Source organism: Peromyscus leucopus, chromosome 1 (genome assembly GCF_004664715.2).
Source record: "Peromyscus leucopus breed LL Stock chromosome 1, UCI_PerLeu_2.1, whole genome shotgun sequence".
In the NCBI taxonomy this organism is placed as follows: Eukaryota; Metazoa; Chordata; class Mammalia; order Rodentia; family Cricetidae; genus Peromyscus; species Peromyscus leucopus.
Genome location: NC_051063.1, coordinates 185,851,606 through 185,923,694, shown reverse-complemented (window position 1 = coordinate 185,923,694; position 72,089 = coordinate 185,851,606). Strand labels below are relative to the sequence as shown.

Sequence of the window (72,089 nt, the reverse complement as noted above, 5' to 3'; positions counted from 1 at the left end):
AAAGCTCAAATATTGACAACACACTTTTAAGGAACCCTAATAAAACTCATTGCTTCATTAGCTAGGTTTGTGTGGAGTCTTATTCTTGTTTCTGTCACTCGTGTCTCATGTGTCATGTGTAGGCACTGTTCTTGTATCCCTAGGTAAAGTTCATACAACATTCCCAAAGCATCTCCCAGGCAGGCTAGGAAACTGGTGATGAGTTTCGTCAGGCTGATAAAGAAAAGGAGAACTAAGAAGAAACTCTAAGAGAAAAAGACCAAACGCCTCAGAGTCCAGCAAGTGAAAGAGTTGGCTCAGGAAGTCACCAGGTTTATTGTGCATTAAGTCCTGTTCGGTCTGTGGTGAGTGGGAACATGCAGGCAGACATAGAGGGTTACAGTGGAGATTTCTGCAGGAAGTGACCACAATGAGATTGGGCTTTTAATCCCAGCACACAGCAAGCTGAGGGAGAAGGAGGAGGAGTCTGAGACCTGCATGAATTTTAAGAGGTTCTGTCAAAGAAACAAAAAGAAAAAATAAAGACCCACACAGATACAAAGCCACAAATTCTGGAGCCCATCCCATCACAGCACCAGAAAGAAAAGAAGAGTCAGGCGCCTGGTTAGAGCAGTTCCTCTTCCTCAGGCGCTGCCAGTAAGACATCCTTATGACAGGAAGCAGAAACCAGCCTGCCTAGGTCACACATTTTGTGTCTGTGTGTGTTTGGAAAGGAGGCCAATCATCTGCACACTTGTGGCAACTGGAAGAGACCATGAATCCCTTTCTTACAGTCCTGCTGTATCTTGGTGAGATAACAAATGGGGAGGGAGGATTCTCCTCTAAGAGGGAATCCACCTCACAACCATGATTTGGGCCATCAGGATGTCTCAGCAATTGCAGTAGGGACCTGGGAGTGGAGGCCCTGCTCTTGTTTAATTTCAAGCACTCACAGGTAATTCTATTGCAGCACTGAGTCTGGACCTCAGGATCCCAGTACTGGCAGGTGAGTGTCTTCTCAGCTGCCCCAGTTTGGACATCCTTGGTGGGGATCACACATCACTCATGAACAGAGCATATTGTAAACAGCAGGTATGGCCTGATGCTGGGGAATGTCTAAATTTCCTAATTCTGAGATCTTACATCTGAGGGAGAGTTCTGGGAAAGCAGCGTCAATTTTCTTTCAGGGACTCTCTCTAAACCTACACTCAAGGCAGTGCCAAGAAATGTGGTAGCCATTGGGAACCAGGTGACATTCTCCTGTGATGGGCCCTTAGAGGCCAAGGAATATGTTCTCTACAAAGAAGGAAGTCCAGATTACCCAATACCAACAACCCTTCTAAAAACTGAAAACAAAGCCACATTCTCCATCTCATCGGTTGAATGGAACTATGCAGGCCGATATTGGTGTGAATATAAAAGCAATAATGATATGTCAGAAAGAAGTGAATGCCTGGAACTGGTGGTGACAGGTGAGAGGACTTTACCATTTCCAGATTCTGCCTTAAGGAAAGGAATATGTTCACTGCGAGTTCCTTTCTCAAATAGGAGAAAAGAGAAAAATGCTTTTTATGTAAGCCCACATGACAGGCTTTCTCTTCTCTCCTAGGTATCTACTCAAGCAAAGTCACCTTGTCTGCCATTACCAGCTCTGTGGTGACCTCAGGAGGGCACGTGACCCTTCAGTGTGTCTCAGACCACACATATAGCATGTTCATTCTAATGAAGGAAGATGAGAATTTCTCCAGGCCTTTGCCCTCACAGAATATATACCCTGAGCTCTTTGGAGCCGTGTTCACAGTGGGTCCTGTGACCCCCAACCAGAGATGGAGATTCACATGCTATGGCTCTTATTTGACCATGCCCCAGGCATGGTCAGTGCCCAGTAACCACCTAGAGATCCTGGTCTCAGGTAAGGAACTGCAGGACTTTACTTTACATGGTATTGTAACTGACACAGGATCCCAGGAAAGGACCTGATGTGTAGTGGGTGATCTCCATGCACAGCTACTGAACTCAGATTCACAGGTCTGTGGGATAGCTTGACTTCAGGTGCAGAAATTGGGGTCTAATTAACAGTGCAACTCAAAATCCAGGGAATAGTGAGGCCTTTATGTGTCCTATAATTGCAAATCATTTTAGATGTCATGGGCAAATGTGACCTTCTTTGTGATATTCTCCTAACAGATGCACCTCCTTCTTTTCTACTTTTTGGCAGGGATCCTTCATAAATCCACCATCTGGGCTCATCCTGGCTCTGTGATCCCCTCAGGGAGTCCTGTTACCATCTGGTGTCAGGCGACCCTGGGAGCACAAATGTATGTGATATATAAAGAGGGAAGCCAAGAGCCCTGGGACCAACAGACTCAAACAGACAACAGCACTGAGGCAAAACTCACCATTCCATCTGTGACACAAGTGCAGGCAGGCCGGTATCACTGTTACACCTACACCTCTGTGGGATGGTCACAGCGCAGTGACCCCTTAGAGCTGGTGGTGACAGGTGAGAAGACACCAGAAATCTTAACCCCAGATGTCACTCTCAAGAAAAGACTGCATAACACTACCTCCCATCAACAGACTGCCATGGGGTGGGGGCAATTCAGGCTTTATGATCCTCTTTAATTTTCCATGTGTGTTTCTTCTAGGAGTCTACAACAAGCCCACCCTGTCAACCATGCAAAATCCTGTTGTAAACATAAGAGGGTCTGTGTCCCTATCTTGTACCTCAAGTCAGAGATATGACTGGTTCGTTTTAACTAAGAATGGTCAGAAGTTCTCCATCCCTCAGAGCTCAAGACACATGCACACTGGCATGTTCCTGGCAGAGTTTCCAGTGGGTCCAGTGACCTCTAGCCAGAGGTGGAGGTTCAGATGCTATGGCTATTACACAAATAACTCTCAGGTGTGGTCAGAAGGGAGCGAGGTCCTGGAGCTCCTGGTCTCAGGTGAGGAAGCCTCAGACACTCTGTGGAATCAGGTTGCACCTGACTCATGTTCCCAGTGAAGACCAGGGTTGTGATATGTGTGTGGAATCAGGGCTCCTGAGATAACTGACACAGCATGGAGACTGCGGGAGTCACTGTTCAGAAAACGGGGTGGGGGGGCATAGTGAGATTGGGGCTTGGTGAGGTCAGTGGACTAATGACAATTCCCATGACATTATTGGTCCTTTGCTAACCAAGGGTAAATTTCAAGATCAACAGCATGCTTGATGTTTACTGGAAAGCAGTTCCAAGTCCCCTCTCCTTCTCACCTACCTCCCTGCAGGGAACCTTCAGAAACCCACCTTGTGGGCTGCACCAAGTTCTGTGATTGCCTCTGGCAATGTTGTGACCATCTGGTGTGAGGGGTCCAAGGAAACCCAAATATATTTCCTGTATAAAGAAGGAAGCTCAGCACCCTGGGACAGTCATATACCAAAAGATCCTGGTAACAAGGCCATGTTCTCCATAGCATCCATGGAAAAGAATAATTCAGGGAAATATTGCTATTACTCTTATAAATCTGCAGGGTGGATAGAGCGCAGTGACTCCATAGAGCTGGTGGTGACAGGTGAGAGGACACTTCTCCAACACTTGGACCATTCTTGAGGAAAGGAATATGTTCACTCTATTGTGTCCTCATATTCCAAAAGAGAGTAAATTGTATACCATGTGATTCCACTTACCATGCTTCCTATTTCTTCCTAGGAGTTTACCCCACCAACATCACCCTGTCAGCCCTTTCCAGCCCTGTGGTGACCTCAGGAGGAAATGTGACCTTTCAGTGTGTCTCACAAAAGGCATATTACAGGTTCATTCCAATGAAGGAAGATGAGAAGTTCTCCAGGCCTTTGCCCTCACAGAAAATACACCCTAAGCTATTTGGAGCTGTGTTCACAGTGGGTCCTGTGACCCCCAACCAGAGGTGGAGGTTCACATGCTATGGCTATGATTGGAGCAGCACACAGGCGTGGTCAGTGCCCAGTAACTCCCTAGAGCTCCTGGTCTCAGGTAAGGAAGTGCAAGACTCTCCTTTGACTATAATTATAACTGACACAGGATTCCAGGAAAGGACCTGTTGTGTAGTGAGTCATTGTGAGCCAGGGCTACTGAAGTCAATGTCTCACAATGTGAGATACAGCTTGACCTGAGGAACAGAAACCAGGGTTGACATTAAGGATGCAATTTATGGGAAAGTGTGGTTTTTATGTCTCCTTCTGCTATTGCAGATCAGCTTATGTGTCCCTGCAATGGTGACCTTCTCTGCGCAATTCTCCTAACAGATGCACCTCCTTTCTTTCTTCTTCTTTGCTGGGGCCCTTCATAATCCCTCAATATGGGCTGAGCCAGGTTATGTGATCACATCAAAGAGTCCTGTCACCATATGGTGTGAGGGGACCTGAAAAATCCAAACATGTTTGCCACACAAAGAGGGAAACCTAGACCCCTGGGGCAGACAGACCCAAAAGAATCACAACAATAAGGCAAAATTCACCATCCCTTGTGATAACACTGCAGACAGGTTGATATCACTGTTACTCTCACTACTTTGCTGGCTTGTCAGAATGCAGGGACACCCTGGAGCTGGTGGTAACTGTTAACGGGATAGTCTGGAGTCATGTGGATCCCCAGATGTGACTCTTAAGATATGGGTGTGCTCTGAATATATCCCCATGTGTCAGTCAGGTCTGAAGGACAATCCACACTGTGTGAACCCATTTAATATTCCAAATGTATCTCTCTTACATGTCGAAAATAAACCACCCTATTTTCACTGCCAAATCCCTAGAAGGCACTGTGATCCTCTCATGTGTCTCGAATCAGAGATGCAACTGATTCATTTTAATTAAGCATAAACAATTCTTCATCTCCATGTGCTTACAAAATATATATGATGGGCTGTCTCTAGCCAGGTTCTAGGTGGTTCCCATCACACTCAGTAAAAGATGGAGGTTAGCTATCCTCAAGTGTTGTACGAAGGTAATGACATACTGTAGCATCTAGTCTCAGAGGAAGCCTCAGCTCCTCTGTTGAATGACACTGAACCTGAAACAGGTTTCCCATGGAGACCCAAATGTAAGGTGATCACAGAGAAGGACAGGTGGATTAGCCCACAGATTACAGATTCAGACTGTGGTAGTCAAGATACAGAAACCAATGAGAGGTGTTTTGATAATAGAACAAGGGTGTCAGCAACGATATGGATCTCCAGATGGATCCATGTGTCCTTCTGTAATTCAAGGGTCAAGTCTGAGTTTCACTTCACTGTACAACTGTTAAAATCTCACATCCCTCTCACTTAACTCTTTTCAGGGACCCTCCAGAAACCCACCATCTGGGCTGAGCCAGGCTCTGTGATCACCTCAGGGAATCCTGTGACAATCTGGTGTGAGGGAATTAAGAAAACCCAAATGTATATCCTGTATAAAGAAGGAAGCCCACCACCCTGGAACAGATTAAGTGCACCAGTGCCTGATCACAAGGCCAAATTTTTCATCCCATCAATGAGAGAACACAATGCAGGACGATATTACTGTTACTGTTATACCTCTGTTGGGTGGACACAGAGCAGTGACGCCCTGGAGCTGGTGGTGACAGGTGAGTGGACACAAAGGATGACAGTCCTCACCTTTTCCTGTGGGGGACCCTGAAAGCTGTTTGCAGGGAAATGACCCACATGAAGTAATAAGAAAAATTCACATCAGGCTGACATAGAAGTTGCCAGTTCACACTCTTAAAAGTCTGAATCCAGGTCACTTATTGCAAGTAAATTTAAACACAGAACAATTCTGCAAAAAAAGATTACTGGTGTAATCGAAACCTTTTGAACAACCAGGCATAATTGTATCAAAACTCAACTCAAAGTACATTTGAACATGAAGATTGATTTTGTATCATAAGGGCCTTTGTTCTGGTGTTGTCTCTGGCTGAGGTAATGCCAATGTCAGCAGGCTAAAAAGTGTATGTGACGTCTCCCCAAAGGATGAGCTTTATTAATGAATGACAATGATAAAGGTCTAGGGAGGAGAGTCTGTGATAAACATCATGAGGCATTCAGGTGAGGTTTGGATCTACAGATGGAAAGGTCACCTAGGTATTAACAACATCCATTCCTAGCTTTCTTTCTAGAAAACAGGTATTTATCTCCTCTATTGAGTAGACCCACTACATGAGTAACATTTCTGATTTCTCCCATATTATTTGTGAGCATGAGTACATTGTGCTCTCTACATTTTCCCTCAGGAAATACATCTCTAAACATTTTCATCCATAGCCCAGCTGCTGCAGACAATGTATCATTTAACAGGATCTGTCCTCTTTTTCTAGGTGTCCACCATGACAAACCTACTCTGTCAGCTTTTCCCTGCCCTGTGATGACCTCAGTTGGGAATGTAACCCTTCAGTGTGTCTCTTCCAAAGCATATGATACATTCATTTTGACTGGGGAAGATCTGAAGTTCTCCAGGTCCCAAAAAGCACAGCTCATACATACCGGACAGTCCTTAGCTCTGTTTCCTGAGATCTCCATGACATCCAGCAAGAGTGGTCCCTTCAGATGTTATGGATACTATACAAATACCTCACATGTGTGGTCAGAGGCCAGTGACCCATTGGAGCTTCATTTCTCAGGTGAGGACGTCTCATCATTCGCTCAACTGCCACCAGAAATCCTTTGTCATACGCCCTTCTACCTCAAGGAGGGTTCAAAACCATAAGTGCTGAAGGCCCAGAGTATGAGAGGTCTTGGCACTTTCAGAGCAGGAGGGGATATGGAATGTATTTTAAGACCCAGATGGATGAGTTCCTTAATGTTTCTTAAATCTTAGGTATAATATTTGTGTTTTAAAAGTATCCATTTTGGACAGGCAGTGGTGGCACATGCCTTTTATCCCAGCTCTTGGGAGGCAGAGACAGGTGAATCTCTGAGTTCAAGGCCAAACTGGTCTACAAAGTGAATTCTAGGACAGCAACAGCTGCCCAGAGAAACCCTGTCTTGAAAAACAAAAAAACTGTGTTTCTGGACTGGGAACACCTTCTCCACTTATTCCCATTTTGACCAGTTTTGAAGACTTTTGTGATCCAGCAAGAATGAGCCCTTCAAATGTTACAGATACTATATAAATAACCCTCATATGTGGTCAGAGGCCTGTAACTCTCTGGATAGTTGTGGATCTCTATGATTTCCCACATCTCTTGTGAAATAAGCTTTTTAGATGAGGGTTGAGAGCTACACTTACCTGTGGGTATAAGGATAAGCATTTAGAATGAAGTTAGAAATTATATTTGGTTAGGAACATTGCAGTAATGGTTTCTCTTCTAGAGACCATATAGCCACTGCAATATGGATACAAGTATTATTTAATTAAAAAATAAATATATACATGCTTAATACTGGCCTATTCTTTAATGATTTAGGACAGAAGCATCATGGCAACCTTGTGGGGTGGTGCAGGAAGAGAAGCCCAGACTGTCACTCTTTTGACCATTTGATGATATTCAGGGGATCCTGAGAATAAGACTATGTGGTTAGATGTCGGGTTCTCAGCTCTTGAGTCAGTGTAGGTTATTTTCCTGGGGGTATTATCTTCCTGGCTTCTATACTGCAGACTGGGCTGGGAGCACAGGAAGGCTCCTCTACTGTGAAGGCGGAAATGACATTTTTCCATCTGAGCTCTCTGTAATCAGATAAACTCTGTTTCAAAGAAGAGCCTTGACCAGCGGTTCTGAACTCAGAGCATAGTCAGGCTGAAGAAATCAAGTCAAAGAACAGGAGGAAGCTGCTACTGCAGAGAAAGAGTTCTTCCCACATTTTCATGATGTTATGTGATGAGAATAATGTGAATTTGTAGAAAATAAAAGATGAAACTTGACAAAAAGCATCACTTCTCTTGAGCACTGCACACATCCAGCAAATCTTTTTTTCTCAGGGATGCCTGAGACCATAAGCCAACCACAAAATATGTCAGAAGCCATGACCAATTAGGAAGGAAAATTCTGCTTATGGCATGGTACCAGAATTCTGCTTAGGGCATGGAACTAGACAGGGGAGGGAGCTGTCAAAGTGAAAATTCAGTCATCTTATGGTGGCTTTGGTTGGTCCTGACCTCTCTGTTCACAATCTCCAGCCTCACAGTCCCAGGATCACACAGTGGAGAACCTCATCAGGATGGGCATGGCTGGCTTGATCCTCATAGTTCTTGGGATTGTGCTGTTTGAGGCTTGCCACAGACAGAGAAGGTCCTTGAATGCATCCTAGAAGTGAAGAAGAGAGACAGCCATAGTCCTTGCCTGGTGACCAAGTCTGGGACATAAATTTGAGTATCTCAGGTGTTATTTACCAGAAGATTCCATGTTTAATATTGGGCATCAGTTGTGAGAAAGGATTCAGGAAATAAATTTATTTTGGGTGCAGAAAAAGACATGAATGTTGTGGCAGCTGGCTCCTCTACTACCACATTAGAGGTCTTCCATTCTACCTTGCTGTGGATTTGAAGATTTTTCCTTCCTTTCTTTTCATTCTATAATGTGGGGAACATAACGTCCCACCAGTGAGATTTGGGTCCTCATCTCTTTATATGTTCTAATTTTCCTCAGTTCCATGTGATATATTCCTTTATTATAAACCACTATAATCTTCATTGTGCTTTATGTGCACATTTTTTGTTGGAGGTTGTTGTTATTATGAAGAAGGAATTTGTCTCAACCCAACAACAACAACAACAGAAAATAGTGAGTTCATTTCCAATTACAGAATTAAAAGAAGGAGAAAATACAATGATGCCCCCAAAACATTGCACTCTCCATCTAGTCAGTATACATCACACACATTTTGTGAGGTTTCTGACAATATACTTATTTATTTTAAAACATAATTATTTTTCAATTCATTGGAAGATTCTCATCATGCACCCCAATTCTGCTCATCTCCCAGTCCCTCAATATCTACCCTCAACTCCTGCAGTAGGGTCTTCCAAATAAATTAAAAACAAACATAACAGCCAGCTCACTCCTCCATCTTTCCAACACCTCTTCATTTATCCTAGTGGCATCAGGAGATGTGATGTGTCATGCAGTACACCACTTTTGTCCAATCAGCCCACCCACAATATGTTCATTGCAATGTGTCTGGTTTCAGCCTCTGATTCCTGGTCCACCTTCATCACTGGGCCACCATAGAAACATCTCTTGGACAGCCTGTTTGTGGCCTGAGTTTTATAGATCCTGTGGTGATCATTCCGCAGGTCCAAGCCCTTCATGTACTTCAGAACGTAATGGATGGGACAGCTGTTATGGTGGGCCCAGAATGTGTGTCTGAGTGGTAGATGAGCTCATTGGTTTGGGACATTAAGACTACACATGCAGGCAAGGGGCAGAGCCAGAACTCCTTGGCCAATACAACTAGGGCAAGGTCTGCCATGCCTGTGGTGAGTGTTGGGGTAATTTCTCCTGAATGCTAGAGTCTGCTCTCCCATGGGGAGACAGTACCTAATCTCATCAGTCCATCAAGAGGGAGGGCCAACTACGGCAGGGTCAGGGAGGGACAAAGTTGGATCAGCATAACATTGGATTTCAAAATGCTTGGTTCCTATGACCCACTGTGCCAACACAAGCTGTGAGCAGCACCACAGATCCTGGCTGCTGTTTGGCCCCAGACCAGACGTGATCCACAACAGCAGCCAAGGCCTGCTCCCATGTGGCTGTGCACTCTACTTGCCATGGCATGATCCCAATGGCAGCAAGGCCCTAGGTATCACTCATGGCCACTGCTGGTGGCCCTGCCCCCTGGCATCAGCACTGCTTTTGATGGTGTCAGGAGCCACAGATATCAACACGGACTTTGGCTGCAGTAGGACCACAGACCCAGACATGGTACTCAACAACAGCCCTGGCCCAGGTGACTCCTTGGCCCATCAGAAGCAAGTCCCTTCGACACCAACATGGTCATAGGATGTGGTGTAGACCCTGGGCATCCTAGTGGCCTTTGGTGACACCACGGGTCATGGACAACACAGACCTCAACTGTGATAGGTCTACAGACAAAGACATGATCCTTAGCAGCAGCCCAGGCTCGGATATCACCATGGCCCTAGGTGGTAGCACAGGCTACTCAGATCAACATTGCCCCTGTTTTTAATGTGCCCCTCAGACACCAACATCACCCCATGTGGCAGACCAGACCCCTAACATCAGTATTGCCTTGAATGGTATCAGTAGCCATGGACATCAACACAGACCCTGGCTATGGTAAGGCTACACACCCAGACAATGTTCTCATCAGCAGCCCTGATGCAGAGGACACCATGGCCCCAGTGGCAGCATCACCTTGAACACCAAAATGGCCACAAGAGTTCACCTAGTCCCTGGGCATTTGTGTGGCCTTTGCTGTGCCGTGGTCATGAACAACACCGACCTCAACTGTATTAGGAACACAGTTGAGGGTAGACGTGGTTCCAGGCTTGGATGTCAACATGGCCTGCATGGCAGCACACGTTATCCAGATCAGCATAGCCCTGGTAGAAGCATCTGCCCATTCCTCCCAGCTCTCACTTCTTCAGAACTGCCTCTCACCACAGCACTTGTACCTCTCCTCCTCTCTTCCTCTCATATTTTACCACCATATACTTGCTCATCATCATATTGGCACCATGAGGACCCAGGGTGATCTATGGGTTCTTTGGCCCTCCTGAACAATAGGGTCCTGGGAGAGCATTAGGTTCCTCAGGCAGGCTGGACCATGAGGTCCCAGGCTGCCCTGTAGGTGTCTTTCACCTACCTGAGCTGCTTGACATCAGACAGCCTATGGATGCTCAGGCAGGCTGGACTCTGAGGACCCAAGTTGCCTATGGTTGCCACTCCTCACCCATCAGAACTATAGACAAGTAAATGTTACAGTGCAAAGCTTTATTCCAGGGATATAACCACTGATACATTTCCAATATTGCTTGTCATACAGGATCACACTGTTCTCAACAGTTGTGAGTTTGGAATGGTTGGTTGATATCTCCTGGTGTATGTAGTAAGTTCCAAGACACCAAGAGGTATATAGTGAGACCCTGTATGAAACAGACATAAACCATACCAACTAAAACCCCCAAAGCAACGCAAAATACCAAAACCAAAAAAGATTGAACATATGATTCATAGGAAACCCTAATATATCTCATTGGTTCATCAGCTAGATTTGTGTGGAGTCTTGTCTTAGTTTCTGTCACTTGTGTATCATCTGGGGTGAGAAGGCTTTGTTATTGTATCCTCAGGAAAAGTTCACATGTCACTAAAGCTTGTCCAGGGCAGGGTAGGAAACAGGTCACGAGTTTAGTTTGGCTGAGGAATGAAGGAGATCCAAGAAGAAATCTTGAGAGAAAAAGACCACACCTGAATCCCTTAGAGATAATGTTGGCTCACGAAATCATTAGGTTTATTCCCTGTTAAGTCCTGGTTCTAGGAGATTGGGAACATCCAGGCATATGTAGATGGTTACAATGGAGATGTTCTGAAAAAAGAGACCACATTAAATTTATATTTGTAATCTCAGGCCACAGGAAGTTGAGGGAGCAGGAGGAGTCTGACATTTGAATGAAATTCAAGAGTTTCGGTCTAAGAGACAAAAATAGAAACCAAGAAACCACTAAGACATAGAAGCCACATATTCTGTAGCCTAACCCATCACAGCACTGGGAAAAGAAGAGTCAGGTGCCTGGGAAGAGCAGTTCCTCTTTCCGAAGGGCTGCTATTAATTCATACTCATGACATGAAGGAGAAGCTACCCTACATAATCCATATACTTCGTGTGTGTCCATTTGGCAAGGAGAACAACTATCTGCAAATTTGTAGTAACTGGAAGATGCCATGACAACCTTTCTGATATCTGTGCTGTATCTTGGTGAGATGCAAAGACTGGTAGGGAGAATTCTAGTCTGATTATGAATCCACCTCTCAACCATGCCTTGGGCCCTCAGGAAGTCTCAGCAGCTTAGAAGACATTTGGAAGTGGAGAGCTTGCTCATGTTTCAGTGCAAACACTCAAAGTTAACTCTCTTGCAGGCCTGAATCTGGGTCTCAGAAAAACAGTGCTAGTGGGTGACTGTCTTCTCAGCTGTCCCTGATTGGACATCCATGGTGGAGACCACAGTCTTGTCCTGAACAGATCATATAAAAACAATAGGTGTGAGCTGATAGTGGGGATGCCTGAAACTTCCTGGGTCTGACAGCTTCTGTCTGAGGAGGAGTTCTGGAGAACCATCTTTCTATATTCTTGGGGGTGTCCTCACTAAACCTGGGCATAGCAGGGGACCCTCAAACTCCAAAGATATTCCTAACAGTGCCATGTTCTCCATAGGATCTATAGAAAAAAATCATGAAGGAAATATCACTGTTACACTTACCAATCTACTGGTTGGTCAGAGCACAGTGACACACTGGAGCTGCTGATGACAGGTGAGAGGACAAAAAGTGTCACAACCTTTGCCTCATTCCTCAGGAAGTATTCTTCCATAAGTATACTTCCAGAGTCCATCTGCTGGATACAGTTTGGGCTGTATTTTATTTAACAGGCTGACTGCTCCTCTCCCAGGTGTCTACCATGGCAAACCTACTTTGTCAGCCTATCACAGCCCTGTGGTGACATCAGGTAGTAATGTGACCCTCCAGTGTGTCTCATCAAAATTCTACAGTGGTTTCATTTTCACTGGTGCATATTCTCAGTTCTCCAGGTCCCAAAAGGCACAGACCATACACAGCGAACAGTCCCAGGCTCTGTTTCCTGACATGTCTGTGACATCAGCAGGAGTTGGCCCTTCAGATGTTATGGATACTGTAGTAATGTCCCACATATGTTGTCAGAGTCAAGTAACCAATTGAGATACATGTCTAGGGTGAGACTGTTCATTCATTCAACTGTTAGACGTCAGACACTTTCTCATATACCCTGTAGAAACCAAAAGGAGGGTTTGTGGACATGATAACTGAAGCAAGCTCTTGTCTGCTAAGGCCCAGGGTATGAAAAGACATGGAAATGTCAGAGCAGGATGGAATATTGAATGAATTGCAAAGGTCAGCTAGAGGACTTCCTGTCTTTCCTCCTTCTAGGAATCTCAAGAAAGCCCTCAGTGATGACCCTACAAAGGATTTGTCCTGGCCTGTGAAGAATACCTAACTCTCCAGTGTTCCTCTGAGATGAGTTATAACAAATATGCTCTGTCCAAGGAGCACGAAAGTGATGTTCCCCAGGTCTCTTTCCATCAGCCTCATGCTGAATATTTCCATGCCAACTTCATCTTAGGCTCTGTGAATTTCTCCACTGATGGTCAGTATCAATGCCTTAGTGCACACACCTTATCCTCTGTGTGGTCAGCCCCCAGTGACACTCTAGAAATCCTGTTCACAGGTGAGGAATGTAGTCACTTAGTGTGGACCAATTCTGGCCAAGTTCAGCTAGGGGGAGACAAGGGATTCATCATCAAAATGATGATGAGCCTCTCAGGGATAACAGGTCTAGGCACAAGAGAATGGACAAGGAGCTGTCTGTTAAAATATAGAGACTAGGTTTTGAAACAGGGCCTCAGAACAGGACTGTAGTCCTTCACTCTCATTTGTCTTCTCTTTAGGACATCCCCCTCACATATAATCTCTCAGCGCATCCTGGGACTACTGTGTCCTTAGGAGAGAATGTGACCCTGCTGTGTCTATCATCAGTCTCAGCGAACACTTTCTTTCTGTTCAAGGAAGGTGCAGCCCTTCCATACATGCATCAAAATCAAGTCTCAAGTTCCATAACATGAGGCAGAATCTTCCATGACTGCTGTGACCTCAAACCCTGGGTATTCTTGCATATGATATACCTTTCAAAGTTCATCTCCTTACCTGTTGTCATACTCCAGTGTCCCCATTCAGATCAGGTGAGGTGATCCAGACCTTTGTGAGCTCAGAAGGTAACCCATGATAATTGACTGAGGAATCTTATGCCTGAGAAAAGAGTGATTCTGCTTAGGGCATCAAAACAGAAGGTCAAATTCTATACAGAGGAGGGCACTGCTCAGAATGGAAACCCAGTTATCTTTGCCGGGTTTGGTTGGTCTGACTGTTTGTCAACAATCTCCAGGCTCACAGCCCCCAGGATCACACAATGGAGAACCTCATCTTGATCATCATGTCTGGCTTAATCCCCACAATCTTGGGATTTTACTGTTTGAGGCTAGTCACACCCAGAGAAGGACCCTGAATTCATGCTAGAAGTGAAGAGGAGAGACTATAATATACCTGGTCTGGTGACTAAGTCTTGGAAATAAAGTTGAGGATCTTAGGTGTTTTTTTACAAGAAAGTCAGTGCTTAATTTTGTAATTCACTTATGATAACAGATCCAGCAAGCTAATGTGATTTAGGTGGAGGAAAATCTCAAATGTTGGGGTGTAGAGCTCTTCTACCACCACACTAAGACTCCTGCCCTCTATTTTTGTGGACTTTTGAAGAATTGTCATTTAATTTTTTAAGGCCATGATATGGGGGAGCATCTAGTCCCACCAGTGAGATTTGGGTCTCACCTCTGTATATCTTCTGCTTTTCCTCAGTCCAGTGATATTTTCCTTTACTATATGTTGCACATACCACATTGTGCATCATGAGCCTCTGTGTCCTGAGAGATCTTTAATATCATACCAATAAAAAATTGATATATCATGTGACACCACCCTCCTACATTTCTACTTTATCTCCCTTAGACCATGATGAATTCCTACTGGAAATATGAGTACACAATTCAATGTCCACAATGCAGTCTTTTCTTTCATTCCTGGGCATTTTCTTTTAGGTCCTCTAGCATTCTGTGCACAGATACAACATCTGCATCAGAGGATAAGCAGGTCAGGTTGCTTAGTACTGGATTTACCTCTCCCCAAATTACCAGCTAAGCTAACCACATTTCTTTATAATGATACAGTGTCAATTGTTAAGGTATAGAAACAGAAAATGAACTGATACATATTGAAGGGAAAAGCAAAGCTGAGTTTGGTATTTTCATGGTCAATCTGTAGAATTAGTGATGGAGATAATACCTTGAAGTATCAGCATGAGCTTCTGGCTACTCTGCTCTGAGGGATGGGTTCAGTCTGACTTTAAAAGTGAAACTGATACCTACATTTGAGATAACATGCCAGTGGATATAAGCTTGAATAAGTCTATTTTCCTGTCAATGTGGGCAACTGATAGCAAGATGAGCTATCCCAGTACCCATCTTCAGATAGAGCATAGCTACTAACAGTCTTTTGGAGCCCTGACCCTACCCCACCAACCAGAAGAGGAAGTTTCCCTGCAATGATCCTTCACAAGTGTAGGTCAAGGATTGCATAATGTTATCTCCTTCCTTGAACAGAAAGGTCTGCATTTTGGGAACTTGGTTTTCAGTTCTGCTTTTATGCTCATGAGTGTAGTTTGGTAACCTTTACATTTGTTTTCATTTTATAATTTGAATTTAATTGTACATACATATCCTCTGTCCTCCTCATCTCCCTCCCTTGTCCTCCCCCAAAGCACCCCACATTCCCATTTCTCCTGGCAAGGACTTCCCTGGGGATTCAGCTCAGCTGGTAGATTCAGTCAAGGCAGGTCTAGTGCCTCTTCCTTCACCCAGGCATGAGCAATATTGCTGAGATGATGTACCTATAAAATTCATGTATGTCAGTAAGAAAAGTCCAATGAAATTATAGGAGATTTTTTTTAGCAGAATAGTATCAAATACAGAACCATGAGAATGCCATGTTTCCTTCTCCATTTCCCTGTGTGCCACCTGTTTTGTATATCAACTTGACATAGTTAGAGTCATCAGAGGAAGGAAACTCAGTTGAGGGAAATGCCTCATGAAATCCAACTGTAAGTCATTTTCTCAATTAGTGATCAATGGGAAATTCTCACCCTTGGTAGGTTGTGCCTTCACTAGGCTGCTAGTCCTGGGGTCCATAAGAAGGTAGGCTGTGCAAGCCATGAATAGCAAGCCAGTAAGCAGTACACCTCCATGACCTCTGCATCAGCTCCTCCTACAGTACCTGTCTGTTTGATTACCTATCCCAACTTCTTTAATAATGAACAGCAATTCTGAAGAGTAAATCAAATAAACCCTTTCCTCCCCAACTTACCTTTTGGTCATGGTGTTTTTCACAGCAATAGAAACCCTAACTAAGACCAATTAGTACCTGTGTAGTGGGTTATTGCTGTGACATACCTGACCATGTTTTTGGAGGATTGTGGGAGGAAACTGGAACTTTGGACTAGAAGAGCATTGAGTGTTGAGAGACCTCAATGGTGAGATGTTCTTTGGGACTTGGAAGATAAGAATATTGAGAGGAGTGCAGAGAATGGAGGCCTGATTGGCTTATAAAATATCAGAGGGAAGTGTAAAGATAATATGAGGGCCATTTTCTATTTTTGAATTAAGAACATGTGGTTCTGGTTAGCTGGGGCTGAAAAATCAACTGTGGTCAACAAGATACAGAATACTAAATCAATCTGTAGTTCTGGTTAGCCTGTTCTGAAGAATCATTGGTGATTAACAAGATACAAGAGTTACTAAAACAATCCTGTGGTTGGGGTCAGCTAGAGCTGAAGAATCAGTGATAATTAACCAGATACTAGAATTACTGAAGTAAAACCTTTATGATACTGGGAAAATTGAAGCTGGTCAGATGGAGTTAGATACTAGCAGAGATTAAGAAGAGACCAGCATCACTGAGGTGAAATCTGCCTGGAAATATTTCCTGAGATCACAGAGAAGTTGTGATCTAGACACAGCTAAGCTTGGACATGGTGAGTTAGCCTGACTTGGTAATGTGTATAAGTCTCCCAATTGGTACTGGTTTTGAAGGAATGAAGGGGTCATAAAGATTAGCTGAGGGTTGACATTATAACCAGAAAGGAGAGGCCTTTGGTTATGGTGCACTCTTACTGGCATTTGAAGCCTCAGAACTGAAGGGGTCTTGCAAAGAATTTCAAGCTTGGCATGATGAGGTGAGTCCATGAGAGTATATTGGTGAAAGTGAAGCCCATTTGCAGCAGAGGACCCCTGTGGCTTTGAGATGCCAGTACAATGGAATGACCACCAAGAACAACAGTAGCTGTGGAGAGGAGTGAGACAGAGCCTAGAACATGAGCTGTGTGTACTGCAGAGGTCAGAGCCAGAGAAGTGACCCCAGCCCTTTGGAGGATTACAGAACAATGTGAATGGATCCCAGATATTGGAGGGTTCCAATTTTCATTTTGCTTTGATTTGATCATGACTGTGTCCTGACTCTTCCCTTTTGAAGTTATTTTATTGGAGCCCGTGGTTGAAAGACTTTGCATTATAAAAGACTTTGGATTTTACGAGACTGCTTTTTTTAAAAGTGACTAAAATTTTATGTTTTGAATCTGTAAATACTGTGAGACTTTTAAAGTTATTTAATATGTTGGTGATGAAGAAGAAGGAAAGGATGTGGCTTTAAGGTGACATGTTTGTATGTCTGCTTTGCAAGCAGTCATGTATACTGGCTGGGTTTTTGTGTCAACTTGACACAAGTTAGAGTCATCAGATGAACAAGACCCAGCTGAGGAAATGCATCAATGAGATTCAGCTCCAAGACATTTTCTCAGTTAGTGTCAATGAGGAAAGGACATCATGGTGGGTGGTGACATCCCTGGGCTACTGGTCCTGGGTTCAATAAGAAGCTGGGTTGAGCATGCCAGAGAAAAGCAAGCCAGTAAACAGTTCCCTTCATGGGCTTCTGCATCAGCTCCTGCCCTATTTGAGTTCCTGTCCTGACTTCCTTAGTGATAAACAGCATTACTGAAGTGTAAGCCAAATAAACATGTTTATCTCTAATTTGCCTTTTGGTCATAGTATTTCATCAAAACAATGAGAACCTAAGAAAGCCTGATAGTTTCCTCTGTGTTCATCTAGAAGAACTGATAGATAAGGTGCTCAGTGTGGCCCTTCTGTGATATCCTCCCAGGAGCATCAACCTGCATCTTCCCTTGTGAGTCACTGCTTCCCAGGCATGACATGAACACTGGCCAGTTGAAGTCGCTGTAGCTCTGATTATACACAGTAGTTTTATTTTATATTTTAGAGGGTCCTGAGGCTACTCCTCTCCTCTCAGAACTAGAGGCAGTTAAAAGTTTCAGGCAAAGCATTTTTAAGAGATATAAACACTGAAAAGTTTCAAATATTGCTTAGCATAGAGAAGAACATTGGCATCAACAGTTGGGAGTTGAAACTGATTGGTGGATCTTGTCTAGTCTACACAGTGAGTTTTGGGACAGTCAGAACTACACTGTTATCCTTTCTCAACGCACAAACAGAAACAAAACACAAGAACAAAGACATTTGACCACATGCTTCTAAGGAACCCTAATAAAACTTTTTGATTCATCAGTTAAAATTTTTCAGAGACTTGCCTGTTTCTGTCACAGTTGGGATGAGTAGGCATTGTTCATGTTTCTCGAGAAGTTCACACAACATTCACAAAGGATCTTTAGGGCTGGATGGGAAAACATCCATGAGTTTGGTCTGGCTGTTGGAGTCAAGGAAAACCAAGAAGAACCTCTGAGAGAAAAAGACCAGCTCTGTGCACCCTCAGGTGAGGGGGCAGCATCGGAATGTCACCAGGTTCATTTTATGTTATATCTTGGTGCACGGTCACTGGGAGCATTCAGGCAGAATTGAATGTTTAAAACGGACATGACCTTTAAGAAGAGACCACAATCAGATTTGCATTTGTAATCCCAGTCCACATGAAGCTGAGAGATAAGAGGAAGAAGACTGAAAACTGCATGAGATTCAAGAGATTCTGTCTCAGAAACAAACACAAAATCTAAAGGACCAGAAAGAGGCAGAAGCCACATATTCTGTAGCCCAACCCACCACAACAGTGGCGAAAGAAGCATCATGTGTCTGAGAAGAGGAGTTCCTCTTCCTCAAGGGATACTATTTTTACATCTTCATGACATGAAGGAGAAGACAGCCTTCATAACCCATAAACTTTGTTTATTTCCATTTGGCAAAGGGACCAACTCTCTGCAAACTTGTGGCAATTGGAAGATGCCATGACAACTTTTCTCACATCCCTGCTGTGTGTTGGTGAGATGCCAAGATGGGGAGGGAGAATTCTTGTCTGAGAGGGAATCCATCCCACAGCCATGCCTTGTGCCCTCAGGAAATCTCAGCAGCTTAGATGTCTGGAAGTTGAGGGCTTTCTCATATTTCAGTGCAAACACAGGTATCTCTTTTGCAGCACTGAGTCATCTGGTCCTCTGGATCCCGGCATTGGCAGGTGAGTGTCTTCAAGTTGTCCCAGATTGAACATAATTTGTGGGGACCACAGAAAACTGAACAGAGCAGATGGAGAACAACAGGTGTGGGCTGATGCTGGGTGTGCCTGAGAATGTCCTGGGTCTGAGAGCTCATATCTGAGAGGGAGTTCTGGGGAAACAATTGTCATTTTCCTTGCAGGGGTCTTCTCTAAACCTATACTCCCAGCACTTTCAAGAAATGTGGTAATGACTGGAAACCAAGTGATATTCTTGTGTCAAGGACCCTTAGAGGCCAAGGAATACCGTCTCTGCAAAAAAGGAAGTCCAGATTGCTTGGTACCAACAACCCTAATAGAAACCAATAACATGGCCAAATTCTCTATCTCATCAATTGAATGGATCAATGCAGGCCAATATAGGTGTGAATATAAAAGCCCCAATGGCAAAAGAGAACACAGTGACTACCTGGAGCTGGTGGTGACAGGTGAGAGGACCCCTCTATAACCCCAGCATCTGCCTTGAGGAAAGAAGTATATTCACAGTAGTTTCCCCTTTTTAAATATGCAAAGAGGGGAAAATGCTTCCTATGAGGGTCATATGTGCATATGAGGATAAAACAAATATTATTAAAATTAATAAATAAACGCCTTAGTTGTGGACTGATAGTTGTCATGAAGTGGATTTCGGAACTGTCGTTAGGTTGAGTTGATCTGAAGGTCTGTTTATACACACTACACATTCATGTATATTTCTTGCCCTATTCTCTCTTAGGAGTTCACCAGAGCAATGTGAGCCTGTCAGCTCTTCCCAGCCCAGTGGTGACTGCAGGAGAAAATGTGACCCTTCAATGTGTGTCACATCATCCATTTGACAGGTTTATTCTAATGAAGGAAGATGAGAAGTTCTCCCCAGCTTTGCCCTCACAGAATATACACCCTGAGCTATTTGGAGCCCTGTTCACAGTGGGTCCTGTGACCCCAAACCAGAGGTGGAGGTTCACATGCTATGGGTATTACTTGAGCAGCTCCCAGATGTGGTCAGTTCCCAGTCCTGTCTTAGAGCTTCTGGTCTCAGGTAAGGAAATGCAGGACTTCCCTTTGATGGACATTACAACTGACACATAATCTCAGGAAATGACCTGGTATGTGGTGGGTGAATGAGAGCCAAGACTACTGAACCCAATGTCATAAAATGTGTGATACGGCTAGACTTGAGGTGTGGAAACCAGGACTGATAGTAACAATTGAACCTAAGATCCAGAGTCTTTACGTGTCCTTTTGGTATTGCAGATCAGATTACATGTCCCTGCAAAGGTGACCTTCTCTGTGATATTCTCCTAACAGATGCTCCTTTTCCCCCCTACTTCTTTGCAGGGACCCTTCACAAACCCACCATCTGGGTTCATCCTGCTTCTGTGATCACCTCAAGGAGTCCTGTTACCATCTGGTGTCAGGCAACCCTGAGAGCCCAAATGTATGTGATATATAAAGAGGGAAGCCCGGGACCCTGGGACCAACAGGCCCGAATACTCTATAACAATAAGGCAAAACTCACCATTCCATCTGTGACACAAGTGCAGGCAGGCCGGTATCACTGTTACACCTACACCTCTGCGGGATGGTCACAGCGCAGTGACCCCTTAGAGCTGGTGGTGACAGGTGAGAAGACACCAGAAATCTTAAGCCCAGATATCACTCTCAAGAAAAGACTGCACTAACAGTACCTCCCATCAAAGGACAGCCATGGTAGACAATTCAGGCTTTGTGATCCTCTTTAATTTTCCATATGTGTTTCTTCTAGGAGTCTACAACAAACCCACCCTGTCAGCCATGCAAAATCCTGTTGTTAACTTAAGAGGGTCTGTGACCCTCTCTTGTACCTCAAGTCAGAGATATGACTGGTTCATTTTAACTAAGAATGGTCAGAAGTTCTCCATCCCTCAGAGCTCAAGATACACATACACTGGGATGTTCCTGGCTGAGTTTCCAGTGGGTCCAGTGACCTCTAGCCAGAGGTGGAGGTTCAGATGCTATGGCTATTACACAAATAACTCTCAGGTGTGGTCAGAAGGGAGTGACGTCCTGGAGCTCCTGGTCTCAGGTGAGGAAGCCTCAGACTCTCTGTGGAATCATGTTGCAAGTGACACAGGTCAAGACCATAATGTTTGATATGTCTGAGCACCCAGGGCTCCTGAGATAATTGATATAGCATGCAGACTGTGGGAGTCACTGTACTGACTGAGGGGAGGGCATAGTGACATGAGATCTTGTGAGGCTCATGACTGAGTCTTCCCATGACATTACTGGTCATTTTGCTATTTAGGAGAACATTTCATGATTATTAGCATGTTTGACTCTTACTGTGAAACTGCTCAAAGTCCCACCTCTTTCCCACCTACTTTCTTAAAGTAAACCTCAAGAAACCCACCCTCTGGGCTGAGCCAGGCTCTGTCATCAGCACAGGGAATCCTGTGACCATCTGGTGTGAGGGAACCAAGGAAACCCAAATATATTTCCTGTATAAAGAAGGAAGTAGAGCCTCCTGGTTCCATCAAACTCCAAAAGGTCCTGGCAAAAAGGTCATGTTCTCCATAGCATCCATGGAAAAGCATCATACAGGGCAATATCACTGTTACTCTTACAAATCTACAGGGTGGACCGAGCGCAGTGACTCCCTGGAGCTGGTGGTGACAGGTGACAGGACACTAAGTGTCAGAGTCTTTGCCTCTGTCCACAGGAAATAGTCTTCCATAAGTGTGCTTCCATAGCCCATCTGCTGGAGTCAGTGTTGGCTGTGTTTCACTTGACACACTGCCTGCTCCTCTCCTGGGTGTTTACCATGGCAAACCTACTCTGTCAGCTGTGCCCAGCCCTGTGGTGACCTCAGGAGGGAATGTGACCCTTCAGTGTATCTCATCCGAATGATACAATGGGTTCATTTTGACTGGTGCAGATCTGAAGTTCTCCAGGTCCCAAAAGGCACAGTTATTACACACTGGACAGTCCCAGGCTGTTTCCTCTGATCCTTGTGACATCCAGCACACATGGGCCCTTCTGATGTTATGGAAACTATACAAATATCACATGTGTGGTCAGAGGCCAGTAACCTTCTGGAGATACACGTCTCAGGTGAGAAAGTCTCCACATTGCTGCAACCAAGTGACACTGAAAACTCTTTTTCATTATTGCAGCTGCCTCAAGGTAGGATTGAGGCCATGATGCCTGAAGGGAACTCTTGATTCCTAAGACCCAGAGTAGAAAAGGCCATGGCACTTTCAAAGTAGGATGGGGTATTGAATGTAACAAGAGTCAGGTGGATGACTTCCTGACTCTATTTCTTCCAGGGCTGTCAAGGAAGCCCACTTTGATGACCCCAAAAGTCCCTGTCCTGGCCCCTGGAGAGAACCTGACACTCAAGTGTTCCTCTGAGATGTTATGACAGATTTGCTCTGTTCAAAGAGGGGGGAGGTGACCTCACTCAAGTTTATGTTCACCAGCCCCAGGCTGGACATTTTCAAGCCACCTTCACCTTAGCCTCAGTGAATTTCTCCATTGGTGGTCTATACAGATCCCTTGGTGCACAGAGCTTCTCCTCTGAGTGGTCATCCCCCAGTGACCCTCTAGACATCATGATCACAGGTGAGCAATGTAGTGCATTTAGTATGGACCCATCTTGGTACAGACTCAGTTGGGTGGAGACCTGGGATTCATCAAGATGATGGTGAGCATGTCAAGGATGAATAGGTCTAAGAAAAAGAGAGTGAAGAAAGGACTGTCTTTTAGAATATAGAGACTAGATTCTGAAAGAGGGGGGTTTGCTTAAAGCAATGACCGTAGTCCTTCAGTCACTTTATTTTTTTTTTTTTGTCTTTAGGATACCTCCCTGTCACACCCAATATCTCAGTGCATCCAGGCACTACTGTGTCCTCAGGAGAGAATGTGACCCTGTTGTGTAAATCATCAGTCCCAGTGGACACTTTCTTCCTGCTCAAAGAAGGTGCAGCCCATCCCTACATGCAACAAAGATCAGTGTCTCAAGATCTACAATATGAGGCAGAATTCTCCATGAGTGCTGTGACCTCAGCCGTTGGGGGTTCTTACATATGCTTTGGTTCTAACAGCTCATCCCCTTACCTGTTGTCATATTCCAGTGTCCCCATCGAGATCATAGTCTCAGGTGAGGTGATCCTGACTTTTGTTAGCTTAGAGGGTTACTCAGGATAATTGACCTTGGAAACTTGTGGCTAGGATAGGAGTGTCTTTATCAAAGGGAGGGTTATGAAAAGAGGGTCTCATATGCAGAGATTTAGAAGTGAACTGAGATTTCTCAATGACCATCTCACTCTCTTCTTGGGAACCTAGGATATTCCAGGTAAGAAGCTGGGAGGTTCTGAAGAGGCTGCAGTGTAGACATAAGACTGAGAAGATATGAGATAGTTAGTGCAGGCTTCCACACATCATTCCCCCAACAAATTTCCCACAGTCTCCTAGAGTCCAAAAATCCATTTCCATAGAGGTTTTAGATTTTCTTGTCTAGGGAAGTTGTTTCACCCTGAGTGTGTACAGACTGTCTGTCCCTAGAGTCTACATTCCTTTATCAGCTTGCCTGATGACCAAGCTACTAGGTGTGAAGCAGAGACCCCAACATGGTCTCCAGAAACCCAGAGGCTCAGAAGCTAGGTTGCATTAGCTGCATCCTGATGAAGAGTGGTCCTGTTGATCTGTCCTAGGCTGAAACACATAAAATGAGAGGAGGTGTCAATTCCCCTCAGTTTCACCCTCCAAGTGTGTCAGGCCATGAAAAACAGCTCTTCATCCCTATTGTATCTGAAGCAGACGTCTAAGCAAGAACTCTATTGCAGGGTGGGTCGAGCAGGGACAAAACTAGTTATGTGGTTGGTACATTCTTGTCTGGAGAGGTTGACATGTACTACCCTCTGTCTTGTGAGGTCCTTAGTTTCTCCACGTGTAAATGGAGAAGCCCTGGCAAAGACATTAAGTTCCTTTTAATGATGATCTCATCTGTTTCACATACTTTTAGAGAAAGATTCTAGAACTCTGTTCCACAGTGGTTCTGCCCCATCTAAAACTGTGTTGAAGACATTGTGTTGGGGTGTGGTACAGGGCTAGGACAGGACATTCAGGATCTTTCCTTCCTGTTAATGAGGTTTAACTCCAGTATATGGAACAAAGTGGGAGGACAGATATCCTGGACTCAGTCCTCAGCTATGCACCATCCTTCAGGCTGATCTAGGGCAGGAAAACTGAATGAAAGTATTCAGAGATGGTCATGTGTTGCATGGCTATGAGAATGAGATACAGCAAATACAAAGACCCAACATGAGGTACTCACACAGTAGGTTTTCTATCTATCTATCTATCTATCTATCTATCTATCTATCTATCTATCTATCTATCTATCTATCATCTATATCTTTCTATCTATCTATCTATCTATCTATCTATCTATCTATCTATCTATATCTTTCTTTCCATCTATCTATCTATCTATCTATCTATCTATTTATTTATCTATCTACCTTTCTATCTATTTACCTATCTATCTACCTACCTCTATCTATCTCTCTATCTACCTTTCTATCAATCTATTTACCTATCTACCCACCTCTATCAATCTATATCTATCTATCTATCTATCTATCTATCTATCTATCTATCATCTATCTATCTATCTATCCATCTATCTATCGACATTTCTATCTATTTTTCTATCTATCTACCTACCTCTATCTCTCTCTATATATATCTATCTGTCTATCTATCACTCTGTCTGTCTATCTATCTATTATCTATCTTTCTATCTATCTATCTATCTATCCATCTATCTATCTATCTATCTATTTATCATCTATCTATTGTTCATTCATATAGTGCATTCTAATTGCAGCTTCCCCTCCTTCCACTCATTCATGTCCACTCTGCTTCAGATTCACTACCCCTGCTCCAGAAAAGTGCAGGCCACTGAGGGGCATCAATTGAACATGGCACAATATGATACCATAACATCAGACATAGACAGTCACATCAAGGTTGGTTGAGGTCACCCAATAGAAAGAAGAGCATCCTAAAGGCAGGCAAATGTGTCAGATACACTTTCATCACTACTGTCCGAAATCACCACAAACACCAAACCAACAACCATAATGTATATGCAGGGGACCTAGTGCAGCTCCATGCAGACTCTGATTGTTTTTCATTTTCACATAGTAGATTATCATTCACAATTCCTCATTCATGATGTCCCCTGGCTCATAGCACTGGAAAGATATCTCCTGTGATGGGGGTTTCTGTGGCTAACTTCCTACTGCTCTTCCTCCTCACACTCAGGCACCAGAAGAAAGTCAGGAAGGGGGTGAGTAGGGTGTGGGAAGCCTGGGTCTCAGTGGGCAGTGGGTCCCACTGTGGGCTATCCAAGCAGGGGCTCAGGGCATCAGCCTCACTGAAAGCCCAGACTGGGACAGATTAACTTAGAAACACTTCTGCAGAATCTGAACACAAAATGTTATTGGAAACATGTGTAATATCCTGTATTGTATAGACTTTTTCAACTCTTGAAATATTTTTAACATATATGTAATGAGTTATAAGGGTCCCTTCTAGTCCTGAAGGTGCTAAGTAAGGGCCTCCAGCTATTAATATATATCTTATTATTTATTTATTTATTTATCTATTTATTTATTTATTTATTTTTATTTATTTATTTATTTATTTTAATTAAGACATTTTCCATTCATACAACATATCAGTCACAGATTCTCCTGTCCTCCCTCCTCATACTCCCCAGCCTTTCCCCCAATCTACCCCCCATTCCCACCTCCTCCAAAGCAATATCTCCCATGGGGAATCATTTGGCTAGTTGTCTCTGTAGTTTTTCCTATCATGGTCTTGATTTCTCTTGCTCATAGAATCCCTCCTCTCTCTTGTCAATTGGACTCCTAGAGCTCTGCCTGGGACCCAGTCGTGGATCTCTGCATCTGCTTCCATCAGTCACTGGATGAGGATTCTATGATGACAGTTAAGGTATTCAGTCTTCTGATTCCCAGAGTAGGTCAGCTCAGGCACATAGTATCATATTGTGCCATGTTCACTTAATGCCCTTCAGTGGACTGCTCTTTTCCGGGGCAAGGGTAGTGAATCTGAAGCAGAGTAGATGTGTCTGTGTGGGGAATTGAATGACTGGAGGGAATGGAACTCTTGACCATTGCCAGTAGTTTATTGTGGAATCATAATTGTGGATTCCTGGGCAATATAACCTAGCACTCTGTTTATTTCTATTGGCATGGTGTCTTCATTTATCATGGTATTGCTTTCCTTGATCTTCCACTCTGTTCCTGATCCAGCTAGAACCTAAGCTCTCTTTCCTCTGACTCTTGCCCTTCATTACCCCCTCTCCGCCCTAGTCTGCTCATGTAGATCACATCCATTTCCATCACTGGGCAGTGACTGTGTCATTCCTACAGACCTCTTTACTAACTAACCTCCCAGGAGCTGTGCGTTGCAGTCTGGCTACCATTTGCTCTACATCTAGCATCTATAGATGTCTGTTAGGTCCATTTGAGTCATAACATCTGTTAGTTCCCATATTTCTCTATTAAATTTCAGTCTGGCAGACCTCTCCATTGGTGAGACTGAGGTGTTGAAGTCTCCCACTATTAGTATGTAGGGTTTAATGTGTGATTTAAGCTTCAGTAATGTTTCTTTTACAAATGTTAGTGCCTTTCTGTTTGGGGCATAAATGTTCAGAATTGAGATTTCATCTTGATGGATTTTTCCTGTGATGAATATTACATCTCCTTCTCCATTTCTTTTGATTAATTTTACTTAGAAGTCTTCTTTTAGATATTAGGATAGCTACACCAGCTTGTTTCTTGGGTCTATTTGATTGGAGAAATCTTTTCCCAGGAATTTATTCTGTGGTGATGTCTGTCTTTGAGCACGAGGTATGTTTCTTGTGTGCAGCAGAATGATGGATCCTGTTTTTCTACCCATTCTGTTAGCGTATGACTTTTTATAGGCAAACTGAGTCTACTGATATTAAGAGACATTAATGACCTTGATTGTTAATTCCTGTTATTTTTGGTTTTGTTGGTGGTGCCAGCAGTGTGTTTGTGTTTCCCTTCTTTGGGATTTGCTTGTCTGAGGCTATGTATGGCCTGTGTTTTTGTGGGTGCAGCTAACTTTCTTGGTTTGGTGTTTTCCTTCTTGTACTTCCCATAGGGCTGGATTTGTGGATACGTATTGTTTAAATCTGGTTTGGTCATGGAATATTTTGTTTTCTCAGTCAATAGTAATTGAAAGATTTGCAGGATATAGTATTCTGGGCTGGCATTCGTGGTCCCTTAGTGTCTGTGAAACATCTGTCCAGGACCTTCTGGCTTTCCTAGTTTCCATTGAGAAATCATGTGTAATTCTGATAGGTCTGTGTTTATATGTTATGTGGGCTTTTTCCTTTGAAGCTTTTAAAATTCTTTTTTATTCTTTATGTTTTGTGTTTTGATTATTATGTGGTGAGGGGACTTTATTTTTAGTATAGTCTATTTGGTGTTCTGTAACTCACTTGTACCTTCATAGGCATTTCCTTCTTTAAGTCGGGAAATATTTCTTCTATGATTTTGTTGAATATAATTTTTGTGCCTTTAAGCTGGAATTATTCTTCTTCCATCCCTATTATTCTTAGGTTTGATCTTCTCTCGATGTCCCAGATTTCCTGGACGACTTTTGTTAAGAATTTACACGATTTAACATTTTGTTTGTCTGATGAATCTATTTCTTCTATTGTGTCTTCAACATGAGATTCTTCCTTCCATCTCTTTTATTCTGTTGGATTGCTTGCATCTATAGTTTCTGTTCATTTACCCAGACTTTCACTTCCTGAATTCCCTTAGTTTGTGTTTTCTTTATTGCTTTTATCTCAATGTTCAGGTCTTGAACTGTTTTCTACACATGTGTGATTATTTTTTCTTGGTTATCCTTAACGGACTTATTCATTGTTTGCCAGTTTTTTGTTTGTCTTTTTCCTACATTTCTTTAAGGAAGTTTTTTTATTCCCTCTTTAGGGGCCTGCATCATATTCATAATGTTATTTTTAAGGTAATTTTCTTTTGCTTCATCTGCATTGGGTTGCTCAACTCTTGCTGTTGTAGAATCACTGGGTGCTGCTGATTACTTAGTTGTGCTTCGATGGGTGGGGAAGGGGCATGGGATGTTTCCCTGAGGGCCAAGAGTCTATCAAGTGTGACTATCCAGGCAAGATTTGAGATACTCATTTCTTCTTCCAATCAGTACAGGTGGAGCCAGTCTTAGGTTAACTCTTTATTAGAACATATCTGCTTCCATTAAACTAACAGGTTAATAATTAGGGAAAGATTTAAACAGAAGCATTATGGGATCTAGCAGGGGTGAATTCAGAGAGAGAACCCCAGATTGTCATTACTTTTTCTAAATTTTTCTTTATTAAGAAATGTTCTACTCACTCGACATACTATCCACAGATCACCCCTCCTCCTTTCTCCCACCCTCCAGCCCTCTTTCCCAAGCCACCCCGTATCCCCACATCCCCCCAATCGAGGTCTCCCATGGGGAGTCAGCAGAGCCCAGCACACTGAGCCTAGGCAGGTCCAAGCCCCCTCTCACCTTCCCACTGCACCAAAGCTGTTCAAGGTGTCACACCAAAGGCACCAGATTCCAGAACCCTGCCTGTAGACCAGGACCAGATCCCAATCCTCCTGCCTGGGGCTCCCCAAACAGTTCAAGCCAAAAACCCATCTTCCATATCCAGAGGGCCTCGTCCAGTCCCATGGGGGCTCCACGGCCACCAATCCACAGTTCATGGGCTTCCACTAGTGTGGCTGGTCATCTCAGCACATCCTCCCATCATGATCTCAACGTCCCTCACTTGCAGTATCTCTTCTCTCTCATCAATTGGATTCCCAGAGCTCAGCCTGGGAATGGATTCCTGGCCATGGATTTCTGTATCTGCCTCCATCAGTCAATGGAGAGAGGATCTATGATGACAGCTAGGTTATTTGCTAGGCTGGTCACCAGAGTAAACTGGTCCAGGCACCCTCTGGACCACTGCCAGCAGACCAAGGTGAAGTCAATCTTGTGGATTCCTGAGAGACTCCCCAGCACCCTGCCTCTTCGTATACCTGTGATGTCCTCATCTATCATGGTATCTTCCACCCTACCCTCCCACTCTGTCCTTGTTCCAGCTTGACTCTCCCATTTCTCTATGTTCTCATCCCCCATTCCTTGCCCTCTGCCACCTGCCAACACCCAGTCCACTCATGTGGATCTCATTCACTTCTCTTCGTAGAGTCATCTATGTATCCCTCCTAGGGTCTTTTCCTGTTAGCTAGCCTCTCTGGAGTTGTGGGTTACAGTCTGGCCATGCCTTCCCTCATATTTAGTATCCACTTATGAGTGAGTACATACTATGTTTGTCCTTCTGAGTCTTGTTACCTCACTCAAGATGACATTTTCTAGATCCATCCATTTGCCTGCAAATTTCATGTCATTTTTTTTTACAGCTCAGTAGTACTTCATTGTGTATATGAGCCATATTTTCTTTATCCATTCTTCAGTTGAAGGGTATTTAGGTTGTTTCCAGGTTCTTGCTATTATGAATAATGCTGATATAAACATATTTGAGCATGTGTCTTTGTGGTAAGATTGAGCATTCCTTGAATATATGCCCAAGAGTGGTATAAATGGGTCTTGAGGAAGACTTATTCCCAATTTTCTGAGAAACCGCCATAGTGATTTCCAGAGTGGCTGTACAAGTTTGCATTCCCATCAACAGTGGAGGAGTGTTTGATCTTAGCCATTCTGACTGTGTAAGATGGTATCTCAGAGTTGTTTTGATTTGCATTTCCCTGATGACTAAGGATGTTGAACAATTCCTTAAATGCCTTTCAGCCATTTGAGACTCTTCTCTTGAGAATTCACTGTTAAGCTCTGTAAACCATTTTTTTTTTAAATTGGATTGTTCAGTCAGTATTTTGATGTCTAGCTTTTTGAGTTCTTTATATATTTTAGAGATCAGCCCTCTGTCAGATGTGGGGTTGGTGAAGATCTTTACCCATTCTGTAGGCTGTCATTTGGTCTTATTGTCCGTGTCCTTTGCTCTACAAAAGCTACATATCAGTTTCAGGAGGTCCCATTTATTGTTGCTCTCAGTGCTTGTGCTATTGGTGTTATATTCAGGAAGTTATCTCCTGTGCCAATTCATTGCAGACTACTTCCTACTTTCTCTTCTATCAGGTTTAGAGTAACTGGATTTATGTTGAGGTCTTTGATCCACTTGGACTTGCGCTTTGTGTGTGGTGACAGATATGGATCTCTTTACAATCATCTGCATGTTGACATCATTATTTTTTTGCACCAGATGTCATGGATCACTGAGAACACAGCTTTGTGGATGGATCTTGGGTTCTCAGCTGGTGAATCAGTCCAAACAAATCTCCAGGGGAATTAGCTTCCAGGACTCTATACTTCAGATTGATCTGGGAGCACAGTAAGGCTACTTCATTCTAAACTGAGAAACCATATTTTTTCCATCTGATTTCTCTGGAGTGTTACAAATAAGAGCCATGGCCACAAGTACTGAATTCAGAGCATAGTCAGGTTGAAGATACAAAGCCAAAGACCACAAGGAAGCCTGTCACAGCACAGAAATCATTCATTTCAGATCTTCCTGAAGTTATGTGATGAGAATAATGTAAATTTCCAGGAAAAAGAAGATAAAACTGCACAAAAGAATCAGTACTTTTGAGTGCTTCACACATCCAATATGTCTTTGCTTCTTAGGAATGACTGAGACTACCACCCAGCCACAAAATTTGACAGAAGCCTAACGCAAGCAACAGTAGTTCCAGCCTATATTGTTTGCTCCCAGGGTCCATGGAAGAGTCTACCAACCAGCTGAGGACTCTAAACTGAGGAATATTTAATGAATCTAAGCACACTGAGTTCTTTAGACTATTCATTTTATTCTTCTATGGTGATTTATCTGTACAGTTTCTTTCCTGCTCTCTCACTTAGCTCTCTTTCCCTCCTCCTCTCAGTCCCTCCTGGTGTTGTCTCATCATTCTACCTAGTTCTTTCATTTCCGTCCTCATCTTTGTTCTTCTCCATAAATCCTCCCAGTGCTCTCAGAGAACCAGTATATATGCCCACACAGTAATTCTTTGGTAAAGCGATGTGAGGCTTGAAGTTTTCAGGGTCTCAGAGAGAGGTGATAAGGATCCACACATAAAGCAATTAATTTTCAGCTTCCAATTACAACCCAAAAGGGGAGTGACTAAAGGAAAGTTCTCTGGTAGGGTCAACTAAAGGCTAAGAACAATTAGTGAATTTATGTGCTCAAACTGTAATTTAGAAATGGCTAGTTAGAATGTTAGGGTCAATAAGTCACAAGAAAGTAAACTGTCTTTGGTGCCACTTTTCCCACTCATCCCAGCTGCAGCTGCTTTCTGATAGGGAGGGGGACATAGGCTAGGTGGCTAAGCAACCTATGTCAGAGCATGTAGTATTTGGTTAGTAAAAGCACTTTCACTCAGAGTAATTGCCAAGGAGAAAATCTAAGGATAGCACCTGGCTGAGGAGGAAACAAAACTTAATTTGCACAAGAAGGAAGCTTGACACCTATCACCTGTCTGGCCTTGTAGGCAATATCCTGGGGTCAGCAGGAAGTAACTACCTTAACTCAGTAACTGGCAAATAGCTTAAACATCATCCCAAGAATGTGAACAGTAAATCTCTTAAGTTATGGTCTTGTGTAAATGACCCGGGGTGAAGGTAAGGGGTTGAGGATTGAATTGTTAGCGGTTCTTTTCTCTGTGAGTGAGATGAGCTATTGTTTATCTATGTGCAGTATTGTCCTTGGAAAAGGGTATCTTTGCTGAAATACTTTTGTCCAGAGAATGGCCCGGCCAGATAAATGTTAATGAAGAATAAACATAGCTAGGAACAGTTGTCCAATTACCCCAGTGTGTAGGGAGAGTTGTACCCAAGATTGAGATGCAATCGTGAGATTACATGTACATATTACATGGGGATGCATGGTAAATGCAAAGACTCATATCTGTTACTGCACAAGAAGTTTACAGAAAGAGACAGCCAGTTCATTCAATAGGCAGTAATTCCATAATGCCTTGTGTGATGGTTTCCTCTAACAGAACCCTTAGTTCTGATAGGTTGACCTTCTGAACTCTAGTTGTCATTGCTGTGTACTCTGATGGAATTTTGCTACCAGTGGCTCTCAATAGAAGCCATGATAGGTGAGTAAGAAAAATTCTGATTTGGGCATGGATAGAGAAGATCAAGTTGAATACTGAGGAGGGAGCTGTTGAGAGTGGAAATTTTATGGTGGCTTTGGTTTGTCCTGACTTGTTTGTTCACAATCTGCAGTCTCCCAGGATCACACAGTGGAGAACCTCATCCGGATGGGTATATCTGCCTTGATCCTCACAGCTCTTGGGATTTTGCTGTTTGAGGCTTGCCGCAGCCAGAGAAGGACCCAGAATTCATTATAGAAGTATAGAGGAGATACCAGAGTATGCCTAGTCTGGTGATCAAGTCTTGGAAATCATTTTGAGGATCTCAAGTGCTTTTAAAGAGAAAATTCAGTGCTTAATTTTGTGAATTACTTGTGATAAACTATCCGGCAAGATAATGTGTTTTGGTTGCAGGAAAAGACCTAAATATTGGGGTAATCAGCTCTTCTACCACCACATTAAGACTCTTACCCTGTACTTTGTTGTGCACTTTTGAAGATTTTCCATTCCTCTATTTTAAGTCCATGATGTAAGGTAACATCTAGTGTCACCAATGAGGTTTACATTCCCACCTCTGTATATATTTTGCTTTTCCTCAGTCTCATGTGATATTTTCCTTTATTATACATCACCACATACCACATTGTGTATTATGAGACTATCTGTCCTGAAGAGATCTGTAACATCACACCTAAATCAATAAATTCATATAAATGTGGTTATCAGTCTCGTAAGTTACTCTATATCTCCCAGGGACCCTGATGAATTCTTACTGGATTATATTAGCACACAATTCAATTCCCACAATGACATCTTTCATTTCTGTACCAGGTTTTCTCTTTTTTTGGTCCTCTATCATTCTTTCACTTAGCAAATAGCATCCTCATCAAATGATGAGCAGTTGAAGATGACTGATACTGGACTTATCATCTTCCAAAAATTATCAGCTAATTTAATCATATTCTTTTTTAATGATACAGTGTCAACTGTCAAGTTATAGAAATATAAAGTGAAATGATATGAATTGAAGGGGAAAGCAAAGCTTGAGTTTGGAATTTTCATCATCAATCAGTAGAACTATTGATGGAGATAATATCTTTGAGTAATATCTGCATGGGCTACTGACAGCTCTCCTCCTAGGGATGGGTACAATGTGACCTTTAAACTGAAACTGATCCCTACATATGAGATTGTATTTGAAAGTTTTCCTGTGTCTTGCCTGGTTCTGCAGCTGCTCAGACCCAAACACACAGAGGTTTATGTTATTTGTAATTCCCTGGCCATTAGCTCAGGCTTATTACTGACTAGCTCTTTACACTTAAATTAATCTGTAATTCTTATCTATGTTAGTCATGTGGCTTGGTAACTTTTCTCAGTTCTGCCTTGTCATCTTGTTTCCTCTGTGTCTTGCTTGGGACTCCTGACTCTTTCCTTCTTCTCAGCATTCTACTAGGCTGCTCGCCCCACCTATACTTACTGCCTGGCGAGTCAGTGTTTTATTAGATCAGTGTTCAAGATCATTATCTCATAACATTTCCCCATTTCTGTCTAATCAAAAAGAAAGGTTTAACTTTTAGTAAAATTATATATAATAAAATAGTTATCTAGCAAGAATTACCGTTACAATATCTAGTCTATTTATATTTGGCAAAATTAAAGAAAATATTTTTTCTACCCTATATTTGTGAGTCTAAAGTTTCATATCTAATTTATCTTTTATCATAACCAAAGAAAACCATAATTATAACTATCTAGTCTTCAACTACATCAAAGACCTCAGAAGGATACAACATTATCTAAGTAAACAGGAATTTTACTTATTGTAAGCAACAATTATATTGTAAGCAACTTCCAAAAATATAGACTGACCGAGACAGCTGTCTGTCTGGACCGTCATCCAAAGTACCTCTGCAATGTTGGGGTATCCATCTTCAGCCCACAGGCATAGTCTTTCTGTAATTTTTTCTCTGTGTCTTGTAGAATTTTGACAGTTTTTTTCTGTGAAGCATGAACCTGAAGGAACATCTTGTCTTACAAATTTCATTGGGCACATTCCTATGGGTCCTGCATGTCTAGTTGATATAATATTTTGTCAAGCAGTTCAGGAAAGAACAGTTTCTTGCCCAAATGGCTATTTTTGCCAAGAAGAAGATAAGCTCCATATGGAGTGTCTTTGATGCTCATCTTTCTCTTTGAAGTAAATCAGTGCTGCCAGGAACAGACATGTCTCACTGTCCAGAAATTCTAAGTTTTTAAAACATTTCAAATGCTATATTCTGTAGGTCTTTCAAGTATTTGAAGATTACCTACTTAATTGAATTATATCTATGTATACCTAGAAAATTTAACATGACTATAAGTTTGAATATCATAGAAGACTAATAATCTGTATTTCTTAATTATCCATTACAATTTAATTGAGCTGTACAAACATAATAACTTAAGCAATATACATACAATATAACAAAATTAACTTTAAATTTGTATCAATAAACTAAAATCTATACCAATGTAAAACATTTTAAACAGGTTTCTCTTTAAAAGTAGGCCCAAGAATCCATCCTTTTATCCTAGCCATATCCTTTATTTCCATATCATATCCCCCTTTCTTCTTTTAGAAAGATATTGACTTTGACCAATAAGAATTTGTAACCAACAAACTAAACAAAGACAAACATCCATAATCCATTTTTTGGGGAATCAGGGCATAGTTTTCTAGGTGACTTCCTGCTGATAGAGGGTGCTGGTAATCCTATGGGGATTCTGAGAATAATTAAGAATTATGGTCAAGTCCTGACTGAAATAGTCTCTGAGGCGGTATTCTCTAAGCCAGTTGCCTTGAAGTTGATTTTGGATGTTGCATGATCTGGGCCATGGTGTCATTGGAGAACTTTCAGGGGTCTTGGCTGGTCAAACCTGATCCATTGTAACCTGCAACAAATCCATAGCCTCTTGCTTTCTGTGGAAACAAAGGCAGAGACTCCTTTCCAAAGCAACATATCCTTAGATCCAAATTTTGAAGTCAAGATACTATATATATATATATATATATATGTATATATATATATATATATATTACAGTCGTAAAGGCTTAGTTCAGCAGCCTTTACAATCAAATGTCTTTCTGCAGTTAAAAATATCAAAGACAATGCAATCCAGATTCTCCGTGTAATATCCAACTTTATGTGGCTTATTTTTTGTACTACCTTTACTATCTCTTTAAAGACTTTATTTTTAAAGACTATTTCTTAATATAACTGTCTATATTAATTTTCTTCTCTCTTCTAAGCCTATGTACACTTTTATACACATTGTAAACCATTTAAAGTTTTTTCCATCTGAATCTTTCTTATTGTGAATCTATTGCTTTAAACTGCAGTGATTGGTACTGAAGCAGAAGCCTTGGCTGCTGACTCTGCCCATTTCAGCTTCCCAACATGGTGGAGGTAATTCATTTCCAGCTCAGGGAGCCATGCTCTCCACTGACTCTGGGAGCAAGTAGGTCCATGCCTCCATCCAGCACAGAGTATCTCAGAAACCATTTTTTGTCTGTATTAGCAAAAGCTGTATTCACAATGCAGAATACTGCACTGCTTGGAGATGCCTCTGTATAATGTGGCATAGTTTTGGCCCACATGCCATGATGAGTAGCTTAAGCCCACATGTTGTGGTGTCTCTCCACCCACATGAGACATGAAGCAGGAACCTGTTTTTGGCTCCATTTAGAATTGCTTATTAAATGTTCTCAGGTTTCAGGTGGAAACTTGAGCCATTGGGTGTCATTAATAGCTAAAAGTTTCCCTGTGTCCCAACTGGTCCACAGATGCTCAGACCCAAGTAAACATACATAGGCTTTTTTAAATTAAAACTGCTTGGCCATTAGCTCGGGCCTACCACTGACTAGCTCTTACACTTAAATTCAGCCCATTTCTGTTAATGTATATGTTGCGACATTATCTTTATCTGTGTGCCATGACATGCTGCTCACTGGATGGTGGCTTGATGTCTCCTGACATAGCCTTTCATTTCCCAGAATTCTCTCTGATTGTCCCACTTATACTTTTTTGTAAAATTAAAACTGCATAGCTATATCAGTCATATAAGACTTCAATATCCCTTCCTGTCCTTCTGGCCTTATGCATTTAACCCACTCTACACTCTCTTTTACTTCAGATAACGTTTCAGTGACTACAAATTGAGTAGAGAGTTCTTGTAAAAGCCAGATTGTATCCTAGGATTCTTGTAAAATTATAGATCCATCAGGACCAGAATCCAATAATCCTTGAGGATAAATGATTATTTGCAGGCATTTGATGCATAGTTACTGTGAACACCTGTGTGGGTGTTCTTATAACCTTAGGCAACCAATCCTCAAATCCATCATAAGTTGGTACCATAGATCCATAATTATTTCCCTTTTTTCTATCAGGAAAATTAATTTTCTTTCCCCGTTTCTGATAGGAAAAATTTTTCTTTCAATACTTTCTACTTTCCTTATTAATACTGGGAAGATTTCTCTTTTTATCTCTTTTCTTTACCTTTTCTCTACTGGGAAGTTTCTTTTTTCCTTTTTTATTCTTTGTTTCAGATGCTCTTGTATTTTTAAGCATGCAGTTATCCTTTCAGCCTTTCTTATTTCAGAACCTGCTTCATCTGATGAAGGAGGAGGAGAGTCATCTCCACTGTCTTGCTTTCCTCACTTTCACTGTCCTCTGAAACAGCCTTCCTTCCAATCATCCTGTGAAGGAAAGTTCTCTTCATCTAACTGACAATTTCCAGCCTGAATGTCTTCCTTTTTAGTTCCTTGTTCTACTTTAGATACAGCTTTAAGTGACTCCTCACTCTGCAATGGCAACAGAACATTTGAAATTAAATTACATAAAGACCAAATTTTTAATGGTATTTTTTTCCTTTTTGGAAGACATTCTATACATCAGTTTATTTTACTTTAAAGAAACAATTTGCCTAAATTGCTTTTTTATTTAAGATTTTTAATCCATTTTTCATAACAACCACAGATTCCCCTATCATTCCTTCTCACTATCCTCTAGACTTACCCCATGACCCACTCCATCCCTTTCTTCATAAGGGTAAGGCCTCCAATGGGGAGTAAGCAAAGTACATTCAGTTGAGCCAGGACCAAGCTCATCCCCCTGCATCATGGCTGAGTGAGGCAACCCACCATAGTTAATGGGCCCCAAGAGCCAGGTTACACACCAGGGATAGATCCTGATTCCATTGCCAGGGCCCCTCAAAGAGACCAAGCTGCATAACCATCTCCCATATGCTGAGGGCCTAGTCCAGTCCCATGAAGGCTCCACAGGTATAGAACTAAAGTTCATGAGTTCCACAAGCTTGCTTCACTTCTCTCTGTAGATTTCCCCATCATGATCTTGACCCCCCTTGGTCATAAAATCACTGTGTCCTCTCTTCAACTGGACTCCCAGAGCTCGGCCTGGTGTTTGGCTGTGGATCTCTGCATCTGCTTCCATCTGTTACTGGATTAAGGCTCTATGATGACAGTTAGGGTATTCACCAATCTGATAACCAGGGTAGGCCAGTTCAGGCACCCTCTCCATTATTGCTAGTATTCTAAACTCGTGTAATCTTTGTGGATTCCTGGAAATTTCCCTAGCACCCGGTTTCTTTCTAACCCAATAATGTCTTCCTCTTTCAAGATAGCTCTTTCATTCCTCTCCCACTCCATCCTTCCCCCAGCTCAACCATCACATTCCCTCATATTTTCATCAGCTATCCCCTACCCTCTATTGACCCACTTACCCCTAGTTTACTCAGTAGATTTCATGCATTTCCCCTTCCCAGGATGATTCGTACATCCCTCTTAGAGTCCTCCTTGTTAGCTAGCTTCTTTGGAATTGCAGATTGTTGTCTGGTTATCTTTTGTTTTACATCTAGTATCCACTTGTGAGTGAGTACATATCATGTTTATCTTTGTGAATCTGGCTAACCTCACTCAGGATGATAATTTCTAGTTCCATCCATTTGCCTGCAAATTTCATGATGTCATTCATTATTTACAGCTGAGTAATAATCCACTGTGTATATATATATATATACCATATTTTCTTCATTCATTCTTTGGTTGAGGGGCTTCTAGGTTGTTCCCAGTTTCTGGCTATTATAAATAATGCTGCTATTAAAATATTTGAACAAGTGTCCTTCTGGTGTGATTGATCATGTCTTGTGTATATGCCCAAGAGTGGTATCACTGGGTCTTGAGGTAGATCTCAATTTTCTGAGAAGTCATCATACAGTTTTCCAAAGTAGCTGTGCAAGTTTACACTCCCACTAGAAGTATAGGAGTGTTTCCCTGTCTCCACATCTTCTCCAACACAAGCTGTCATCAGTGTGTTTGATCTTAGACATTATGATACTAATAAGATAGTGTTTCAGAGTCCTTTTGATTTTCATTTCCCTGATGATTGAAGATGTTGAACAATTCCTTAAATGTCTTTCAGTTATTTGGGATTCTTTTGATGACAATTCTCTGTCTATATTGGTAGCCCATTTTTTAATTAGATTGTTTGGTATTTTGATGTCTAGGTTTGTGAGTTCTTTACCTATTTGGATGTCAGCCCTCTGTCAGATGTGGGGTTGGTGAAGAAATTTGCCTATTCTGTAGGCTTTTGTTTTGTCATATTTACTAAGTCCTTTACCTTACAGAATCTTCTCAGTTTCAGGAGCTTCCATTTATTAATTATTGCTATCAGTGTCTATGCTACAGGTGTTATATTTAGGAAGTGGGCCTTAAAATACAATACTCAACTTCATATGGAAAAACAAAAAACCCAGGATAGCTCAAACAATCCTGTACAATAAAGCAACTTCTGGAGGCATCACCATCCCTGACTTCAAGCTCTACTATAGAGTGATATTAAAATAAATAGCTTGGTATTGGCTCTTCTTTCCAATGACCTCTCAACACTTACTTTCATATCTTCAATCATAACTGAACATGAGGAGTTGCCTGAAATTAATGGCAGTGCTGTTTAATTAATACCAAAATTTCTGTAAGCAGTTTTTCCTTCATTTTCACTCATTTTCCTTTTAACAGACATTTTAATAATTGCAATACTATTGTTCCTAAGAATGGAACTTTCCCATGAACCCCTGCTAATCCTGGAGCCCCCTTACCCTGAGAGAGATTTCCTTCAGTCCTCAGAGTTGTCTGCAATCTTTTGTCCTTCTTTTAGCTCCACATTGCTGTGGATATCATTCTGTGTAAATAAAACACTGATTGGCCAGTGGCCAGGCAGCAAGTATAGGCTGGACAAGGAGAGAGGAGAATTCTGGGAAGTGGAAGGTTGAGTGGGGGAGAGACTGCCAGCCACTGCCATGACAAGTAGCATGTGAAGATGCCAGTAAGCCATGAGCCATGTGGCAAGTTATAGATTTATAGAAATTGGTTAATTTAAGATATAAGAAGAGTTAGCAAGAAGCCTGCCATGGTCATACAGTTTGTAAGCAATATAAGTCTCTGTGTTTACTTGGTTGGGTCTGAGCGGCTGTGGGACTGGCAGGTGACAGAGATTTGTCCTGACTGTGGGACAGGCAGGAAAACTCTAGCTACACCACATTGGGCATTAATATGTTGTATATTATGTGTGGGTATAGGTTCAGGCAGACATGTGGAAAGTTGTACAGAGGCACATCAAGGATGAATTTTTATCTTTTTCTAACTGTAGTGTAGATTCACTTCTAGTGACTGAACTAACCTTGGTGAGTAAAGGATCCTTTATTGTTTTACAAATCACACATTTAGCAAGTCAATTCCCTATACCAAAATCTTTGAACTAAGCCCCAGAGAGGGATAATGCCAAATGCAAATTCTCAGTTTTACTACAGTTTTTTTTTTATTTTTGTTATGAAATTTGCATAGGCTTTGATCCCCTAGGAAAACTTTCACATATAACTTCAGACACAAGGTATGGAGACAAGGGTAACAATCACAAAAGGCAGATCAAGGCTAGATATTAACACTCCAGTGTTAAAACGGGTATAACATGTGGGAATTCTTCCTTCAGGTTTCATGAGTCCAAGGTTCATCTGTTCTACAGAGTGAGTTCAAGAACATCCAGAGGTAAACACTGAGACCCTGTCTCAAAAATATTTAAAAATGTTTGCTCATATCCCTCTAAGGAACACTTATAAAATTCATTTTTTCACCCACTTGATTTGGGTAGAATCATGTCTTTGTCTCTGTCATTGATGTACCTGCTTGGGGAAGTAGCCATTCAGTATTCATGTATCCCCAAGAAAATTTCACACAGAATACCCAAAGCATATCTAGGGCTGGGTAGGGAGCTGTCCATGATAAGGAACCTACATCATTATGAGGGTGGTCTGGCTGAATTGATATGCTTGAATGATAGAGAAACAAGCAGAAACTCAGACAGAAAAAGATTAATTTAACATCCCTGTTTTATCTAATCTGCTTATCTCCTTGAACACAGGTTTCACTCTCATTCCATTTCCTGGTTCCCCTTTTTTCCTAAAAGTGTACATTTTTCACTTTCCTTTTTAACCTGCATCTTTTTTAATTATAGATATTTGTAAAAGTGACCACTAATAACCACATGACTGAGTCAGTACTAGGCGGTTTTGAAATTTCATCTGCTAGCTATATTAATCCTTATCTCTTCATTTTAACCTCAGGCAGACTCTAAGGGGGAACACTCAGCAACATTTTTCAACCAAATATCACAAGAACTATCTCTGGCAATATCCTAAAATTCTTCCCCTCTGAAACCTTTTGAGCCAGGCCCCCACAGTTCCAATCACCCTCAGCACCACCATCTTCCATGTTTCTACTAGTATGGCCAAATGAACACTACTTGAAGCTTTCAACTGCTTTTCATTCATTTTTTGCTATCTTTTATTTATTTATTTATTATTTTATTTTTATACATTTTTATTTTATAATTAATTTTATATATCAGCTATGCATTCCCCTGTCCTCCCACGTCCCACCCCCCCTGCCTTCGCCCCCAATCCACCCTCTATTCCTACCTCCCCCAAGACAAGGTCTTCCCTGGGGATTCAGATCAGCCTGGTAGATTTATCTGAGGCAGGTCCAATCCCCTCCTCTCTATACCAAGTCTGAGCAAAATATCTCATCATAGACCCTAGGTTCCAAAAAGCCAGCTCATGCACTAAGGACAGGTCCTGGTTCCACTGACTGGGGGCCTCCTAAGTAGTTCAAGCTAATCAGCTGTCACTTATCCAGAGGTCCTGATCCAGTTCCATGGGAGCTCCTCAGCAATTGGTTCACAGTTCATGTGTTTCCACGAGTTTGTCTAGCTGTCCCTGTGCTTTTTCCAATCATGGTCTCAATATCTCTTGCTCACATAATCCCTCCTCTCTCTGGCCTACTGGACTCCTGGAGCTCCAACTGGTTCTTGGCTGTGGATCTCTGCATCTGCTTCTATCAGTCATGGGGTGAGAGTTTCATCATGACAGTTAGGGTGTTCAGCCATCTGATCACTAGAGTAGGTCAGCTTGGGTTTTCTCTCAACCACTGCCAGTAATCTATTGTAGAGGTATCTTTGTGGATTTCTGGGGACCTCTTTCGTCCTCTGCTTCTTCCTATTCCCATCGGGTCTTCATTTATCATGTTATCTCTTTCCTTGTTCTCCTACTCTGTTCCTGATCCAGCTGGGACCTCCCACTCCCCTAACCTCTCTTTTACCCTACCCTTGCCCTCCATTACCCCCCTCATGTCCAGTTTACTCCTGTAGATCTCATCCATTTCTCTGTCAATGGGCAATCCCCATGTCTTTTTTAGGGTCCTCTTTAATAGGTAGCCTCCCTGGAGTTGTGAGTTGCAGTCTGGGTATCCTTTGCTTTATATCTAGTATCCACTTATGAGTGAGTACATACCATGCTTGTCTTTCTGAGTCTGGGTTATCTCACTCAGGATGATTTTTTTCTAGTTACATCCATTTGCCTGCAAATCTCATGATGCCATTGCTTTTATCTGCTGAGTAGTACTCCATTGTGTATATGTACCATATTTTTTAATCCATTCTTGAGTTGAGGGGCATCTAGGTTATTTCCAGGTTCTGGCTATTACAAATAATGTGGCTATGAACATTGTTGATCATGTGTCATTGTGGTATGATTGAGCATTCCTTGGGAATATGCCCAAGACTGGTATAGCTGATTCTTGAGGGAGACTGATTCCCAATTTTCTAAGAACGCACAGTATTGAATTCCAAAGTGTCTGTACAAGTTTGCATTCCCACCAACAGTGGATGAGTGTCCCCCTTGCTCCACATCCTAAGCTCCACAACATAAACTGTCTTCAGTGTTTTTGGTCTTAGCCGTTCTGATGTGTATAAGATAGTATCTCAGAGTCATTTTGATTTGCATTTCCCTGATGATTAAGGATTCAACTGCTTTTTGAATTCACAGTCCAAAGTTCAAATTCCTCCAAAAAAATATGTTTAAGTGTATCAAAATAATACCCCAATCTAGTTGCAAACTTCTGTCTTAGTTAGGGTTTTCTTGCTGTGAATATACACCATGATCCTGGAAACTCATAGCAAGTAAAAGCTTTAATTTGGGCTAGCATACACTTCAAAGGTTTACTCTAGTACTGACATTAAACATGGCAACATGCAGGCAGACATGGTGTAGAAGAGAAGCTAAAGGTTCTACATCTTCAGACTAAGGCATCAGGAAGTGAAATGAGACACACTCCAACATTGCCACACCTACTCCAACTAGGTCACACTCCCTAATATTGTCACTCCTTATGAGCCTATGGCATCCACTTACATTCAATCCATACTTGTGTTTGAAACGTCTATTTAAAAATCTCATTCTATTGGGCATTATTCATCTATTCAGGGTAGTTCAATTACAGATTTTAAAAATTCCACTTATTAATTAGACAATAAAAACAGATTTCTATATGCCTTTTTTATTGATGCTTAGTTTTTGTTTACCCGCTCTATTTAGTGGTTTATTTTTCTGTGAGTATTAGAACCCAGATCTTAAAAATCCTTCATGTTAGCTGAGTGATGTGCTCTCAAAGCTACTCTGTGAGAAAGGACATCAAGCCAGGCTGTGGTGGCACACACCTTTAATCCCAGCACTCAGGAGGCAGAGGCAGGCGGATCTTTTTGAGTTTGAGGCCAGCCTGGTCTACAGAGCGAGATCCAGGAAAGGCACAAAGCTACATAGTGAAACCCTGTCTCAAAAAACAAAAACTAAAACAAACAAAAAAAAACCACGGATATCAACATTGCCCTACTCCAAGGGAAAGAACAATCAAATTATTGCCTGCTTGAGTTTGAAGAGTTAGAAATGTTGTACTCTTGTCTTAAATGGAAACTAGTGACATTCCTGCAGTGAGCATCACTGCCTGGAACATTGTAGCAGAATCTGTAGGGTTCTCTGAGGAGCTCTGGTCAGGAGAGATGGGATGAAAAGGAGAAATGCTGAGGTTTAGATACAGGGGGTGAGAAGAAGGAGCTACCTTGTCTTGCATTGAGAAACTCAAAGGAACAAAATTACAGGGAACTAAAAACCACAACCCAGGCTAGAGTAGCATGAGCTTACTTCAATGAGTCCCCTAGGTCTTGTGAAAATTCACCCAAACCTCTTGCTCCTGGGCACTTCTGTATTGTAATGGTTCCATTGACTCCCTAGTCAACCCAGCAAGAGTGTGGTTCTCTTTAGCTCTTATATACCACTATTTTTTTCTGACATTACCTCCAAACAATTTTTTCTGAGATGTTCCTGTCACTGCCCCTTGGAACTGTGATGCCTGGAAACTATAGTCTCCTATCTGTTGAGCCATTTGCTCTGGGCAATAAACGTTCTCATGAACTGTCACCACTCTAGGCTTGGATTTGGTCAATCAGTTGTCTTTGAGTCATTTTTCCCTATAAACAACCTATATCCCACATTTCTGTAAATAATGCTTTAAAACTCATTGGTTCATCAAGCTGGACTTTGGTGTTATCCTCACTTTCATTTATCATCATTCCTTATCTTTCATGAATAGATGTTTGTTCACAGCTGCCCAGGAATAGTTTCATACTACTGGCCTGTCCATTAACATTAATTTGCTTACATCTGGACTTCAACTGTATGTGTATGCTGGAGGGATCTTTAAGGTCACACTCAAATCAAGGACATATATATATATGTATATATATTCCCTCATAACCTCTACTGCAAATCCCTGAAACACTGATAAATTATTAATGGAGTATGTTGGTAAAAATTTAATTCACACAATGAAAATTTTTCTTTCTATCCCTAGAAATTTCCTTTTAGCTCCTCTAACATTCTGTGACACATCAAACAGCATCTGCATTAGAGGATGAGTGGGGGCGTTGCCTCATGTCATACTCACAGCTCCCAAAATTATCAGCTCAGTTACCCAGATTTCTTTATAATGACAATGAGTCAACTATTATACTATAGACACAGAAAGTGAAACAGAAAGTGAACTGATACCTATAAAAGGGAAAATACAGGTAGGTATTGTTATATTTGTTGTCCATTAGTAGACTTGTAATGGAAATAATGCTTTAGATTATGTACATGGGCTAGTGGATACCATCCTGGCAAGGATGGGTAGATATGACTTTTATTCTGAAACTGATGCTAAGATATTAGACAGCTACCTGTGGATGAAAGTAAAAATGAATGTATTTTAGCATCACTGTGGGCACAAGACACAAAGATGAGCTATCTCAGTACCCATCTTCAAATAGAGCATGGTACTACATTTCTACTAACACTCTCTTGTGTAGCATGAATTGTTAGAAGGTCTTATTAATAAAAACAAACCTGAACCAGATATTGGGGTGAGCACTGAAAGATCAGAAAAACAGAACACACCACAGCTAACCTGACCTCACCAACTCCTCAGCCAATCTTGTTTCCTCAAACTGCAGTCCCCTGTGTCCTCATCTGAATTGATCTCAGCTGAACTGCTGCTAAAATCCTAAAAGTTTAATAGGCTCTAGGTTCTGGTTCTCATGCCTTATATACCTTTCTGCCTCCTGCCATCACTTCCTGGGATTAAAGGCATGTGTCACCTTGCTTGGCTATTTCCAGTGTGGCTTTGAACTCCCAGAGATCTGGATTGATCTCTGCCACCAGAATGCTAGGTTTAAAGGTGTGTGTGCCACCATTTTCTGACCTCTATGCTTATCTAGTGGCTGTTCAGTTTTCTGACCCCAGATAAGTTTATAAGGGTGCACAATATATTGGGGAACACAATACCACCACACTCTTGAAGCTCTGACACTGAAGCACCCATCATGGAGGAGGAAGTCTCTCTGCAGTGATCCTGCTTGATGATAGATCCCAGTACTGCAAAGAACTGTTACCAGTTCTTTCCTCAAACGTGAATCTTCTGCATTTTGGAAACTTTAATTTTCATCTCTATTTTTTAGCTTGATGTGATATCCTTTCCAGTTTAGACTTAATTTGTTTTCCATGTGTAAATGATGAGAGCAGAAAGGGGCATTTTAATTATTACATCTACAAGACCAGAAATCTTTTGCCCCAACTATATTGTAAAACAATCTGAAATTTCACCAAACATGTGCATCTCCAAGTTGCAAACAACACAGAGTCCATAACCACAGTGTAAACTGAGCTGATAGTAGCTATTCAGGATGATTCTGGGGCTCAAAATGAAATGATAACAAGATTTAAGGTGAAATGAACAGTTGGGATGGTCAGGTGTTAAACCAAATTCAACCTTCACAGAAACGAATTCTAAACAATGAAACACAATCACTAAACACTCAAGAATACTAAACTTTTGTTCCTGCAGACATGGTATATGTTGGTAAGAAAATGGAAATGGATCTATAGACTAGTATTCAACAGAGTGGAATCAAATTTAGGGCCAAGGGAATACCATGTTTCATCCTGGTCTGCACGAATGAATCCTTTGTGCTTATCCACATGAGCTGAAGGATCATGTGCTCAGTGTGTCTTCTATGTTATGCTTCCTTCCAGAATCACCAGTCTGTACCTTCCTCTACTGTGGATCACTGTTTTCCAGGCATGGCCTGACTTGTGCCCTTTTGAAGTCTCAATACCTGTGACTACACACAGGTGACCTGTACAAGATTGCTGCCATCAGTGTTCATTCATGGTGTGGAGGTCTCTGAAGCCACTCCTCCCCCAGAGTAACTATATGCAGTTAAAAGTTGCAGAGAAAAAGCCACCTTTCAGTGATATAACCACTGAAAGTTTGCCCACACTAAAAGGCATAAGGGAGCATTTTATTATCCCACTGAGGAACCCAGACCCCTGCCGGTACGCCTGTCTTGACTATTCTGCAGCCACAACAGGCTGTGGAAAAGATCCAATAGGATGTAGGCCCCTGCCACAGCATGATGTGCCCTGAGCCCTCAACCTTGGCCTAACTCTCGTTACAGGAAACCCCCATACAGTGAATGAAGCCAATTAAAGCTAGCAGGGTCATGATAAAGAAAAAAAATGTAGCAGTCACAACAACTGCTGAAAGAGACAACAGTTTTCTTGTAGCTGCAAACTAACCAAGGACAGCACCTCTGGATGGGAGGTACACCAATCCTGAGTCTATAGACCCCAAACCATCATTGCTTCACCCCCTTGCTTTATTTATTATAAATACCCTGCCCCGTTGCTATTGGCATCTCTCTTGCTCTGCTGTTGTGTCAGACAGATGGAGAGGTCTGGTTAACTCATAATAGTAAAATAAAAAACTCTGTGCTTTTCCATTGGATTTGGTCTCTTGGTAGTCTTTGGGGAATCTAGGTACATTTGGAGGTTCCACTGAGATTCCCAATCCCACCATGACCACCTTCCATTGAGTCTTATGGCATCTAAAATCAGGTAATGTTCAGATTTGCCTGGCAAGCTTTTTCCAGTTCTCATTTCTCTTTCTGGCCATTAACGGAGTGGGAGCTCTGTCTGTGAAGCCTGCATATGATCTATGGTGGACTCATTGGAGGATCTTTTGTTGGCATCCTATGAGACGTTCCAGGCCTCCTCTGAGGGATCAGGAGACCCAGGGTCAGGAGATCCATCTGAGGGGTCAGAAGAACCATATGATGGAGATTGGATTCCCTTTGTTTTTCTGTAGAGGCTAAGCATGTCATAACCACAAGCCAAGAGTCCAGTGACTTGTTATCAGATCTGTCCACAGCTTGTCTTGTCTGCCATTGTCTGTGTTTTTGTTGCTGTGTTTGTTCCTCCATTTGCTCCTCCGTTTTGGTGGTTAGAGCAATTTGAACTCCCTAGAACATGGGCCTAACTAATAGTCACCCTACCCCATTAAGTCCGTTTCTTAACAACTTCAAGGATTTCAGGGACTGTGGATGATGTATTAGGTTATGTGATTTGAAACCCGGGTGCCTGCGTAACTTGTGTGAGCAGAGATGGCCCACTATTTCCACTAACTGGCCACAAGAGGGCACTTTTGATCTATTATAGGAAAGACCAAGGAAGTCATTCAGAAAGAACACCATGACCAACTCTCTTACATTTCCATGTAGGAAGACATGGTCTATTACCCCCCACCCTGGCTTAAGTCCCTGGTCCTGACTCAGATGCTAAAAGAGTCACAGATTTTTACCCTGAGAAAGGAGGGGGAACCCAAGAAAGCTACCTCTGCTGCCCGTGCCCATATTGCAAGGAGAATGGAGGATGAGGGAAGAGTTCCTCTTCTCACCTCCCCCTATCCCTCAACTCCTTCCCCTTCAAACCCTCAGCACACTCCCCCAGTCCTCCAGGAAGAAGCTGAGGCAATGGCTGAGCCTGCACACCCACCAGTGGTCACCCCACACACACACATGCACCCATGGATGTGCCCTCCTTGAGGCCTCAGGGCATCAGCCAGATTCCACTGACCTGCCTCTTTGGGTGCTTGGGCCACAGACTGAACAGGGAATTGAGATCTATCAGTACTCACTGTTTGTGATGGCTGATCTATATACCTGGAAAAACCACACCTCCCCTTTGCAGATAATCTAAAAGGATTCATTAGCATGCTAGATTCAGTGATATTTACACACCTCCCAGCCTGAGATGACTGCCAGTAGATATTGCAGATTTTGTTCACAACAGAGGAGAGTGAATGGATTGTAGTGGAAGCCCACAAGTCTGTTCCTGGCCCCAATAGATGGCTGCCCTACCACAGACAAAGCTCTCATTGATGCAAGGTTCTCATTGATTAGACCTTAATTTGATTTCAATACACCTAAAGGTAGGGAGAGTCTTAAAATCTACCACCAGGCTTCAAAGGGGGATCCTCCGGGTCATGGCACAGCGACCCACTAATTTGTCCAAAATTAATAGCATATCACAGGAACCAACTGATTCCCACACAGTCTTTTTAGAGCAGCTGATGGAGGCATTCAGGACCTACTCTCCAATTGATCCTGAAGTGGCTGATAACAAATCACCTGTGATCCTAGCCTTTGTTAATCAGGCTGCTCTGGACATTAGAAAGAAACTACAGAAAGTTGATAATCTAGTAGGGAAATCTTTATCTGAACGTCTAGAGGTGGCAGCTAAGGTGTACAACAATAGAGAAACCCCAGAGGAAAAACAGGCCAGCCTAAGCGCTGAAGAAAATGAACAGCAGAACTGAATAAAGGCTACAGAGAATGAAAGCCATGGCAGCTTCGGAGAACAGGCTGCAATGCCTTGCTGGGGACCAAGGTAATCCTTCCAGCCAGGAAGAGAGGCCCCTTCTGCAGAGAGACCAATGTGCCTATTGTGAAGAAATGGGCCACTGGGCATGGATTTGTCCTAATAAAGAGGGACGTAAAAAGCTGCCTCCCCAGGTGTTAACAACGAAAGATGAAGAAGAAAGCTATTGAAGGGGGATGGGGTTCACTTCCCCTCCCACAACCTAGGATAACATTAAAATTGGAGGGGAGACCTGTCCAATTCATGATGGATATGGGAGCACAGCATTCAGTTTTGACAGAGACACTGGCATGAACCAATACCCCTGGACTACCCGAAGACAAGTGGATCGTGGCTTGGGCCAGGTATCCCATTCTGTTCTTGTCATGCCTCACTGTCCATATCCCCCTTTGTGAAGAGACTTGCTAATTAAAATTGGGCCTTAAAGAACATTTGAACAGGACAGGGTGACAGCAACAGACTTAAAAGGAAAACCAGTACAAGTCATAACAGTACAATTGGAAGATGAATATAGACTCTATGAACAGCCATCCCCACCCCAAGAATTGGGTCCTTGGGTGAAATTATACCCAGAGCATTTGTGGAGAGAAGGGGGACCCGGACTGGCTTGACACTGACTTCCATATTGGTGGAATTAAAACCAGAGACTACTCCAGTGCAAGTCCATCAATACCCCATGTCAGTAGAAGCTCGGATGGATTGCCCCCAACATCCATCACCTGCTTGGCCAAGGAATTTTAAAACCTTGCCAGTCAGTCTGGAACACCTCCTTACTCCCAGTCAAGAGGCCAAACTCTTATGACTACTACCCAGTCCAGGACTTGAGAATGGTTAATGAACAGGTCATTGACATTGACTACACAGTCCCAAATCTGTATACTCTTCTGAGTTCATTATCATATAGCCTACAATAGTATATTGGGTTAAATTTGAAAGATGCTTTCTTCAGCCGGCCACTGGCCCCCAGAGCCAGGCTTACTTCATCTTTGAAAGGCATGACCCAGAAAAAGGGTTCAGTGGGCAGCTAGCAGACTTGGACTTGGCTGCCCCAGGGTTTCAAGAACTTGCCTACCATAATGTAATGAGGCCCACCATGAAGACCGGGGGCCTACTGGACAGAGAATCCCAGAATTGTTCTCCTACAGTATGTGGATAATCTCTTAATTGCAGCTACCACCAAAGATTACTGTAAGGAGGGCAACCTTCTAAGGATGGGTAGAAGAAGCCTTCCTCACCTAGCATGGGATGGCCCAGATGTTGATTAAAAAAAAAACTACTGGATGACATCATCCCCTGCATGCTAGGCTCAGACAATGGACCTACATTTGGGCTCAGCAGCCTCAGTATTCAAGCATATCTGGCCAAAGTTACAGGAGGGATACAAAAATGTTCCTCCATCTACCCTGCACCAGTTCCAGCCTGGATAGTGGGTCTACATCCAGAGGCATCAACACAGGACCCTAGAACCTCACTGGAAGAGACCCTACTTTGTGACCCTGATCATTCCCACTGCCATCAAGGTCTATGGAATCACCACTTGGATTACTACTCCCACATCCATGCACCTGATTCAGAGTGACTGAGTTGCCAAGACCAGCATCAGGAGACACCAAACCTTGATGGAACTGGACTACAAAACTTGACCTTGTCAACCCCCTGAGACTTAAACTGAAGGTCAGATCTCCTGATGGCCATGCTGATAACTGACTTGTTTCTTGCCCTTCTGATATCAGGTAGGGCCACATCAACCCCTAAATCACACACAGCAACTTTTAGACATTAATGGGAACCTTGTAAAGCAGGTCTCTAAAGTCTCCCCAGTGGGGATCTGGTTCCCTAACATTGACTTTGACCTTTGTGCAATAATGGGCCCTGACTGGAAAGCTGAAGCCAGAGATATTAGATGTACAACTGCATGGTCAGATGATTGCCTAAGAAGGGCACAGTTTTACATTGTTCTGGCCTGAGAAAAATTAAGGGCTAACATCTAACTGCTACTGTGGGGATGGGGTTGTGGGTCCACTGGGCACATATGGTGGAAGCCCCCAGTTACAACAGACCTCATCACACTCCACCAAAAGCACAATAGTGTTGCCAATGGTCCCACTGTCCTACACTCATGTGACACAGTCTTCCCGGGACCTGTCTCACACACTTGCAACCCTGTAAAAATAACTTCCAAAAAACAAAGTAAAAAGACAAAGTATTGGTAAAACATAGGGCATTAGGCTATCTGAGTTTGGATATGATCCAGGGGCCCTATTTACTCTTTGGCTAATAGCCTCCAGTCCTACTCTTCCAAGAGGCCAGGAGGATCCCCAAAGATATAGCCCAACAGAGTGCTGGCTCCACCTAAACAAGCTCTTCCCCAACGGAAAACACCAGCTGATCCCATGCCACCCAGTACCCCTACCAGGTTGCTACATCTCTCAGAACACCTAGTCTTACCATACCAGAGCCAGGTCCTCTCTTAAAACTACTAGAGGCATCCTACCAAGTCCTTAAGCCCTCTAAATCAAACCTCACCCATTCCTGCTGGTTATGACTTGACACTAAACTCCCCCACTCTGAGGAAATAGCTACAATGGGGGGAAATACACTGAATCTGACCACCCTTCTCAATGCCATTGACAGCAGAATGGCGAAGCCAGGCTGACTCTATAGTCTGTTATGGAATGGGCCTCTGCCTAGGAATGGTGCCTATCTCTTACAAGCCACTATGTAATCAGACCATTCAGATACTTCCCCACAGATACCTCCTACCCATGGAGGATGGGTGGTGGGTATGCTCCTCTGGGTTGGTTTCCTGTGTCCACAGAGAGGTATTGGGTTAGGACGAAGACTTTTGTATATTGATTGGTGTGTCAGGTTCCCAAAATAATCTACCATCAAGAAAAAGATATACCAAAGACTAGAGGAATACCAGACTTGACCGAAAAGAGAGCCTGTGACAGCCCTCACATAGGTGTCCTCTTGAGCCTGGGACTGGCAGGTGCAGGACTGGGATATCATCTTTGGTGGTATAAGACAAATATTACAATGACCTGCGAGCTGCTATTGACACAGACCTAGAAAGGCTTGAAAACTTCATTGCCCACCTGAAGGTCTTGCCGTCTCCTCTTGCTGCAGTAGTGTTACAAAACCAATGGGGCTCGGACCTTATATCCTTGCATCAGGATGGGCTAAGTGCAGCTCATGGGGAAGAATGCTGCTTCCAAGTCAAGCATTCAGGGCTGGTAAAAGAATCACTGGCAAAGGTCAGAGACAGGTTGGAAAAGCCCAAAAGAGAGCAAGAACAAACACAGGGCTGGTCTGAGTAACTATTCAACTCATCCCCATGGTTGACTACTCTGATTTCTACCTTGCTGGGTCCCTTACTGATTTTGTTACTCTTTACTCACTTTTGGGCCCTGTATCCTGAACAAGTTAATTTCCTTTGTTAAGGAACAGATAAATACAGTACAGCTAATGGTGACGAGGTCTCATGTCCTTCCCTTAGGGATCCTCAGGGAAAACACATGATTGGTCCTTTTTGAGTAACATCAAGAGGGGCAAATGAGGAACTCAGGGTCCTGCCCGGACCCCTGTTTTGACTGTTCTGCAGCCATGGCAGACTGTGGAAAAGATCCAACAGGATGTTTGCCCCTGGCACAGCACAATGTGCCCTTGAGCCCCTGACCGTGGGCCTAGCTCTAGTTACAGGAAAACCCCACCAGATGCCCACATACAGTAGAAGAAGCCAATTAAAAGCTAGTGGGCTCCTGATAAAGAGAAAATGTAGTAGCCACAACAACTGCTGGATGGGAGGTGCATCAATCCTGAGTCTGCCCCTGTGTTGTCTGTAGACCCAAACTCCCCTTGCTTTATTTTCTATAAATACCCTGTTCCCTTGCTGCTCAGCATCTGCCTGCTCTGCTGCTGCATCAGATGGATGGAGAGGCCTCTGTTAACTCCTAATAGCAAAAAGACTCTTTGCTTTTGCATTGGATTTGGTCTCTTGGTGGTCTTTGGGAGACTGTGGGTACAACACAACCAAATGGGAAGCCTGATAATTGATCTCTAGGAATCCTAGGTCAGTCTGTTCTACAGAGTGAGTTCAAGAACATCCAGAAATAAACAGTGAGACCCTGTACCCCCTAAAAAATTAAATAAATTTTCAATAACCCTCTAAGAAACATTATATTACTCATTGTTTCACCAGCTTGATTTAGGTAGAATCTTGTCATTGTCTGTGTGATTGATTTACCTGCTGCAGGAAGTAGCCATTCATTGTTCATGTATCCCCAAGAAAACTGAAGTTGGCCTGGATAAGGAATCTTCAGCATTACGAGTACAGTCTGGCTTAAAGTGTAATCAGAACCAAGTAGAAGATAGAAAAGTATCAGCTCTGAGCACCCTCAGCTGAAGGTGTTGACTGAGGGATGCATCAGAATTATTTCTAATTAAGTCTTGGTCTTTGGTAAAGAGGATCATCTAAGCAGATGTAGATGGGCATATGGGAGATGCTCTGAAAGAAGAGACCACATTTAGATATGGGTTTGTAAAACAATCACACAGGAAGCTGACTGAGAAAGGGGAGGAGATTGAGACCTGCTTGAATTCCAGTAAGCTTTGTGTCAGAACCAAAACCAAAACCAAAGAAACCCACAGGAACAGAGACCACATGTTTTGGAGCCCCACCCTTCACAGCAGTGGGAAAACAAAAGCCACTTGCCTAGAAAGAGCAGTTCCTGATTTTGCAAGGACTGCCTGTATAACATACTCTCGACAAGGAGGCACCATACTGCACAGGCAATATACATTGTGTCTGTTCATTTGTCAAGGGGACCAACCATCTGCAAACTTTTGGCAACTGGAAGAGGCTATGATCCCCAACCTCACAGTTCTGCTTTGTCTTGGTGAGAAATGAAGTTGTGGAGAGAGAACTCTGAGTAGTCTACCTCACAGCTAAGCACTAATCCATCAAGGGTGTCTCAGTAGCTCAGAAGGCATCTGGAAGTGGAGGTCCTGCTCAGGCTTCAAGGACATACACTCACAGGTAATTCTCTTGCAGGACTGAGTCTGGGCCCCAGGAACCAAGTGCTGGCAGGTGAGTGTCTTCCCAGCTTTTATAAAGTGTACATTCTCAGTGGGAATCAAAGGTCACCTCTGAAGAAAAGAGATGGAGAAGAGCTGGTGTGGACTGATGCTGGTGTTGCCTGCAAGGTCCTGAGACTGAGAGCTTGGAATTAAGCAGAATGTCTTCTGACCAAACATTCATTTTTTGCGTTGTTCTTTGTTTTGTTTTGTTTTGTTTTGTTTTGTTTTCAGTGGGCCTCTCTAAACCCAAACTCAGAGCTGTACCAAGTAATGTGGTAACCATTGGGAAGCAGGTAACTTTAATTTGTGAAGCCCTCTTAGATGCCCAGGAATAATATTTCTATAAAAAAGGAAACCCAGATATCCAGATACCAACAGCTCATGAAGTCACTGAAAAAAAAAGGAACAAGATCTTTATTTCATCCATTAGACGTCATGATGCAGGCCAATATCGGTGTTATTATAAAAGCCCTGCTGGCACATCAGAACACAGTGACACACTGGAGCTCATGGTGACAGGGGAAAGGACCCTTCCCCAACACTAGGATTTGTCTTGAGGAAATGAGTATATTCACTGTGGGGTTCCTTTGACAATTCTGAAACGGGGTGACCAGGTTAGCAATATAAGTCCACTTAGGAGGCTTCCTCTTCTCTCCAAGGAGTCTACTCCAGCAATGTCAGCCTTTTATCCCTGCCCACCTCTGTGGTGACCTAAGGAGGTTATGTGACTCTTCAGTGCTCCTCACAAGAGGAATATAACAGTTTCATTCTAGTGAAGGAAGATGAAAATTTTTCCATGCACGTGGCCTCACAGAACACATACACTGGTATATTCCAGGCCCTGTTCACAGTGGGTCCTGTGACTCCACAACAGAGATGGAGATTCACATGCTATGGCTATTACCTGAACAGCTTACAGCTGTGGTCAGTACCTAGTAACAGCTTAGAACTCCTGGTCACAGGTAAGGGAGCTTTAGATTTTGCTTTGAATAATCATTGGCCAGATATGAGCTCACAGGAAAGGACCTGATATGTGGTGGGTTTGGGAGCTCATGCTCCTGAGCCCAATGTCACAGAACTCGGGATACAGTTGTGATTAAGGTTCAAAAACCAGGAAGGACATTAAAAGTAGAAGCCATTAGGTCCTGGGAAGAATTTGGTCTTTATGTGTCCTTCTGCTGCTGCAGATCAGCATAACTAACATCTGCAAGTGTGAACTTCTTTGTGCAACTGTCTTAGCAAAGAAACATTTTTTTCTTGTTCTTTGCAGGGACCCTCCACAAACCCAACATCTGGGCTGAGCCAGGCACTCTGATCACATTAGGGAGTCCTGTCACCATCTGGTGTGAGGGGACCAGAGAAACCCAAACATATGTGCTACATAAAGAGGGAAGTCCAGAACCCTGGGACAGACAGACCCAAAAGAATGACAGCAATAAGGCAAAATTCACCATCCCATCTGTGACAACACGGCATGCAGGGAAATATCACTGTTATTCTTACAACGCTGCTGGGTGGTCAGAGCGCAGTGATACCCTGGAGCTGGTGGTGACAGGTGAGTGTTTAAATAATACTCAGGAATTGTATCCCAAGACATGACTCTTAAAACATCTAGTCTGAATGTATTCCCACTCATCAACATTTCAGAGGACAGTGCAGACTGTGTGAGCCCACTTAATTTTCCATGTTTATCTCTTCTAGGAGTGTCCATTAAACCCAGACTGATAGCCCTGAACAGCCCTGTTGGAACCGTAGGACGGTCTGTGACCCTCTTATGTACCTCAAATCAGAGATACAACGGGTTCAGTTTAATTAAGGACAAGCAGAAGTTTTCCAGCTCCATGGGCTCACAGAATGTATATACTTGGCTGTCTTCTGCCAGGTTCCAAGTGCGTCTCATGACCTCCAGCCAAAGATGGAGTTTCAGATGCTATGGCTATCACACAAGCAAGCCTCAAGTGTGGTCAGAAGGGAGTGACATCCTGGAGCTTCTAGTCTCAGGTGAGGACATTCCAGCTCTCTGCTGAATGACACTGAAATGGGTTTGCCCTGGAGGCCCTAATGTGTGATAAATACAGGGCAAGACGGGTTCTTGAGCTCACTGATGCAGCAAGCAGACTGTGGGAGTCAAGATACAGAACCCAAGGAGGGGTGTTGTGATAATGGAACCTGGGAGGGTCAGGAGAAAGATGGATCCTCACATGGCTCCATCTGTCCTTCGATTATTCAAGGGTCAATTCCAAGTTTTACTTTCCCTGTGCAACTGTACAAAGTCCTACATGCCTCTCACCTACTTCTTTTCAGGGACCCTCCAGAAACCCAGCATCTGGGCTGAGCCAGGCTCTGTGATCACATCAGGGAATCCTGTGACAATCTGGTGTGAGGGAACCAAGGAAACCCAAATATATTTCCTGTATAAAGAAGGAAGCCAAGCACCCTGGAATAGATTGACTGCACCAGTGCCTGATCACAGGGCCAAGTTTTTCATCCCATCCATGACAGAGCATAATGCAGGACGATATCGCTGTTACTGTTTTAACTCTGCTGGGTGGACACAGCACAGTGACTCCCTGGAGCTAGTGGTGACAGGTGAGTGGAGACTCAGGAATCATATGAATCCCCAGATGTGACTCTCTAGAAAAGTTTGCTCTGAATGTATCCCCACTCATTACTCAGGTTTGGGGGACAAACCAGACTGTGTGAACTCATTTAATATTCCATATGTATCTCTCCTAGGTGTCTACACCAAACCCACCCTGTCTGCACTGCCAAACCCTGTTGTAACCTTAGGAGGATCTGTGACCCTCTCATGTATCTCAAATCAGGGATACGGCAGGCTCATTTTAATTAAGGACAAGCAGTTCTACAGCTCCATGGACTCACAATATGTATATACTGATGAGTCTTCAGCTAGATTCCAAGTTAGCCCCATCACACTCAGTGAAAAATGAAATTTCAGATGCTATGGCTATCACACAAGCAAGCCTCAAGTGTGGTCAGAAGGGAGTGACATGCTGGAGCTTCTTGTCTCAGGTGAGGAAGCCCCATCCCTTCTATTGAAAGACACTGAACCTGAAACAGGTTTCCCCAGGAGACCCTAATGTGTGATAAGTATAGAGAAAGAATGGTTTCTGAGCCCACATATACAGATGCAGACTATGGGAGTCAAGATACAGAAAGTACTGAGGGGTGTTCTCAGAAGGGAACGTGGGAGGGTGAGGAGAGAGAAGGGTCTTCTGAGGGTTCCATATGCCATGTTATTCAAGGGTCCTGTCCAAGTATCATATTCACTGTGCAACTGTTTAAATTCCCATATCCCTCTCACCTACTTCTTTGTAGGGACCCTCCAGAAATCCAGCATCTGGGCTGAGCCAGGCTCTGTGATCACCTCAGGGAATCCTGTGACAATCTGTTGTGAGGGAACAATGGAAACCCAAATATATATTGTGTATAAGGAAGGAAGCCCAGTACCCTTGGGCAGATTAACTGCACCACTGCCTGATCACAAGGCCAAGCTTATCATCCCATTAATGAGAGAGCATAATGCAGGGCGATATCACTCTTAGTGTTATAACTCTGCTGGGTGGACACAGCACAGTGACACCCTGGAGCTGGTGGTGACAGGTCTGTGGAAAATAAGGGTCACAGTCTTCACATTTTCTATGTGTGGGTCCCTGAAAGCTCTTGGTTGGGAGAATATTACCCACATGAAATAACAAGGAAAAGTTTGGTCACACTAATATAATACTTGCTGCTTCACACTTCTAAAATGTATGACACCATGTGGTTGATTGTAAGCAAGTTTAAACACAGTACAAATTCAGAAAAAAGATTCCTGCTGTAATAGAAAATCCAGTGAACACCTAGGATTTATTGCATCAAAACTCAACTCAAATGTGACCATGAAGATGGGATCTATAGCTAAAGGGCCTTTAATCTAGTGTGGTCAATGACTGACATAGTGTACATGTCAGCAGGCTGTAAAGTCTATAGCACATCTTCCCTAAGATGGACTTTATTAACTGAGAGCTAATGAAAAAGTCTAGGGAGACAGAGTCGGGGATAAACATTCTGGGGTATTCAGGTGATGTCTGGAGCTACAGATACATGGTCCCCTGGTTATTAACAACATCCATTCCCAGCTCTCTTGATAGAAAACAGGTATTTATCAGTTGAGGAGACACACTGCATGGATAACTTTCCTGATATCTCCCATGTTACTTGTGAGATCAAGCACATCATGTCCTCAACATTTTTCCTCAGGAAATATATTGATTTGACCTACCGTCTAACTGCTGGTGCCAATGTATCATTTAACAGGCTGTGTCCTCTTTTTACTAAGGGTCATTGAAGGTAAAACTACTCTGTCATCATGTTGATACCTCAGGTGGGAGGGTGAACCTCCAATGTGTCTCATCACAAAGATATGATTGATTCATTGAAACTGGGGAAGAACAGAATTTCTCCAGGTCCCCCAATGCTCAATACACACACTGGATAGTCCCAGGCTCTGTTTCCAGAGATCCCTGTGACATCCAACAAGAGTGGGCCCTTTAGATATTATGTATACTTCCAAAGTAGACCACATATGTGGTCAGTGGCCAGTAACCCTCTGGAGATATTTGTCTCAGATGAGGACCTCTTGTTTGCTCAACTGTTTTTGATAGAAGAACTCTTTATCACTAGCTCTGCTGCCCTGAGGATGGTTCCAGTCATGATGGCTGAAGGGAGCTCTTGGCATCTATTGCTCAGAGGGGAGAGCCCATGACACTGACTGAGAAAGAATAGAAGAATGCATTATCTTAGTTAGGGTTTCTAGTGTTGAAATGAAATATCACCATCAAAAAGCAAGTTGTATAGGAAAAGCTTTATTTGACTTACATTTTCACAGCACTGTTAATCCTTAAAGGAAGTCAGGGCTGGAACTCAAACATGTCAGGACTCTGGAGGCAGGTGTCATTACAGAGGCTTAGATGGGTACTGTTCACTGGTTTGCTCTTCATGGATTACTCAGCCTGCTTTCGATAAAATCCAGGATGAACACCTCAAGGACAGTATTACCCACAGTGGGTTAGACTCTCCCCTCACTCCCTGGAGTCTGACCATAGAGGACTAAACTAGAACTCTGTTGAAGATTGGTCCATGGACTCAATATAAAGATGGATAGATGGAGTCTCTTCTGAGAGGGACAGACACATGTAAAAGCTGCTCTCCTTTCGAATTCTCAGTTTTGACAACTGTAAATTGGAAAGCACTGGCCTAGATGTTAAGTTCTTTTTAATTCTGACCTTATCTGTGTCTTCCTCACACAGAGAAACCACTTCTAAAATTGTCGTGCTGTATCTGACACTGTGATGGTGACACTGTGTATGGGTATGCAACAGAGCCAGGACAAGGCATTCAGGCTCCTTCCTTTCACTTCATGCATTTTATCTTCAGAGTGGGAACACAGTTAAAGTTTGGATTTCTTGCATTTAATCCTCCACAGTGTGCCTTCCTGCTGGGTGACCAGTAGGTAAAATGTCTAGGAGTGATAGGAGTCAGTCATACATTGCACGGTTATGTGAGTAAGAGGTGGTGAATACAAAGTATTGATATGGACCTTACACACAATTTCTCCTTCATGAATTTAGTTGCATGTTCCCATGCCCCAGACTGAACAGAAAGCATAGGAAGTCCTCCTAAATTATGAATTGGAAATGGGAGGTGAATTTCTTCACCAATACTTAGTTCTTGTGTTGATAAAAAAAAAAATCACACTCAAGTGTCTTAGTCTGAAGTTTGAACTCAAACAGCTTGATGTCTGTGAAGAATCCAGAAGGAATCATGGCACCCTAGAGAAAGATTGATACTGGATCCTTCTGAAGTTTTTTGATTAGCGTAGTATGCAATTATAAGAAATGAAAATTACTGGAAATATGAATGCTAACTTCAGAGAAGACTCTCTGCTCTCTTATGTACTTAATTAATTGTGTACCTTCTCTTCTGTACCTAGGAACTGATGAGAACATCACTATATCACAAAACATGTCCAAACCAAAGACAGGTGAGTACAAATTCTCAGCTTTTCTCAGGGTTTTGATATCTGATCTTCCTCAGTTGATTTTCTTCTTCCCTTCATTCTTTCTCCACAGCCACAGACTCAGAGGAACAGGATCATCACACAGTAGAGAATCTGCTCAGAATGGGGATGGCAGCCTTGGTCCTTGTGGTCCTTGGAATACTGGTGTTTGATGCTTGTCACAGCTCTAGACATGATCAACACAGAAATGGACTATGAATGGGAAGTACAGCAACACATCTTTTGCAGTGTCATGGACTAGACACTAAGTATGGAGATTGAGGATGGAATTGTAAGAAAATACAGTTGTTCATGTTGGAGAACTGACTAGGGGTCAATGTGAATTGAGTGCAAGGGAAATAAATGTCTGTTTATTGGGATGGAGAGTACTTTCTCCACCAATCAAAATATTCCCTTACATCTTGCTATGGAATTTGCTGACCACTGCCTCCTTTCTTCTCACCTAATGACATCGGGGAAATTTCTGTACCATCAACTAGAGTAGACTCCTAATCTATATACTTATTCTTCTTTGTCTTTCATGTAACTTTCTATCATTTTAGATTACTATGTTCCCATCAACATTACAAATTTCTTTTCTACTGAGGTTCTTTTCTACAAGGTTCTTTTCTACTGAGAGCAAAGTACTAAACTGAGTTACAATAAATATCAGCAGAAATAAACCACCAGGATAAAAAATAAGTTACTTTATTCAAATGATTTTCTGAGACTCTTCATTCAAACGTTGGTACCTTCAGTTTTCACCATATGTCCATTCCGTGATTCTCTTAATATGGAAAAGATTGCCACTGATATACCTTTGTTAGAAGAACTCATTGGTAGAATATTATTCACATGGTGTGGTGGTATTGTGTTCCCAAAATATTGTGTACCCTAATAAACTTATCTGTGGTCAGAGAACAGAAAAAAAACACTAGATACTTATGATAGGCAATGGTAGCACATGCCTTTAATCCTAGCATTCCAGAGGCAGAAATCCTTGTGTTCAAATATACAGTCAAGCATGGTGACTCATGCCTTTAATCCCAGAAAGCAAGCCTTTAATCACAGGGTGTGGTGGTAGAAAGCAGAAAGGTATATAAGGCATGAAGACCAGAAACTAGAAGCATTTGGCTGGTTAAGCATTCTGGCATTTGATCAGCAGTTCAACTGAGATCCATTCGGATATGAGGACACAGAGGCTTCCAGTCTGAGGAAAGAAGATCAGCTGAGAAGTTGGTCAGGTGAGGTTAGCTGTGGTTTGTTTTGTCTCTCTGATCTTTTAGCATTCACCCCAATACCTGGCTCAGGTTTGATTTTATTAATAAGACCTTCTAAGATTCCTGCTACAACATGGCTTTGAAATCATTACTTATAAAGCAAAGTCCTAATGTAAAGTATTTTATGATCTCTCTCTACATAACCTTTCCTTTATCTTAAATACATTTATTTATTTTATTTTTATTAAGGAATTTTGTGTTCATTTTATATACCAGACACATATCCCCGTATCTTCCCTCTTCCTGCACATCCAATCTTCCCCCACACCAACCCCTATTTCCTCCTCTAACAAGGTAAGTCTCCCATGGGGAGTCAGCAGAGCCTGGTTCATTTAGTAGAGGTGATTCAAGCCTTCCTTCTGCAGCTTCCAAAGATATCAACTGAAAACAGCATAACAAGATGAAATAAGACTAGGCACAAACCTCATTTCAATTCTGGATGAAGAAACCCAGTAGGATCAAAAGGGTCCCAAGAGCTAGCAAAGGAATAAGAAACATTTCTATTCCCAAAGTAGGGAGTTTCACAAAATCCCCAAGCTAAACACCCACAACATGTACACAGAGGACTTAGCACACATAGACCCATGCAGTCTCTGATTGCAGTTTCAGGCTCTGTGAGACACTGAGCCTTGCTTAGTTGATTCTAGCGGCCATGTTATCACAGTGTCCTCAAACACTCTGACTCCTACAACCCCTCCAGCTCTTCCATGGGTTCCCATGTTTTCTTTATCAATTTATCAGTTGATGGGCATTTAGGTTTGTTACCTTTCTTCTCTTTTGTGAATACTGCAGTGATAAAACTGGATGTGTAACTAGTTTTCTGGTGTGTTGACTTAGAATTCACTAGGTGTGCACCAGGAGTGGTATATTTAGGACAAATTCTAGTCCTACTTTCAATATTTTGAAGCAATTCCAAGCTGGTTTTCATAGCAACTGAATGAATTTAAGTGACAATGCGAAGCATTTAAATGTTCCTCTTTTTCAAGTTTGTTACTGTCATTTACTGTCTTTTGTTTTTCCACAATAGCCATTTCTCTTTTTTGCCATTATTTTGGACAGTTTCATACATATGTAAAATGTGTTGTTTATATATTCTCCCTCCCCTACTCTCCTGTATCCTGCTTCCATCTTGTCTTATCCACTTCTTCAGATCTTCTGATCTTCCCTTAAGGGAAAGGTGTAGATTTAAAAAAATGGATCTCAAATTAATTGATGTAATTTTATTTTTCATGTGTCTCTCCAAACCTGTCTCCTCATGATCATAGCACATTTTTTGTGACAATTTCTTTGTGATTTACTTGTCAAGGTGTCCAATTCTAGAGTGGAAGACTAGTTTTATAAAGCTAGACTACAATGAAAAAACTCTTAAATTCAAAGAGGCTGGACCTTTTTTCTGGACCCCAAACCAGAGTTAATAATACATCTTGAAGTCACTTATGTTTTAAGGTTGATACTCTCCTGTGACCATAGCTTGTTTGTGTAATCAGTGTTTAAGAAAACTATGGAATAACCAACCTTACTTGCCATACATTGCCTATGTCAACAGCTTTTATATTCTAACCTGATACATAATTTTGATCTTCAGATAGGCACTCTTGAAGCCCTGAACCAGAGAGCAATGTATGCTGCTGTATGTGTGTTATGATAATCATTTGCTGAAAACAGGAAATAATTAGATAATGGCCTTGAAAATAATTCACCATCAATGCTGAAATTATAATGTAGATATTAATTATGAAAGTGATTTGTGGTACTGTTTGTTGTTTGGGTCATTCAATGCTCAGATGGAGTCAGTAAATTTTAGCTGTACTCGGTGATTTAAATCTCTTATTAAACTCTTCAAGATTTCACTATTCAGTTAATGGCAAAGCAAAAGCCCTTTGTGAGATACTCACAGAAGGACATCAAGCAAACCTGGTGACACAGACTAAATAGAATAAACTGATTACAGACAATGCAGAGAGCACAACCTACAAAAAAATGACAACAGAGAGAAAAGTGGAATATTCAAGTGTGGGTTCAGTGTTGGTCAAACTCTTCCAAAGTAGGTCTGAATTCCTTTCTAAAAAAATTATTATTTTATTCATTAAATTTGGATTTTTTGCAATTTTATATGTACAGTTACATGATATACATCGTGCACTTTAACCTCCACCCCTTATAATAGCCCTACTAAACTTCGCTGTTGCCTATTCCTATTGTGTGTCAACTTCCTGAGTTTAACCAAGACCATGTGTGTGATATTCTTTGGAGTCTGGCAAGCTCAGTAGTGGTTCCACAACTGAAGACAAAGACCCTACCTCTCCCACAATCAGTCAATCCAATTGTTCAGTATTAAGTGGTAAGTCCCAGTGAGGGCCATCATCCATGCCTACTGTTCCCAGGGCCAATCTTGCACTTGTCCATTGCAGTTAACCTCAGTTGCTGTGAGTTCATGGTTACAATGGTTGTTTAATTGATCCCTGTCTTTAATGTAATGTGGAAGTATATCAACGACCCTGAGTTTGTACCTGATGGGTTTAACTGGGACAGATTTCATGAGAAGTTACTAGTAGTCAGACATTTCTAGTAAAGTCCAAATAGCATATTCTTCCACTCTGGGTAGATAATGAATGTATGGTAAAGCTCAACATCATGCACATGTTAACTTCTGTGAATTGGTCACTACCAATATGATCATGAATCAAAACATCACATTCTTCCTCATGTCTATACAAAGATACCTCCACATAATAAAGACTGTCTATAAAATAAACATAATACAGACATGGAGGCCAAAGAATAGAATAAATGGCCAAGAAATAAGCCCATTCTTTTATATTCACATAAATCTTGACTAAGACTTTCAAAATGTACTTTAGAGAAATAACAAAAAACTAACCGATTTACTTGATGATGGTGGGAAACTGATTTCTACACATTGAAGAGTGAACCCAAATTCCTCCTTCTTGTCTGGCAAATGAATAAATTCAAAACCCATCCAACACTTTGTTGTAAGATCTAAAATGGCTGAAAATAATTGGGGTTCAAATACAACCATGAGTATGAGTGGAGAGGAGCAATATTTCCTTCTTTCTAACCTAAGAGATGGGATTAGGAGTTTTTAGTCTCTTTGTTTTCATTATGAAGGTACTGTGTTATTACTATTTTAATTGTTGTGACAGAATGATAGGAAACAAATTAAGGAAGAGTTTATTTTGTTTTTCAGCTAAAGGAGATAGCACAGTCCACCATGGCTGGGAAAGCAGGGTGCTGCTCAAATATAATCCATGGTCAGGAAGCAGAGAGAGAACAGGAAATGGGTATCCTATAAAAGCCATTCTTAATGATTCACTTTCACCAGCAAGGCTCCACTTTTGATAAGGGATAGAAACAAACCAGTGTTCTCCTTTGTCTTGTCTGAATGAGATAGTCTCCTTTTATTTCTCTGAAGTGAAAATTCTGAGTGTTGACTGAATGAAGAAATGTGTCTAGACTTCAAATTTTATAAAGGTTCTCACCATTCTCCTCCTCCATGAAGTATCAATGACTGTGACTCTGGAAAGTTACTCATCCTCTCCTTTAGCTTTTGCCTGGAACATAGTTAGTCAGTCACTCAGTGTTGACTTTCTTTGATTGCAACACTTTATTTTCACTTCTTAAAATTTCAGCACCATATATTGATTTTGTGTCAGACAGACCTCATATTGTCACCTGCTGTACATTTTTCATAATACCGACACAAATGTCAGCTCTTTTTTTGACATTTGCTCTCATTCTTGCTGAAAAGTCTCTTTTTCACTGGCATGAGAGCCCCATGGTTAGATTCCAGCATATAAAGAAGAGCACCAAAGAAACCCAGACATGTGCACTCCAAAACATCATTCTGTACAACAGAGGAGAATATCACTTCTCACATGAAATCCACCAGACATAAGCCATGTTCATCTTGTGTTCATACTTCTCTGAGCTACAAGGGAACAACTTAGAATAAGAACAACCTAATCCATTGACTGATGGAAGCAGATGTAGAGATCCACAGCCAGGGCCAGGTCAAGCTCCAGGAGTCCAATCAATGAGGGAGAGGAGGAATTCTATAAGCAACGAACATTGAGATCATGATGGGAAAATGTACAGAGACGACCAGTAAAGCTATTGGAAATGCATAAACTCTGGACCAATAGCTGAGGAGTCTCCATGGTACCTGACTAGGCCCTCTAGATAGGAGAGACAGTTGCTTGAAATGTTTAGGGGGGCCCTAGGCAGTGGGATTGGGACCCATCCCTGGTACATAAACTGGTTTTTGGAATCTAGTGCTTATGGTGGGATATTTTGCACAGTCTTGATGCAGGGGTAGGAGCTTGGACCTGCCCCTCACCTGAATGTTCCAGGCTCTGCTGACTCCCAATTGGGAGATCTTGCCTTGAAGGAGGTGGAAATGTGGGATGTGGCTGGGAGGGAGGCTGGGGATGAGAGGGAAGCAGAGGGGAAGCTGTGGTCGGTATGCAAAATAAACAGAAAATCTCTTAATAATAAAGAGACTTAAACAATAACAAAGAACAACCCACAGATATGGGCAATGCCCAGTAACCTCCTGTATCTCCCAGTTTTAATGAGAGAGAAATCCAACCTTTACTCGACTATTTTGAGACTCGAGTGTCTTGCTGTGAGCATTGACATAAAGAGAGTAGCCACAGATAGAATGTGACTGCATAACTCATTTTTTGATTGGGTGATTCTGACTGAGAGAATTTGAGAATTATTCCTAGGCCCTTGGGCCATCTTCCATACAGGGCTTTCCTGGAAGCCATCACTAGTGATTCATAATGGCTCTGTACTATCCCCAGTGTATCCCTGACTTCAGCCATGGGAGATTCGTTCTGCATAGACTTGGAAGAACCTACCTCAACAAGCCTTGTGGCAAAAAAAAAAAAAAAGCTCCAGGCTGAGATCACTTGAGACCTTTCCCTGAATCCTCTAAGAAGCTTTCATTTGAAGCTGGTACAGATGCTAAGGCACATGGGGCCACTCCTCTGAGTTTTCTGCCTTCAGCCAACTGCTGGGCATTCTGATCACATGTTAGGAACCTACCTTCCTAATCATGGTACCAGTCTCAGTACAGATTGCCATTTTTACTATGTTAATCCTACCTATCCATGAGCATGGGAGATTTTTCCATTTTCTGATATCTTCTTTAGAGATTTAAAGTTCTTATCAAAAAGGTCCTTCACTTGTTTAGTTAGTGTTATCCCAAGATATTTTATATGATTTGTGGCTATTGTAAAGGGTGATGTTTCTCTGACTTCTTTCTCAGCCCGTTTATCATTTGTGTATAGGAGGGCTACTGATTTTTTTGAGTTGATCTTGTATCCTGCCACTTTACTGAAGGAGTTTATCAGCTGTAGGAGTTTCCTGGTAGAGTTTTTGGGGTCACTTATGTATACTATCATATCATCTGCAAATAGTGAAAGTTTGACTTCTTCCTTTCCAATTTGTATCCCTTTGATCTCCTTTTGTTGTCTTATTGCTCTAGCTAGAAATTCTAGTATTATATTGAATAAATATGGGGAGAGTGGACAGCCTTGTCTTGTTCCTGAATTTAGTGGTATCACTTTGAGTTTCTCTTCATTTAATTTGATGTTTGCTGTTGGCTTGCTATAAATTGCCTTTATTATGTTTAGAAATGTTCCTTGTATTCCTGATCTTTCTAAGACTTTTATCATGAAGAGGTGTTGGATTTTGTCAAAGACTTTTTCAGCATCTAATGAGATGATCATGTGGGTTTTTTTTCTTTCAGTTTGTTTATATGGTGTATTACACTGACTGATTTTTGTATGTTGAACCATCCTTGCATCCCTGGGATGAATCCTACTTGGTCGTGATGAAAAATGGTTTTGATGTATTCTTGGATTCGGTTTGCCAACATTTTGTTGAGTATTTTTGCATCAATGTTCATGAGGGAGATTGGTCTGAAGTTCTCTTTCTTTGTTGCATCTTTGTGTGGTTTGGCTATCAGGGTAATTGTAGCCTCATAAAAAGAGTTTGCTAGTGTTCCTTCTGTTTCTATTGTGTGGAACACTTTGAAGAGGATTGGTATTAGTTCTTCTTTGAAAGTCAGGTAGAATTCCTCACTGAAACCTATCTCTGGTCCTGGGCTTTTTTTGGTTGGGAGATTTTAATGACTGTTTCTATTTCTTTAGGGGTTATTGGTCTATTTAAATGGTTTATCTGGCCTTGATTTAATTTTGGTATGTGGTATTTATCCAGAAAATTGTCCATTTCTTCCTGGTTTTCCATTTTTGTGGAGTACAGGTTTTTGAAGTATGATCTGATGATTCTCTGGATTTCCTCATTGTCTGTTGTTATGTCTCCTTTTTCATTTATGATTTTATTAATTTGGGTGCTCTCACTTTGCCTTTTGGTTAATTTGTCTAGGGGTTTGTCTATCTTGTTGATTTTTTCAAAGAACCAACTCTCTGTTTCATTGATTTTTTGTATTGTTCTCTTGTTTTCTATTTCGTTGACTTCAGCCCTCAATTTGATTATTTCCTTACGTCTATTTCTCCTGGGTGAGTTTGTTTCTTTTTGTTCTAAAGCTTTCAGTTGTGCTGTTAATTCATTGGTATGGGATTGCTCCATCTTCTTTATGTGTGCATTTAGAGCTATGAATTTTCCTCTTAGCACTGCTTTCATAGTGTCCCATAAGTTTGGGTATGTTGTACTTTCATTTTCATTGTATTCTAGGAAATCTTTAATTTCTTTCTTTATTTCTTCCTTGACCCATTGATGTTTTAGTTGGACATTATTCAGTTTCCATGAGTTTGTGTGTTTTCTATAATTTTTGTTGTTGTTGAGGTCTAACTTTAAGGCATCGTGGTCTGATAAAATACAGGAGGTTATTCCAATTTTTTGTATCTGTTGAGATTTGTTTTGCGGCCAAAACATGTGGTCAATTTTTGAGAAGGTTCCATGGGGTGCTGAGAAGAAGGTATATTCTTTTGTGTTAGGATGGAATGTTCTGTAGATATCTATTAAGTCCATTTGAGTCATAATATCTGTTAGGTTCTTTATTTCTTTGTTAAGTTTCAGTCTGGTAGATCTGTCTTTTGGTGAGAGTGGTGTGTTAAAATCTCCCACTACTAATGTGTGGGGTTTGATGTGTGTTTTAAACCTTAGTAGTGTTTCTTTTATGAATGTTGGTGCTTTTGTATTTGGAGCATAAATGTTTTGAATCGATACTTCATCTTGGTGGATTTTTCTTGTGATAAATATGTAATGTCCATCCTGATCTCTTTTGATTAATTTTAGTTTGAAGTCTATTGAATTAGATTAGGATAGCTACACCATCTTGTTCCTTAGGTCCATTTGCTTGGAAAGCCTTTTCCCAGCCCTTTACTCGGAGGTAGTATATGGCTTTGAAGTTAAGGTGTGTTTCTTTTATGCAGCAGATGGATGGGTCCTGTTTTCTTATGTATTCTGTTAGCCTGTGTCTTTTTATAGGTGAGTTGAGACCATTGATATTGATGGATATTAATGACCAGTGATTGTCAATTCCTGTTACTTTTTGTGGCTGTGTTGTGTTGTCCTTCTTTGGTGTATGTTGATGTGGGAATATCTATTGCTTGATTTTTCATGGATGTGTTTAGCTTCTTTGGGTTGGATTTTCCCCTTTAGTGCTTTCTGTAGGGCTGGGTTTGTGGACAGGTATTGATTAAATCTGGTTTTATCCTGGAATATTTTGTTTACTCTGCCTATGGTGATCGAGAGTTTTGCTGGGTATAATAGTCTGGGTTGGCATCCGTGGTCTCTTAGTGGCTGCATAAGATTTGTCCATGATCTTCTAGCTTTCATAGTCTCTATTGAGAAGTCTGGTGTTATTATGATGTGTTTGCCTTTACATGTTACTTGGTCTTTTTCCTTTGCGGCTCTTAATATTTTTTCTTTGTTTTGTGTGTTTATTGTTTTGATTATTTTGTGGCGAGGGGACTTTTTTTTTTGGATCCAGCCTGTTTGGTGTTCTGTAAGCTTCTTGTATCTTCATAGGTATTTCTTTCTTTAGTTAGGAAATTTTACTTCTATGATTTTGTTGAATATATTTTCTGTGCCTTTGAGTTGGTATTCTTCTCCTTCTTCTATCCCTATTATTCTTAGGTTTGGTCTGTTCATGGTGTCCCAAATTTCTTGGACGTTTTGTGTTACGACATTTTTGTTTTTAGTGTTTTCTTTGACTGACGAATTTATTTTCTCTATTGTGTCTTCAGTGTCAGAGATTCTCTGTTCCATCTCTTGCAATCGGTTGGTTATGCTTGTTTCTGTAGTTCCTATTCGTTTAGTCAGAATTTCTATTTCCAGCATTCCCTCAGCATGTGTTTTCTTTATTGTCTCAAATTCATTTTTCAGATCTTGGAATGTTTCTTTCATCTGTTTAATTGCTTTTTCTTGGCTTTCTTTGATTTCTTCCTATTTTTGTTCATTTTTTTCTTCCATTTCTTTAAGGGAAGTTTTTTTTTTTATTTCCTCTTTAATGGAGTTTTTCATTTCCTCTTCAAGGGAAGTTTTTATTTCCTCTTTAATGAATTTTTTCATTTCCTCTTTAAGGGAATGTTTTATTTCTTCTTTAATGGCCTCTACCATCTTCTTAAAGTCATTTTTAGGATTGATTTCTTCTGTTTCTTCTGTCTTCGTATGTTTGGGTCTTGCAGGTGTAGAATCACTAGGTTCTGATGTTGCCATAAAGGTCTTTATGTTGTTGCCTGTATTTTTGCACTGGCTTCTAGTCATCTCTTCTTCTGCTTGTTGTAGGTGGTATCTGTGTCTGAGAGTGCCTCTCTTGTTCTAATTGTTAGTCTTGGTTCAGTAGGAGTTCTTGGTTAAATTGGTGCTATTGGGCTGTTTCAGCAGGAGCAGCTGATCTCAGTCAGTGAAGTATATACTTATGATTCTGGTGATCTGGTTTGGTTGCTGGAAACGCCTTCTTCTGTGTTCCCAGGTCACATTCATTCGTCAACTACTCAGCTGATCTTGTTTCTTCAGACTTCAAACTGTAGGGATCTGAATCCTCTCCCGGATGGATTTCAGCTGAGCGGGTTAGTCTCACCAACACCTCCAAGTTGTTGGGTTTTGCAGGATCAGCAGGTGGGCCCTGAGTTGGCCTCAGAGGGAGTATTCAGATTTGTTCTGGTTCCGTCCCATGGAGATAGCTTCTTCTCCAGGTGTTGGGGTTAGAGGCATCCCTGTTTCAAGCTTTTGATTAAGAGTTTGTATTCACTAGCTCTTCAGAGGGTAATAGCTCTGTTTCTGGCCTTTATTGCAACTGTGTTTTGACTGCCACCTGCTGGGCCTGCTTGCCTCTGCACTGGGCCTGCCTGCCTCTGCTGGGCCAGTCTACCTCTGCTGGCTGCTGCCAAGGGCCTACCTGCCTCTGCTTGCCGCCACTACCTTGCCTATCTACCTCTGCGGGCCACCGCTGGGCCTGTATGTCTGGTGTAGGAGTTTTAATTTTCTTTTTTCTTCATTAACCAATTGATTATTTAATCTTGCCCCAGCCCAATCATAGTCCCCATGCTCTCCTAGTCGCTCCTCCCAAATCACTCCCTCATCCACTCCACTTTCACTCTCACCAGAAAACTCCAGTCTCTCCATGAACACCAGCCAGCCATTGCACACCAAAATGCAGCAAAACTTCATAACTCTCCCTCACCAAGGCTTGACTAGGCAACCCAATAATAGGAAAGGGTCCAAAAGCATGATACAGAGTCAGAGACAGCCCCACAGAACTATAGCTTTATTTTCTCATAAAATGGCTATCAAATACAATAAGATAGAAGTGTTACTTCCTTTTTAATGTAGGTATTCGTGTATATTCTGTATATAGCTATGGGTTTCATAAGCATTTGCAGACTATTTTATATCACATATGTTGACCAGATTCACATCTATACTTTCTTTTCTCTACCCTTTCCACTATTCCCATCATTCCTTCAGGAAGTATGTATCTGATTTCATGTTGTTCTTGTCAGGATTTTTCATAGAAACAGAACAGACAGATGAAAATATGGGTATATGTATACACTCATGTTTATCTGATGCTGTATTTACAAGGTGCAATTCTCTCAGAGAACAGTATCACAGCAGCTGCACACTGGAGAAGGTAGTTATTCTAATTTATTCCATTTAGTCTTACAATTGAAATTCTAAGAATCCTGTAGTTCCTTAGTTAATGTGACTCAGTGTCTCAGCTAGTCTTCAGTATACACAGGAATCCCAAAGAAGTAGGTTCTAATGATGGTAAAAGAATAATATTGTCAGCAAGTGTGAGGGCAACCAGGCAAAATGAGCAAGTTTCTTTCTTCCATGATTTTAGATAAGCTGTCACTGGAAGGGGTGGCCCAGATTAAAATGGAAATCCCACCCCAAAAGATTCAGATTAGCCAGGAGGTGGTGGTGCATGCCTTTA

The 72,089-nt window shown here is 42.1% G+C and overlaps 3 protein-coding genes across 3 annotated transcripts; all 3 read left to right on the top strand.

Annotated features, from left to right (window-relative positions):
• The first annotated feature begins 511 nt into the window (after positions 1-511).
• On the top strand, positions 512-8,540 carry LOC119087306 (leukocyte immunoglobulin-like receptor subfamily A member 6). Its single transcript, XM_037202190.1, has 10 exons — positions 512-788; positions 950-985; positions 1,167-1,451; positions 1,589-1,891; positions 2,198-2,482; positions 2,628-2,927; positions 3,672-3,974; positions 5,277-5,561; positions 6,291-6,593; positions 8,090-8,540. The coding sequence occupies exons 1-10, from the start codon at positions 755-757 to the stop codon at positions 8,218-8,220; spliced, it is 2,265 nt and encodes a 754-aa protein (XP_037058085.1). The 5' UTR covers positions 512-754; the 3' UTR covers positions 8,221-8,540.
• A 10,252-nt stretch (positions 8,541-18,792) lies between these two features.
• LOC114688522 (leukocyte immunoglobulin-like receptor subfamily A member 6) lies at positions 18,793-33,235 on the top strand. Its single transcript, XM_037202200.1, is given in 10 exon segments — positions 18,793-19,066; positions 19,221-19,259; positions 19,439-19,723; positions 20,011-20,313; positions 20,613-20,897; positions 21,040-21,339; positions 22,583-22,670; positions 22,672-22,877; positions 23,113-23,415; positions 32,670-33,235. Coding segments are annotated over 10 exon segments (1,968 nt in total). The 5' UTR covers positions 18,793-19,032; the 3' UTR covers positions 32,795-33,235.
• Positions 33,236-49,524: 16,289 nt separating this feature from the next.
• Positions 49,525-61,091, top strand: LOC114688523 (leukocyte immunoglobulin-like receptor subfamily A member 6). Its single transcript, XM_037199620.1, has 8 exons — positions 49,525-49,578; positions 50,184-50,378; positions 55,553-55,868; positions 56,015-56,314; positions 56,618-56,902; positions 57,050-57,346; positions 60,309-60,359; positions 60,448-61,091. Exons 1-6 carry the CDS (start codon positions 49,525-49,527, stop codon positions 57,262-57,264), a joined length of 1,365 nt encoding a protein of 454 aa, XP_037055515.1. The 3' UTR covers positions 57,265-57,346; positions 60,309-60,359; positions 60,448-61,091.
• Positions 61,092-72,089: the final 10,998 nt, after the last annotated feature.

Coding starts and splice junctions, on each gene's coding strand:
- LOC119087306 (XM_037202190.1), top strand. CDS start 755: ATGAATCCCTTTCTTACAGTCCTGCTGTATCTTG. Junction 1,452..1,588: donor CCTGGAACTGGTGGTGACAG/GTGAGAGGACTT, acceptor CTTCTCTCCTAG/GTATCTACTCAAGCAAAGTC. Junction 2,483..2,627: donor CTTAGAGCTGGTGGTGACAG/GTGAGAAGACAC, acceptor TGTTTCTTCTAG/GAGTCTACAACAAGCCCACC.
- LOC114688523 (XM_037199620.1), top strand. CDS start 49,525: ATGAACCAATACCCCTGGACTACCCGAAGACAAGTGGATCGTGGCTTG. Junction 50,379..55,552: donor CCCAGAATTGTTCTCCTACA/GTATGTGGATAA, acceptor CAACTGTCTTAG/CAAAGAAACATTTTTTTCTT. Junction 56,903..57,049: donor CCTGGAGCTAGTGGTGACAG/GTGAGTGGAGAC, acceptor TATCTCTCCTAG/GTGTCTACACCAAACCCACC.